General features: G+C 39.3%; 18 protein-coding genes and 1 non-coding gene across 23 annotated transcripts in view; 12 read left to right on the top strand and 7 right to left on the bottom strand.

The window, feature by feature from the left end:
- Positions 1-1,920, top strand: part of LOC106398272 — a 2,012-nt gene extending 92 nt beyond the window's left edge. Inside the window, exons 1-3 of the mRNA XM_013838854.2 lie at positions 1-263; positions 360-849; positions 1,086-1,920. The exon at positions 1-263 is cut by the window's left edge and continues 92 nt beyond it. Of these exons, the coding sequence (XP_013694308.2) occupies positions 1-263; positions 360-849; positions 1,086-1,920 (1,588 nt within the window). The remainder of the gene's footprint in view (positions 264-359; positions 850-1,085) is intronic.
- An 851-nt stretch (positions 1,921-2,771) lies between these two features.
- On the top strand, positions 2,772-6,248 carry LOC106402280 (YTH domain-containing protein ECT1). The gene is made up of 9 exons (XM_013842986.3): positions 2,772-2,960; positions 3,422-3,468; positions 3,612-3,736; positions 3,825-3,903; positions 4,021-4,085; positions 4,148-4,339; positions 4,421-4,900; positions 5,405-5,791; positions 5,876-6,248. The coding sequence occupies exons 2-9, from the start codon at positions 3,441-3,443 to the stop codon at positions 6,020-6,022; spliced, it is 1,503 nt and encodes a 500-aa protein (XP_013698440.1). The 5' UTR covers positions 2,772-2,960; positions 3,422-3,440; the 3' UTR covers positions 6,023-6,248.
- On the bottom strand, positions 6,087-7,489 carry LOC106398271 (putative F-box/FBD/LRR-repeat protein At5g44950). The gene has a single exon (XM_013838853.2). It carries the CDS (start codon positions 7,419-7,421, stop codon positions 6,426-6,428), a length of 996 nt encoding a protein of 331 aa, XP_013694307.1. The 5' UTR covers positions 7,422-7,489; the 3' UTR covers positions 6,087-6,425.
- A 217-nt stretch (positions 7,490-7,706) lies between these two features.
- LOC106400913 (tRNA pseudouridine synthase A-like) lies at positions 7,707-10,944 on the top strand. Its single transcript, XM_022702891.2, has 10 exons — positions 7,707-8,325; positions 8,450-8,506; positions 8,753-8,830; positions 8,946-8,999; positions 9,233-9,315; positions 9,515-9,614; positions 9,769-9,831; positions 10,049-10,291; positions 10,402-10,462; positions 10,559-10,944. The coding sequence occupies exons 1-10, from the start codon at positions 8,086-8,088 to the stop codon at positions 10,654-10,656; spliced, it is 1,077 nt and encodes a 358-aa protein (XP_022558612.1). The 5' UTR covers positions 7,707-8,085; the 3' UTR covers positions 10,657-10,944.
- LOC125588064 lies at positions 7,711-7,906 on the top strand. The gene has a single exon (XR_007324460.1). It is a non-coding gene; the product is annotated as a U2 spliceosomal RNA (small nuclear RNA).
- Positions 10,945-11,111: 167 nt separating the features above from the next.
- LOC106400914 lies at positions 11,112-12,921 on the top strand. Its single transcript, XM_013841316.3, has 4 exons — positions 11,112-11,587; positions 11,671-12,293; positions 12,375-12,575; positions 12,660-12,921. Exons 1-4 carry the CDS (start codon positions 11,389-11,391, stop codon positions 12,699-12,701), a joined length of 1,065 nt encoding a protein of 354 aa, XP_013696770.1. The 5' UTR covers positions 11,112-11,388; the 3' UTR covers positions 12,702-12,921.
- Positions 12,922-12,963: 42 nt separating this feature from the next.
- LOC106400912 (ATP phosphoribosyltransferase 2, chloroplastic) lies at positions 12,964-15,762 on the bottom strand. The gene is made up of 11 exons (XM_013841314.3): positions 15,478-15,762; positions 15,274-15,333; positions 15,048-15,161; positions 14,774-14,839; positions 14,601-14,708; positions 14,416-14,499; positions 14,014-14,115; positions 13,806-13,919; positions 13,646-13,726; positions 13,441-13,560; positions 12,964-13,248 (listed from the first exon to the last, which is right to left on the bottom strand). Exons 1-11 carry the CDS (start codon positions 15,742-15,744, stop codon positions 13,153-13,155), a joined length of 1,212 nt encoding a protein of 403 aa, XP_013696768.2. The 5' UTR covers positions 15,745-15,762; the 3' UTR covers positions 12,964-13,152.
- Positions 15,763-15,845: 83 nt separating this feature from the next.
- LOC106400915 (cx9C motif-containing protein 4-like) lies at positions 15,846-17,198 on the bottom strand. The gene is made up of 2 exons (XM_013841318.3): positions 17,103-17,198; positions 15,846-16,094 (listed from the first exon to the last, which is right to left on the bottom strand). The coding sequence occupies exons 1-2, from the start codon at positions 17,186-17,188 to the stop codon at positions 15,989-15,991; spliced, it is 192 nt and encodes a 63-aa protein (XP_013696772.2). The 5' UTR covers positions 17,189-17,198; the 3' UTR covers positions 15,846-15,988.
- A 1,478-nt stretch (positions 17,199-18,676) lies between these two features.
- Positions 18,677-23,787, top strand: LOC106399761 (COBRA-like protein 6). Its single transcript, XM_022703055.2, has 6 exons — positions 18,677-19,909; positions 20,012-20,091; positions 22,302-22,758; positions 22,846-22,990; positions 23,065-23,345; positions 23,421-23,787. The coding sequence occupies exons 1-6, from the start codon at positions 19,795-19,797 to the stop codon at positions 23,696-23,698; spliced, it is 1,356 nt and encodes a 451-aa protein (XP_022558776.1). The 5' UTR covers positions 18,677-19,794; the 3' UTR covers positions 23,699-23,787.
- Positions 23,788-25,155: 1,368 nt separating this feature from the next.
- LOC106400576 (cell division cycle 5-like protein) lies at positions 25,156-28,432 on the bottom strand. The gene is made up of 4 exons (XM_013840921.3): positions 28,077-28,432; positions 26,262-27,980; positions 25,744-26,025; positions 25,156-25,654 (listed from the first exon to the last, which is right to left on the bottom strand). The coding sequence occupies exons 1-4, from the start codon at positions 28,251-28,253 to the stop codon at positions 25,298-25,300; spliced, it is 2,535 nt and encodes an 844-aa protein (XP_013696375.1). The 5' UTR covers positions 28,254-28,432; the 3' UTR covers positions 25,156-25,297.
- Positions 28,433-28,479: 47 nt separating this feature from the next.
- LOC106400577 (U2 small nuclear ribonucleoprotein A') lies at positions 28,480-30,996 on the top strand. The gene is made up of 7 exons (XM_013840923.3): positions 28,480-28,685; positions 28,778-28,818; positions 29,106-29,235; positions 29,327-29,532; positions 29,895-30,053; positions 30,144-30,299; positions 30,767-30,996. The coding sequence occupies exons 1-7, from the start codon at positions 28,604-28,606 to the stop codon at positions 30,770-30,772; spliced, it is 780 nt and encodes a 259-aa protein (XP_013696377.1). The 5' UTR covers positions 28,480-28,603; the 3' UTR covers positions 30,773-30,996.
- A 362-nt stretch (positions 30,997-31,358) lies between these two features.
- On the bottom strand, positions 31,359-32,900 carry LOC106400229 (universal stress protein YxiE). The gene is made up of 5 exons (XM_013840610.3): positions 32,540-32,900; positions 32,335-32,438; positions 32,079-32,197; positions 31,765-31,859; positions 31,359-31,599 (listed from the first exon to the last, which is right to left on the bottom strand). The coding sequence occupies exons 1-4, from the start codon at positions 32,742-32,744 to the stop codon at positions 31,769-31,771; spliced, it is 519 nt and encodes a 172-aa protein (XP_013696064.1). The 5' UTR covers positions 32,745-32,900; the 3' UTR covers positions 31,359-31,599; positions 31,765-31,768.
- A 37-nt stretch (positions 32,901-32,937) lies between these two features.
- On the top strand, positions 32,938-40,269 carry LOC106401278 (probable ubiquitin-like-specific protease 2B). 2 transcript variants are annotated; one of them, XM_013841764.3, is made up of 16 exons: positions 32,938-33,232; positions 33,478-33,812; positions 33,885-33,966; positions 34,077-34,114; positions 34,639-34,833; positions 34,950-35,025; positions 35,668-35,776; positions 36,145-36,201; positions 36,533-36,664; positions 36,887-37,087; positions 37,167-37,222; positions 37,309-37,402; positions 37,652-37,742; positions 37,852-37,971; positions 38,652-39,068; positions 39,169-40,269. In XM_013841764.3, the coding sequence occupies exons 1-16, from the start codon at positions 33,094-33,096 to the stop codon at positions 40,021-40,023; spliced, it is 2,997 nt and encodes a 998-aa protein (XP_013697218.1). In that variant the 5' UTR covers positions 32,938-33,093; the 3' UTR covers positions 40,024-40,269. The 2 variants fall into 2 exon arrangements, with proteins under 2 accessions (XP_013697218.1, XP_013697217.1); XM_013841763.3 differs by having other exon boundaries at positions 33,885-33,975.
- Positions 40,270-40,501: 232 nt separating this feature from the next.
- LOC106401293 (protein NETWORKED 2B-like) lies at positions 40,502-43,382 on the top strand. The gene has a single exon (XM_048757930.1). The coding sequence runs from the start codon at positions 40,844-40,846 to the stop codon at positions 43,379-43,381; it is 2,538 nt and encodes an 845-aa protein (XP_048613887.1). The 5' UTR covers positions 40,502-40,843; the 3' UTR covers position 43,382.
- A 61-nt stretch (positions 43,383-43,443) lies between these two features.
- Positions 43,444-46,397, bottom strand: LOC106401294. The gene is made up of 6 exons (XM_013841781.3): positions 46,138-46,397; positions 45,847-46,042; positions 45,676-45,762; positions 45,138-45,500; positions 44,601-44,724; positions 43,444-44,431 (listed from the first exon to the last, which is right to left on the bottom strand). The coding sequence occupies exons 1-6, from the start codon at positions 46,206-46,208 to the stop codon at positions 43,575-43,577; spliced, it is 1,698 nt and encodes a 565-aa protein (XP_013697235.1). The 5' UTR covers positions 46,209-46,397; the 3' UTR covers positions 43,444-43,574.
- Positions 46,398-46,701: 304 nt separating this feature from the next.
- On the top strand, positions 46,702-48,701 carry LOC106397415 (double-stranded RNA-binding protein 1). The gene is made up of 3 exons (XM_013837995.3): positions 46,702-46,872; positions 47,445-47,707; positions 47,983-48,701. The coding sequence occupies exons 1-3, from the start codon at positions 46,845-46,847 to the stop codon at positions 48,544-48,546; spliced, it is 855 nt and encodes a 284-aa protein (XP_013693449.1). The 5' UTR covers positions 46,702-46,844; the 3' UTR covers positions 48,547-48,701.
- Positions 48,702-48,900: 199 nt separating this feature from the next.
- LOC106402161 (60S ribosomal protein L21-1) lies at positions 48,901-50,044 on the top strand. The gene is made up of 2 exons (XM_013842840.2): positions 48,901-49,247; positions 49,642-50,044. The coding sequence occupies exons 1-2, from the start codon at positions 49,011-49,013 to the stop codon at positions 49,897-49,899; spliced, it is 495 nt and encodes a 164-aa protein (XP_013698294.1). The 5' UTR covers positions 48,901-49,010; the 3' UTR covers positions 49,900-50,044.
- Positions 50,045-50,198: 154 nt separating this feature from the next.
- On the top strand, positions 50,199-54,270 carry LOC106397346 (putative pentatricopeptide repeat-containing protein At1g09680). 4 transcript variants are annotated; one of them, XM_048757932.1, is made up of 4 exons: positions 50,199-52,190; positions 52,581-52,634; positions 53,461-53,540; positions 53,630-54,270. In XM_048757932.1, exon 1 carries the CDS (start codon positions 50,228-50,230, stop codon positions 52,133-52,135), a length of 1,908 nt encoding a protein of 635 aa, XP_048613889.1. In that variant the 5' UTR covers positions 50,199-50,227; the 3' UTR covers positions 52,136-52,190; positions 52,581-52,634; positions 53,461-53,540; positions 53,630-54,270. The 4 variants fall into 4 exon arrangements, with proteins under 4 accessions (XP_048613889.1, XP_048613888.1, XP_013693396.2 ...); XM_048757931.1 differs by having other exon boundaries at positions 50,199-52,209; XM_013837942.3 differs by having other exon boundaries at positions 53,461-54,270.
- LOC106397347 (disease resistance protein RBA1-like) lies at positions 53,523-54,050 on the bottom strand. Its single transcript, XM_013837943.3, has one exon. It carries the CDS (start codon positions 54,048-54,050, stop codon positions 53,523-53,525), a length of 528 nt encoding a protein of 175 aa, XP_013693397.1.
- Positions 54,271-63,577: the final 9,307 nt, after the last annotated feature.

Here is a 63,577-nt window from a genome sequence, read left to right as displayed (position 1 = left end):
GTCAATCGAGTCTCCACCGCCGGCAATATCGACAGGTACGGTCTCGACTGCAGAAAAATCAAACGGTGGTTCAGAGTTGTTATCTCCCCCGGCAGTGAACGATGATAATGAAGTCATGAGGCATCAAATAGATGTCATGGTCTTGGAGTCGAATCCTGTGGTTTCAAGCGAAGCCCCAGACTTAAAACAATTAGGGGAAAGTGACTCTGTTGCTGATCCAGAACTAGTGGCTGCCAGAGATAACACCTCTTCAGACATCACTAGTCAACCGGAAAACGAAGAGGTTCGGAACACTTGCGTTTAAGACTTGAGTTCACCTCAATCTCCTGGCCTCCCTCCGATAACCTTTACTTCTCCAGAAATATCAGTTGAGTCTCCAATAGCTACTTTTGTTCCTTCGCTCGGAGCCTGGGCCAAACCTCTCGCTTTTATACCACCTGCAACTCCTCCAACACCAGCAACTCCAAGTGGTTTCAATCCGCATGATCTTAACAATTTTCTTGACTCTTTTTGGCCAACACTGGCTGATGGATTTGGGCCAAACCAGAAGAAAAAAGACCATCCAAGTGCTGTAAGAGAGTTTCCTCGTATGCCAGTTCAGAAGATTCTGGTCCCTGAGCTTAAAGATGATGGAACATTAAGATTTCCGTGGGTAGCCAGGATGGACCCAGCTACCATAAACCTTTATCGAGCGGCCAAGCCAACCTTTCGACTCGATGGAACTCCAGAGGTAACGATTCCCTCTCAGGTGCTTCGCCTAGGACCAGAAAATAAAAAGGAGTATATCACTGGCCACTTTCACCGCTGCTCTCTTCCTCCAGGGGGTTTAATCCATGATGTGGTTAATAGGTTGTGGGGAAGAACTTGTAGAATAGGTTGTCGTAAGCTGAGCGAGACCTCTTACATGTTCCACATACCTCATGATTCAACTCGACAATGAGTAATTCAAAGAGGTGTATGGCATGTTGATGACTGTCTGTTATTTGTTTCACCTTGGAAACCAGTTAATTCATTCAAGGTCCCTGAATATCAACAATCCCAGTGTGGGTAACTCTTAAAAATGTTTCGGATTGTTGTTACTCAAGATTGGGTCTCAGCCACGTAGCTTCAGGACTTGGTGAGCCTATGCAAACACATAAACCTCGACTTGATCCGACCTGTTTGGGAGAAGCAAAGTTGTTGGTTGAAGTAGAACTTGACAAACCTTTTCCAAAGCAAATTGCCTTGGATGACAAACAAGGTAATATTTACTTGGTGGATGTTGAGTATACATGGATTCCAAGTGTGTGTGGAAGGTGTGAACACTTAGGACACAAGGAAAAAAGATGTCTACTTCCAGCTGTTGATTCAAACGTGGAAATAAGGTCCACACATGAGGATTTATCTGCTGAAGAACCTCAGCCTGAAATGGGAAAGATACTAGCTCAGTCTACTGTTGCATCAGATCAATTGGTATCAGAAGCTGAAAATTTGGAGTCACAAGTGAATATTGAACCGAAGCATCTCTCTACTCCAGTAAATAACCCCACTCACTCTAAGGTACATATAGCCAATGGCTCCAACTCTCATTTCACTTCCTCACCATTAGCAGACACACAATCTGCTCCAACTAAAACCACTATTATGGAAGAAATTCCATCTCCTGTTATTGTCTTTGAGACCAACTTGGTTTCAATGGACAATTCATTGGTCCCTCCACACTCTCATGCACATGAGAGCCCTCCTACCAATCAAATTGCTCATATTGTGCAAGATGATGGAGAAGGGTCTATGAGTGAAGCTACGACAAACCTCAACATGTCTCGAGGTGGTAGGCCAATAAAACCACTCCAAAAATTTGAAGATATGGAATGGAAAATGGTAAGAAGAAAGGGTAAAAGAGGTCGTCGAGGCCGCGGAAACCACCTGCCATCTTCCTAATAGTTTCATCCTTCTTTTGTTTCATTAAGCTTATGAATCATAAGTCTTCTCTTTTGTAAGCTAATGCTTGGTTCAATATGAGGTATGTCTCATCTTACTTTCTAAAACTTTATGGTTGTTCAACCATACATTGTATGTTTTTTGTAGTTTAATTTGAAAGCCATTTTACAAAAAAAAAAAAAGATTACCGTAAAATACAATGTTGGAAAACTATCTAGTATATGAATCTTATCATGTTTTCCCTATACTTTACTGTGAAAAACATACGTTATTCTGGAATAGAATCCATACAAATAATTAATTAGTACTAAAAATCAAAATAATTATAAGGCCTGTTATCCAATCATATATTAAATTTTTTTAACTATATACGGAGACGATTCAAAGCCACTGAGAGTAGATTTCAAAAAGATATATAATTTGTCAGAGTAATGTTATTTTGTTAGTCAAAGCTGTTTTATTTTTTATTTTTGACTGTAACTTTCATAGCGTCGTTATCTAGGCAAAGCGAGCTTCAATGGTGTAGTGAAAAAAGAAACAAAAAGCTTCGTCGCAAGGAAAATACACACTACTTTTATTAAATATTACCATATAATCAGCTACAATTCATTTTATTTTATGAAAATGTGACACTAGATTTCTATCTCGTCCGTCAATAGATCATTACATGCATGCATGTGGTTTAAGGTTATGCTTTGTCTGAGTATTTGTATTTAAGGAAAACAGATGGACTAGTAGTGAAAGCGTTTATATTTGAAGCCCAATTAGAGATTTACTCAGGCCTTTGAGGCCCAATTTGAGAGCATGGGAATCCAACGGCCAAGCTATTATCCACAGTGAAATCTATTAAAAGTAGTCTCAGCCGTCAGATGTTTTCCTTTTACGCAAGGGTTCGTTCCTCGACGCTAACTTCCCTCTCCAGAGTCCACACACTTCACACACAGACCTAAACCTCTTTGTCACGTTCTCAAGCGGTCTCCACCGTTGGTTTTCCGGCGAATCTAGCCTCGTCTTCGTCGGTTACTTCCCTTTTTCTTCAGGTCTTCTTCTTTATGACTCCCCTGTATTTATATGTATCTGCTTTTGCTTGCAACTAGTGACTGATTTGTTTACCGCGTGGAGAATTCTGAATCATTCTACTCCAATTGTAATGGTGTTATTGTGAAGATAAAGGACAGAGTTTGATAGTTTTTGTTCATGTAAAGTTTTTTTTTTTTTTTTAGTTAAGTAAGAACAGAGCCACAAGATGTAACTGCAAAGTTTCTATCTTTTGTCCTAAAAAAAAAAACTGACAATTGACATAAAGCATCCTGTCTTGTCTTGTAAGGAGGGAATTTTATTTGGTTTAGGGTTTATGTAGTGTTGATCAAAATAATCATATTTTTTGTGGAATTGAGACCTCATGGGACTCTTAACTAAAGCAAGCATAAAAACAAAATCAATTCGAGTCGTGGATTCTCCATACTAACCTTATATTTTGGTTCCCCTTTATTGGTTGCAGTGTATCTTGAAGATTTCTAATGGCCACTGAGAGGAACGCTATGGACTGTATCCTTTTCTTCCGGCGCTTTAATTTGACTGCTCTGTGTTTTCTTACTTGATTGGTTTTTTACTTTAGTAGATTCTAAGATTTTTTTTTATTTTTTTTTTGCTATATCAATTTGTGTTTGCCCCTTGATAATTAACCCTAGCCGAGCTGCAAACTGTAACAGATTCAGATTCGACACCAAAGAGACATAATGAGGTATTTAGAATCTTATTAGGCGAGCTGCAAACTGTAACAGCTGCAGATTCTACACCAAAGAAACATGATGAGGTATTCAAAAATCTTATTAGCCTCGTTCTGAATCTCTGTTTATACTGTTGGCAAAGGTTTCTTAATTTTATGCTGGTAATCTTTTCAGTCTCCTCCAACAGATGACACAAGTCGTACCGTCACAGGGTCAACTACCTCATCTGTGACCGTTAGTGCATGTGCTAATGGTAATACAACCACCTGGTTAACCGGATATATTCTATTATTACCGGGTGTATATTGTAAGAACGATCTATAACTGTTTTTTCATGTCACTGTGGCTTGTGTTGTGATTTGCTTTGCAGGAACTGACGTAGTCTCTTCTCAGCCAAATGGAAATGGTCAAGCATATGCTACGGATTTTCCAAAGGTTTGATTGTTTTTGTCCATTGGCTTATTTTTAGCTCATATAATAAGTTCATTTTTCTGCAGGCAAGTCACCGTGACAAAAACAATAGTTCATATAATAACTATCAAGATTCGAATCTTCACGGTGATCGAGCAGTAAGAAGCTATTGTTGGTCTCAAACTTCAGTGTCGTCTACAAAGCCTCCAGGAAATCTCAATGTTTATGGTCAACTTCCTTCCTTTACACAATCACATGCGTTCAGACCAACATTCAAGGTACCTAGTCGTATCTATATTTTCTGTATGTTCTGTCCAGAAAATCTGAGGTTGAAAGCTCTTTTCTTTTTGCCTTATCAGGGAAAGCAAGCGGCAGGACAGTTTACAAAACATGCCAATCAAAAGACAAGCTCAGTCCCATATAGCGGTTACTACTGTAATGGAAACACAAATAGTGGTTTCAGGGATCAGAGAGATGAACACAGGAAGCCTGAGAGAAACGGAGAATCTGATTCATTGGTTGAAATGAAATGCGGTCCGAGAACCAGTGCAAAGACTCATCCTCCTTCGGACTCATCATCATCACTCAAGCAGAACAGTTCGTTTGTATTGGATCTTCGTAGAGAGATGTTTAACCTCCCAGATTTTCAGACCGACTACGAGGATGCCAAGTTCTTCGTGATCAAGTCATACAGCGAAGATGATGTTCACAAGAGTATCAAATACTCCGTGTGGTCAAGCACTGTCAATGGAAACAAGAAACTAGATGCAGCTTACCGTGATGCTGAAGCAAAAACACTCGTTGATGGCAAGAAACGTCCCATTTTCCTCTTCTTCTCGGTGAGTGAGCTTAAAGATGTGTCTTGTCTCCTTTCATTTATCTGGTTTAGTAGTAGGCCTGCGGGTTCGGTTAGTTCTGGTCGGTTAGTTCGGAAGTCAGTTAGTTCGGGTCGGTCCAAATCTCACCGAAGTAAACTGGAAAAAGTTTGGTTTGGTTTTTAGCTAGATTTGTGTCAAAAAAGTTTACCGAAGTTTTTGGCTGATTAAATTTTTGGTTTTAATTGAATAAAATTCGAAAAGTTTGGTTAATTTTGGTTGTTTCGGTTTCGATTTTGGTTAGTTCTGTTAGGCCGGAATTTCAGTTAGAATTGGTACTGCTTGGAATTATTTTTTTAGAAACCAAACTAATTGATTACCGAACTGGAAACCAAAATTTCTTTAGTTGGCGAACTGAACCAAACCTTCAACCGAACTAACCCAAACTGAACTTTTCGGGTCGGTTTGGTAATAACTGCAGGCCTATTTAGTAGTAACCATGATTGATATGTTTTTCTTTTGATTCAGGTGAATGCGAGTAGACAGTTTGTTGGATTAGCAGAGATGGTTGGATACGTGGACATGAACAAGGATTTAGATTTCTGGCAAGTTGACAAGTGGTGCGGCTTCTTCCCTGTCGAGTGGCACGTGGTTAAAGACGTCCCTAACTGGGAGCTATGCCACATCGTACTCGACAACAATGAGGGCAAGGCGGTTACTCACACGAGGGATACTCAAGAGATCAAACTCAGAGAAGGTCTCCAAATGCTTTCAATATTCAAGAAGTTTTCCGCGGTGACGTCTTTGTTAGATGACATGGACTTTTATGAAGAACGAGAGAAGTCTCTTCGGTTGAAGAAGGAGCATAAACCAGCTACTCTTCGCATGGATCTCTTCAAAGAGAAAGACTATGATGTAAAGATGCTCATGACCTTTTAACTTCTTTAACTTTTTCTTTTTGTCTAAAACCAAAACTATATTTGTGTTTATTTGCATCAGTATGAGAATGGAGGTAACAGGAGAATGAATCAAGATAGAGGATATAACTGGAGCAGAACACAACAGTCTCTTGTCAATCAAACCAAGAATCTCTCCATAAGAGGAGGCTACTCTGTGTCCAAGAATAACACTCGCAATCCTAGATGAGACACCCTTAGTTTTATCTTCTATTTATTAGTGAATTGGTTTTTACTTAGTTCAGGGAATCATGATTGTCTTTTGTTTTCCTTTGTTAGGGCGTTGTGTTTTTTTTTTTTCTTTTTTTCCTCTACAGATGTCTTTTGAGAGAGCTTGCAGATTTCATTTTCACAAAACTCATAAACAAATCAATCATTCATAATATTTGTGACTAAAAAAAAAGATACATTTTGTACAGAGAATCATTCATGTAGAAGTAATAATAGAATAGTTAAACACATGTGAGAAAGTACATTATCATCCAATACTTAGTCTCTATGTGTCTCACGCTGAACCTAGAAAGCCTTTTATCTATCAAAAGATAAGCCTAACTGCAATTTTTATGAAGATAGTATGAACCCCACACCAACTTTCAATCACAATCCTCCTCATGTGAAATAGACAAAGAGATTTGACACATGGGATATAGCTTTGTGGATGTAAGAAGCTTCTTGTAGCTCTCTGCCTCTTCACTGGTCATATCAGAATCTCTGAAACTCAATGTCATTTTCTTGAGAGATGCCGAATTCTCAAGAAAGTAATTTACAATTTCAATCCCAGATTCCCTTGATTGAAGATTGGTCATACGAGAATCTATGAAGCTCGAAGTCATTTTCTTGAAGGCTGGCGAATTCTCAAGAAAGTAGTTTACTAGTTTAATCCCATAGTGCTCCTCCTTCATTGTCAGTTTGTTGATCTTGACATGCTCCAAACACCAAGGCGCCTCTCTGAATACGGTTTCCTGTGGCTTCTTCTTTAAAGCAGGAACGTCCGTGGTAAGAGTTTTCAACACAGGAGACCCTGAGATGAGCCTCTCCGTAATCACGAGACCATCATCTCCCATGTAACAAACGTTGTCTAGATGTATGCTCTTGAGACAAGGTAGGGATACTTCAAACTTGGGTTCCTCAAGCCCTACGTTTACGAGACTCAGAGACACTAACCTCTTGCTCACGTAAAGATACTTAGGCATGAAATCAATAGCACGCCGTATATACGTCTCGTTTACTACGTCTAGGTGTTCAACTCCGCGATGAATTGCTTCAGCTATCCACTCCATGACTCTTTCACCACTCTTTTTGACATTCGAATCACCACGCTTTCTTTTTATTCTTAGGGGAGAGTCATACCTGATCTTGAACTTTCGTAGGAACGGTCTGTTGTTCAATAAACTCACCAAGGAGGAGTCGTCTTCGTTACGGAGGAAGTCAGCGGCGTTTACGTCTAGCTCGGAAGTGACCTCTAGCCAGAGAAATCTCCAGCTCTTGGACAAAACGCTTGTCTTAACGGCATCTTTGGTCGGAAGGTACGAGAGTATATGAGTTAGCAAAGAATCTGGCAGCTCGCTGATACAATCGCAACCCACCATGCTTAGAGCACAAGGGACTCTTAGGGCTTCTCAGTTATATTATTAGGAGGACGTTATTATTATATGTTCATAGCTAAAAGAAAAATCCTAAAGTTAATTTTATTAATTACTTGTAACTAATAAAGGAAAATTCATTAGTCTCTGAATTAATAAGGGATAAGGAAAACCACTTGCTTTGTTTTTGTTTTTGTTTTTGTTTTTGTTTTTGAACGTCCCACATCGAGAGCAAGAGGCGAATGCGTTCAAGGTCTGATGGTATAAAGAAGACGCTGGGCTGCTCTTGCAAATCATACCTTTCTCGGCCTTTTGGCTAAGATCAAGTGTAGTATCTGTTCTTATCAGTTTAATATCTGATATGTGGTCCATCGGGCCACACGATATTAACTCTATTTTTTAAGGGAGAAAGCCCATTAAGATAGCTTGCTATCTGGGCTTTCACGAGTCGTCCATGCGTTGCACTATTGCACGGGCCTGGCTCAACCCATCAAATATATAGTCTAAATTTTCGGATTAAATAGGCCCAATTCCGACAAAATATTTTAATTGGGCATGACAAGATTAAACTAGCATCCAGACACAACTTTGGTTGGGTATAAGACCGTTCGAATAAAAGATTGAAAACTTCTTAAACCCTTGTGCTTTGTCTAATCTGCGGGAGATTAGAATGTCTGATCCTAATACGAAGCATCCTCCAGGAGACTATACAGCTTCTCAAGAGAGGCTATCAAAGGTTGCGAGGATAGATGGATTCAGTGATGAAGAAGAAGGACATGAGTCTGAGCTATCGATGAGCCCAGAAAACCCTAGAGTGCAGCGTTACTTGGTTGCCATTGAGTATGTCGGAACGCGTTTCTTTGGGTCACAACAGCAGCCTAAGGACCGAACCGTCGTCGGCGTATTGCAGGTGATTCGAGAAGTTGGATTCGTATGTAATTTTGTACCACGGAGAAAAGTTCATATTAGTTGTTGACATGTTATCTAGGAGGGTTTCGAGTTGTTTAACTGATACATCTCACGATCCATTGCAGGAAGCTTTTCATAAGTTTATTGGCCAGCCAGTTAAGATCTGCTGCTCAAGTCGAACGGTGAGAGCTTTTTTTTCATAAGTTTATTGGCCACTGAGTTAAAAGTTTTGGTCTTTTTCATCCCGAGCAACTTGAACCTAAAATTCTGTTAGTGGGAACAAATAATCTTTTACACATATTAATGAAGAAATGTTTCATCTATCTACAGAAAGATTTTGAATGAATTAGAGCTAAGCAGAGTTAGGTTTATGATATGCTTGCTCATTATTTTGGTTTAAACTTAAATTGAAATTGTTATGGCTCTAGGATGCAGGAGTGCATGCGCTATCAAATGTTTGCCATGTAGATGTAGAACGAGTCAGTAAAAGAAAGCCTGGTGAAGTGGTATACCTTTTTTTGCACCCACTGCTATTTATTTTGTGGCTTATAATGTTCTTGGCATGATTGCATCTGTTATATAATAATAGCGTTCTCACTGAATCCTATTCTCTAAATGCAGTTACCACCTCATGAACCTGATGTCGTCCAGAAAGCTGTGAACCATTTCTTACAGGTTAATCATTTACATTTTTTTTTTTGTCAAAATTAACTATTGGATACAATGGTGATGTTAATAAAGTTATCATGTAATTGATGAAGCTAACAGAGTTTACCTGAAGTCTACATTTTTGCTAAGAGTTTCTCTGATCTGTATTTTCCTAAATGTGCTTGCCTTTCACCTAGTTTGATGTGATCTAATCTACTACCTAATATTTCACTAAATATCCTTACGTTTTAACTAATCAGAAAAATGAAGGTGATGTTATGGTGATTGATGTTCGGTGTGTCCCAAGTAATTACCATGCCAGATATAAGGCCAAGGAGCGCACGTAGGTATTCTCTGTACATCACTCATTAGAGAAGCTAAGACTCCATTGTTCTAGACATTTCAGTGTTTTTAAGTACATGATGATCATGTTATGGAACATGCTGCAAGAGTGTTAACTAACTTTGAGTTTATATTTTGGTTTTCGAAAATGTCTGACGTTAGTGGACAATAATGAATGTTTTCATGACACTGTGCTGTAGATACTTCTACCGCATGCTATCGGGGCTGGATCCTTTATCCATCTTTGAAAAAGACCGTGCTTGGCATGTTCCTGAGGAGCTAGATCTTCCCGCTATGCAGGTTCACCTACTTCTGTCTTGATGAGCTTTTCCTTTACTGTGATCAATATCAGCAGTGTGATCCAATTCTTTTTATCTTTTCCCTTAAAAGATAACCCCTTCCCAGACTAAAAAGAATATATCTCTAACGACCTTCGTCAATCACTGTTGCACAGGAAGCATGCAGAGTTCTTGTTGGATCTCATGATTTTAGCTCCTTCAGGGCAGCTGGTTGCCAGGTCAAATGTCTCTGTAGTTTCTAGTTTAAACATCTCGTTATTTATTTAGTACACTACCAATATAGATTGTATTGAATATTTTTCCTCACCCCATTCAGAATAGGCTGATTAATGCATCTAATTTGTGGTTTGGTAGAACTTAAATATCTAGTGTAGATTGATGTTTTACCAAAACTTGATAAACTTTTGACGAGTGTTTTTTATTTATTTATTGCAGGCAAAGTCACCGGTGAGATCTTTAGATGAACTAAGTGTCACTGAAGTACCATCAACTCCATATTTTCCATCTCTCACGGAAAGTACTTGGAGTAACCCAAACAATGGAGATCCTCTCACATGTTCCAGTCAAACCAAGACTGAGACTGCTGGTGTTACTACAAATGGCGAAGCTTTCGGTATAAGAAGACGACACCGCTGCTACGTCGTAACAGCGCGTTCCCGCGGGTTTCTCTACCACCAGGTTTGATTTATATCCATTGTCTCTTCTCTCGGTAGATCATATTTTTGTAACTGTGGTCTGAGATACTCTTTTTTTAAGTCATGTGGTTTTTATATCTTCATGACGTGCAGGTTCGACTGATTGTAGCAGTACTGAAATGCGTAGGGACTGGAGAATTGACCGTCTTAGACGGTATATTCCTCTCTCTCTCTCTCTCTCCCTTGTCAGAGTTATACAGTAATGGTTTCAAAAATATTGAACAAAGGGTTCTTCTATGATTTGCTTCAGTGGAACGGATCCTGAAGGCCAAGGATGTTTCTGCGGGCAAACCCATGGCTCCTGCATCTGGTCTGTACCTTGCGCGAGTCAAATATGAATTCCCATGAAGATTTTCATTTTCTGCTACAGTGTGGTGAGGAGTGTCAAAGAATTAATGGGGTGGTCCTTGTTCACAGGCAGTATTAGATAGAGATGCTATGTTCTTCAGATGGATTCCATCATAGAGATCCTTGTTCTTCCTGAGTGATGAAAACCTAACGAGTGTGGCTTTCATTGTATTATGCAGACTCCCATCATAGATCAAAAAGAATAATAGTTCAAAAGGATCTATGATGGAATTTTTGTTGAGTTTTTTGACTAATGTTATGCAGACTCAAAGTTTTGAAACGTGCTGATATTGGAATGTTAAGGAGTTAATATTGCAGGGGCAATTTCTGAGTTTTGTGGTCCAGGTTTTTATAGGAAGGGAGATATTTGTTACAGATAAAGAGCCTACGTGGCAATGGCTGATTGGATGAGGGGAAGGATTGTGTAAACAGACATGTGGCTAGGCGTAACTGGAAGAGGAAGTTTGTTATCGTCAACATTCTTCATTGATAGATCATCATCTTCCTCTAAACTCTGTACGCTTTCTCCATTGAAATTGTTTGGAGATTTGTTCATGATTATTTTAGAATCTTTCTTCATTCATAAACTCTTTACACTTGAGCTACGTTTCATTGTTTTATCTCCTTCAGTCTCGACTCTGTCATCTTCTTCTTCATCTACCTCTCTGTTGCCCGTCTCATCTTTGCTACTTCTTCTTCTTCTTTGATAAAGTCGACTTTCGCCTTTCTTTCATGATTCTGCACTCTGTTCCGATGCTATCGTCCTCAAGAAGCTCCCTCCTGTGGCGGAACAGTACGCCTGCACCTCCGCCTTCCTTCGAAGCAGCTCTCCGCTTTCCCTTCTCTTCCAGTTTAGGAGTTTGTTACAGAACCACAATCTCTCCTCTTTATTGTTCCTCTGATATTGTCCAGCCCGCCCCTGTTATCACTGGTAAGAATATCTTTTATCTTTCTCAGCTTCTGAGTTTGCTGGTTGTTTTCTTTAAAACCGTGTCTCTCTCCGTTCCTTCTTAGCCTGGTCGGAGTTCGCTCAAAACGTGTCTGGCGAATGGGACGGTTTCGGAGCAGATTTCTCACGCGAAGGACACCCCCTGGAACTACCCGAGTCAGTGGTTCCAGAAGCCTATCGAGAATGGGAAGTGAAGGTGTTCGACTGGCAGACGCAGTGTCCCACTCTTGCTCAACCCCACCCACAGTACACCTTCCTTTACAAGTCCATCAAACTCCTCCCCACCGTTGGGTGCGAAGCCGATGCCGCCACCCGTCACAGCGTCGACCAGAGGAGCATCGGTCCAAGCGCCTTATCCTTCTCTTATTCCGTCTCTGGCTCTTACGTCGCCGTGTGGCGGCCTCTGGGGGACAGCCAGCTGCTAGAGGTGGAGCATTGCCTGGTCAATCCGAACGACAAGGAGTCCCGCGTCAGGATTTTCCAGGTCGTAGAGACCAGAATGTTGTCGTTGCGCAGTTTCAAAGTTTTCCGTGAGCTTTGGTATGGTCCGTTCAGGGACGGCGACCAGCTCGGAGGTTGCGCCACGCGTAGCTCCGGGTTCGCTTCTACACCTGCCACACCAGCTTCGGCGGTAGCCGGTTCTTGGAGAGCTGTGCTTGCTACCACTAGCTTTCACGCCTCTGATTCCGTGAGTTGGCCTGACCTTTTTATGTGTATCCATTCAATAATTGTCATCTACTAAAACTGAAGGTGTATCCTATCCATTCAGGGCTGCATTCAACAATTTACTGGCGAGAAGGTGGTTGAGATTGTGCGAGAAGAAAAGGATCTTTTATTGCTTCCTCAAGACCTGTGGTGCTCACTCCAAGATGGCAAAGATGGCGAGAGATTGTTTTCTGTAGGATGGTTGTTTGAGCCAGGTCATGCTTTCACATCTACCTGTGTCTTCTCCAGCGATTCTAAGCTAGAGGTAAACTATAATCTCTCACTCTCTGTTGACAGTCTTCATCTTGTGTTTTAATTGTTTTATTATCTATCTTTTACTTTTGCGCAGGAGGTAACAATGGGTAGAGAGACTGCCCTCACAGATTTGTGATAAGCTTCAGTAATCCTGTTATTATTTCCTCTATAGGATGTGTCGATATATAATTCAAATTACATTCAGTAATATTAGTACATATTAGAGTGCAGAGCCCTTGTTGGTTCTATAATTACTGGGAAGGATCCAGACTATATAAACCATGTTTCTGTGGAGCTTTATAGCTTTTGCATCTCAATGTCTCAGCCCTGTAAACAATAAAGGATTCATTGTATTATGCAGCCCTGTAAACAATAAAGGATTCATTGTACAAAAAAGATTAGTTCAAAAGACAAAAGTGGAATTTTAATTTCGATAAAATTCTTAAACTATCATCCGGAACTGGATCTGAAAGAAGATACAAAAGACTTAAACGAGACATCTATCAGTTTTTCCTGGAAAAGAACAAAAGTCTACGATTGATTTCGTCTGACTAAGCCAAAGTCTGTCTTGAGTAAGAAAGCAGGCATCAAAGTCCGAGGTTACTCAAAAGCTGACTCCATCTGGGAGTCTCCTCATCAAAAATGTATGTTAGTGGTGAAACCAGCACCCCACTTCCTCCCACCTGCCAATCAACATTTCATGAACCATCACATATCACTAAAACTAAACGTGAGCTTAATTTACACCAATCCGCACAATAAGCAAAGGTGGTTTGGGCTAATAGCTTTTAACTTTTGTGTGAATCTCATAGTAATGAGACATATGAAGAGTAAAAGTGCACGAGTTGGAAGCAAAGATAGATGACGTTACTTACCGCTCTCAGTTGCTGCACAGACTCGTACAGAGCTTTTTTGGGTACACATATCACAATGGCATAGAACTCAATAGATACTTTTCCATCTCGTTTACAGTAAACTGGACTTATTGTTGGTCCCTGCACATCACAAAAGAAGCACATTACAGATAGACGTTATAAGCCATTCTTCAAGTTGGTACTACAAATGTTCTCAAAGCTCTACCTGCAATCCTGATAATGATGGCTGGGTTTTCAAACGTACAGCCACTTCCTCAGCATCCGTTCCTCTCATGTTTGCAACAACCTGAAGTGAAAACATAGGATGATAGAGAGAGCCAAAGTAGAGATCATGCGAAAAAACATTACAATTACTCTGCGCATACAGTGAATTGACCAGCCGCCTTCAAATGGGCTTCCAATCTCTCAAGAATCTCATGCACTGTGTCTAGTGCTCCTGTTCTCTCAGTCAATGCCCTCCTGCTTGCCACAAGTGCAGCCTGATAGAACAAAGGAGAAAAGAAAATATTGTTTTGGTAAAACGGTTGCCAAGTTCAGAACAATAACTAACTCCATATATCTTTCACATCAGACCTGGCTTTGCAGAACCACCCCTCCTTCAATCTCTTTCAAGTTGTTCTCTTTAAGAGTTGTCCCACTGCTCACAAGGTCTAAAATGGCATCAGCTATCCCCATCTAATTAACAAGAAAACAATGTTTTAATGAACACTCCACGCAATAGTCATCTCTTTCAGCTAACAAATACAATCCATCATCTCAGACTACTAAGAGCGATCAACGAAAACAAGACCCTACAAGGCGGCTACAAATCTTCCAGAAATGAAATCATGAGTAAAAACGTTCAGTAAGATAGCTATCTTGCAGAAAGATCTAATGTACTATACATTTTCAAGCCACCTTATGGAAGCTTAGTAGTCTAGTAAGGGAGCATAAGTCGAACTCTAAGGCTGATATGCAGATAGAATAAAATCTCACCGCAGGAGCTGCCTCTAGGGCTCCATCTGCAGTTGAAAAAGTCACGTGCTTTATACCGTTGTCTTTCATAAATTTGGGGCCTAGCTGCAAACAAAAATTGGATGATTCCAAAACAATTCAATTGCATTCTGAATAAAAATAAACGGACAGTAATGCGCCAAAGGAGCACTTCTAAATCAACATACATAAGTGAATCCTGTAGCAACTCGTAAAGGTCTTTCCGCAGTCCATTGAGGCATTTGTGCGAGCTCCTTGAGAGAGTTTATATTCTCAAATATCCCATAATTTGGTATCTGAAACCATATGAAAAGAGCATTCAAGACGTCATCTACAGTGATAACTCTAGGAAAGAAGGTACCGCAAGGGAGAGATGACAGTCTCCAAAGTTGAGAGCTTCGTGGACAATGATAAGATCATCATTTCCCTGGAAACAAAATTCAAAACATCTCAATTCTGATGCAAAACTGGCAATCAGACCATAAGCTAAACTCAAACTAGTACAGCTTCGCAATATCAAGGGGATCAGACTTGTTTCTTGATTCTCTACCATGAATATCAGTATAGCTAAGGTTTCCTAGAATCTCAACATGCAAAAATGCTAATCAAGATATATAATAATAATGTAATTATACCTGACCAAACTCACTAACAATGTCAAGACCAACGATGCCTAAATCAAAATCTCCCGAGAGCAACTTCCTGACAATGTCTTTTGGCCGTTGAAACCAAACTTCAGTGTTTGGTAGCTGTCGGAAAATAACAAAAAAAAAAAAGAAGGAGATTACTCGCTACAAGTTGAGAAACATGCAGCAAACTTTAAAAGCCATTGGCTGTGCTTTCACTCACAAAAGCGTATACCTGAGGAATCTGAGCAACATATTGCCGCGGATTGACTTGTTTGACAGACAATTGACAATCCTGTAACCGAGAAAGTAAAGCAAATGAGATTGTAAATCAATGTCTCCACTTTGCTAAAGAATGAAGCTTTCGGCACGCTCAGATAACAACCAGCACAAAGAAAACAAAATAAAAATGATTCAAGAAACTCTAAATAACACTCACCTTGAGAAGATCTAGCGTATCGGTGGCCATGCGTCCCTTGCTAGGAAGACCGAGACGAATCTGGTTTCTCGCTGATACGGCGTCGGTGACACCGTTCTGAACAGAGCTCTGAGAGTGGGAGACGCATGAAGTCACCACCATCCTGAGACATCTCTTGCGAGTTCCGGTAACTGAAAGAGTGGTGGGATGAATCGGAGAGAAGACGGAGAAAGAAGGAGGAGGAGGCGAGCGTTGTAGAGTGGCGTTGAGGGGAGTAGCGATTGACATGGTTGCTGCTCGCTCGCAAATGGTCGGCGGATATTAGTTTTTGCAAATATCTCGGCCGGCGGTTATAAAGCAGACACGATTGTCCACGTGGAAACTCGTAATTTTAGAAATGTTTCTTTATTTGGAAAAAGTGACTCTGTCAAATTTATACAAAAATATATCAGAGGAGACAAAAATGAGTAAACAAATGTTCATTGATGTTTTTTTAACTTGATGATGCCTCCTCCTCTCTCGTTGGTTTACACTACTTCTTGATTTGCTTCAAGAGGGCAGATACAGATCCACAGTGCGTTGACTCGTTATTGCATTTCTCACAACAAGCTTGTAACTTCTCTATCACTGTCTGGCACCTGCATTCCCAAATTCACACACAACCTAATCAGCTTTCTCCATTTTGGTTTAATAACACATCGTGTACCAAGAATTTTTCATCTATCTATATCTGTAATCAAAGGTTAACAACCATTTAAACTATTTGTGAAACTGTATAATGCCCTTGACTTCTTGATTGCTACAAGATTTTAACTTTTATGGACAAAAAATATATATATATAAAACCTACACAACCAGTAGGCCAAAATGTTAATCAAAAGGACAGAAACAAAGTGCGGATCCACATTCGTTTTTCTTATAGGTTCAGAGGTAAAGCTTTCAATTGGTTCAGAGGCTCTGAACCAATAAGAAGAGGTTTTGCAGATGGATAACGATAATTAGACAGCTATACCTCTGAAGGCACTGAATCAGAGGTTTCTGGTTTATATATAATAAGCTAAAATTGTAAGAGCTTCTACGTAAACTCCTCGATAATCTTCTGGTATTTGACTTCATAAATCAAAGAATGATGTCAAGGAACCATGGTAAATGCATTGCAAACAAAGTAACAATGCATTCCATACTTTCTCTCCTAAGACAAAAAAAAAATATATATATATATAGTATAGACTGCGATGGTATTTACAAAACAAACCACAAAGATTCAAGGTAAAGTATCTTCTCTCGTTCATGCTTATAAATTATCTAAATCAAAAGCCTGACCATCTAATATTGCTCACAAAAGTGTATCCTGTATTAACAACACCATCAAGGAGCACTGATAGGGTGAAAGAGAGGGAGTATGATCCACTAAAAGCACTAAATAATTAGTCTATAAATCTCCAAATCAAACCTCATTCTTAAGAATGCATCAAAATGTTTTGCTAACAAGAGAAGGAATTTAGCTTAGATGGATCTCCTAATCCACTCTCATCGTAAGCAATCCCATGGAATCTTCTTTAATAAAAGTAAAAACAAATCCTTTCCCATCTAAATCGAATTTACAGACAAATCGCAATGAATAATCAAACGGAATGAGTCGTCACCTTTGCGGAAGAAAATTGTTCTTGGAGAGACAGGCTTGAATGTCGCAAGCCTCTTTCTTGCACGGCTCTTTGCTTGGTTGCGGCATCTCTCTCTCTCTCTCTCTCTCTCTCTCGCTCAGGCTTTCACAACTTTTGGGGGTTTTGGATGATTTCAGACTTCTCCGATCACCGACTTGACTTTATCTGCCGCCTCAGGAACTAGTCGTCGGCAGCTTGAAGAAAAAAAAAAACGAACCAAACCGACCAAACTTACTGAACCAACTAAACCATTCAGACACTATAATTTAAACCAAACCGTCTTTAATGGCACTCTAGATTCTGACCCGCCCTTAACCAAAAAAGGGCGGGTATATTTTTTGTTTTACATTTTTTTAAAAAAATTTAATTTTCATATTTATATTTTTCTTTATAATCATATTTATACTTTTCTTTGTAATTGTGTTTCTCTTTGTAATCCTATTTAACAAAATAAAATGAGTTTTATAAATTGTGATCCAATGTAACCACGTTACCTTTAAAACGCAAAACTAATTCTAAAATATAGAATTAGTGGGTTCGTTTACAAAAAGAAATATGGGGTTAGTGGGTTACAGTTATATTATTTACTTAATAGATAATAACTCTTTAAATAAAAAAAATAGTTAGATCCTACTTTTATTGATTGGTCATATTGTTGTTTTAATAGAATAGATAACATTTAATAAATATTTTTAATCGAATAACCTATTTCGGTCCCGTTAAACTAAATGAGTTTATATGACTGTTTATTTCTATTAAAACCGTTAAACCCTATTTTAACATCTTGTTCTTTGTTAATTGATAAACTTAATGTCTATGTAAAATATTTAAAATTTGAATAAATTAATGTCTAGTTGAATAAATCCTAATTTTTTAGGTGAGATGTAAGTTATAATTAGTTAAAATAATTAAATATACCAAATTTTATTATTACTAAATATTATATTTTAATAGTCGGTGAAAATAGTATATATCTTCTTTCATAATATTAAAGGTGAAAAAATGAAACTACAATAAGTGTTTTTATTTTGTATTTCTTAACAAATATAAAGTGTCTGTGATATAAAAATTAAATTTCGTACTTTTTAACCGAGATTATAAGAAATAATTAGCATAAAATTATAGAAAGATATGTCAATAATGTAACTGTATACATAATTATATAAAATAATGTGTTCTATTAATAAAAAATTCTAAAAAGAAAAAGGTTCAGATTATCCAATAACACACAAAAGAAAATTTTGATAGAATACTGTTGAAAGGAAGTAAGCAAACTTAGTTTTGATATAAAACCAAAAGAAAAGAATAATTATTATCATTTATATAACAATTGCAATATAAATATTAGAAAGAAGTGGTGTGGCCATCGATAATTATGGAAAGGAGGTTACAAAATACATGTTTTGACCAATAGATGGTAGTTATGGAAATACAGTTTTAATTTCAATTCAGTTTAAAAGTATTATGTTTTATTTTCTTTTAGATTTGATAACATAGAAAAACAATTATTAGACTCAACATATATCAATTGGTCATACTTGTGTTTTAATAGAATATATTTTTTAATTAAACAATAACTTTATTCTAAATGGTGGCTCCCAAATTTTAGGCGATATGATGTGGTGGTTACAATCCTTATTGTGTAGTGGTTAAGTTTAAATTTCGTTTAAAAAATAAAGGCCCAACTGATTATTAAGCAAAAGGAAGGCACAGCCGATTATTAAGGGAGAATACATGATATAAATGAATAGTGGTTACCGGTTACATAGCTTTATTATAAATTGATGCAGTTATACAAAAACGTAAAAAATTTAAGTTGCACCCAATTAATATCAATTGGTCATACAAGAGTTTTAATAGAATAGATGAATATTATTGATGCAGTTATAAAATAATCAGTTTTTTAAAATTAGTTGGATCCTACTTTTATTAAGCGGTGACACTATTGTTTTAATAGAATAGATTATTTTAGTTATGGTTTTTCCAACGGGAATTCCAAAGAGCGCGTGAAAAGAGCCTTTTTGACGTTGACGGTCATGAAAAACGCATCTCGTTCTGACACATTCTTTCTCTTAATTAACTTCTTTAATGATTTAATTTATTTCTCTTAATTGGTCAAAACTTTTAACTGCATGTGTATAATTAATTGTAATTTATAGATATTGCTTCTCTCGAAATTACTAGATGACCATACGATTTTCTCGTTGCATTATCAATCAAAAGATATCCGTAGTTCAAACGGAAACGTTACTAACCAGTAACTGGATTGTGTACTATGGTTAATATTATGAGTCCCTACTCCATAACAAAAACTACAGGAAAACAATCTAAACGTAAAGTAATTTAACATCTCACGAAGAAGATAACGCGAAGCGTTAAATATATAACCCGGTATCATTGATTTGTAAGGTAAAACAATTTTATTTAGCTAGATAAGTATTGTAAAAACCAAAAATAGAAAGTAAAGAGTTAAAAGAGTGTTAACAAATGCAAAAACTCTTCGTTCAACCACTAACAGTCACTAAATCACTTAATTCTCTTGAGACTTTTATATCTCTCTCTCTCTCTCTCTCTCTCTTTTATTCCCAAAGCCAAATCAAAATTCAAGGATTCTACCAAATAAAAATGCTTCTTATTTCTATCGTCATCGGAATCTTGAATATTTCTACGTGACATGTTTCTTTCCTCCTTGTTCGTTCATCGTTTGTTTCGTCACACAAAAATGGGTGCAACGCTAAACCTTGTGTATGCCGTCACTATCATTCTCTTCACAATCTCGTCAACCTCACGTAAGTATTTTGAATTCATTTTTTCAATATAACATTTTACATTTGGTTTGATTTTTTTTTTCAGTAAGGGTTTTTGATGATTAGTGATAAAAATGATTGCAGATGGGTATGATCCTTTGGATCCGTTTGGTAAAATTACCATCAAATGGGATCTTCTTCTGTCGTCACCTGGCCATCACACGGTAACTCTTCTTTCAGCATGTGTTTTGTTTTGATATAACAAATTAGAAAACTATGTGTCTAATTATGGGACCCGCTTGAGCCTTCGAGAATGTGTATTAGAATATGGGTTTATGATCAAATACACCAGATAAATAACAAATTAGAAAATAAAAACACTGATAAACATAACATTTACTTGAATAGTGTCCTAATCTTCAGTTTTAGAGGAAGAAGTATACTCAATCGTTTGTTTTGTTCCCTATAAAGTTGGATTCACTTTTTACCTCTTCACGTTTTGTAAAGTCCCATTATTTAGTAATATAGCCCTTGTTTAATGAGGATTTAAGTGATTTATAAGTGATTTTTTTTTTTTTTTGTAACACCAAACTTATATTAAAGCTCAAAGAGCAAAAGCATCAAAGTTTACAACTGAACCAGAAGATCTCGGAAACACGCTCGGCGGTAGAATGAAGTTAGAAAATAGTACAAAACAACTAAAGATAGAACCATCGAGGGGCGAGTCATGCTCAGCGAAATGAAGAAACCCAAAAGAAAACTCCACTTTTGTTCCCATGGCGATTGTTCGAAAGAACAATTGATAGTCGAAAACGACGTTGATACACCTATAAGCAGTTGGAATGTTGAGTGGCAAGAACTTTAGGTGAGAAGCTCTAGAACCGTAGGCAACATTGACAGTCCGAAGTCCTACCTCTAAAGAGGCGCTAAGGATGAAGTTTGATGACATAGATGTTGATATAAGTGGTTCCAAACCTCGGAATTCGACATTACCGTGTCGAGCCGAATAATTTGTAACCGAAAGAGACCTAAGCATACAGTCATTACACTCGTCTAACCCCAACATGTGTGAGCAAATAGCGGATAAGAGGTATAGTAGACTCTGTGAAGAACCGTCGATGTTTGAGACGGCGTAATGTGATGGACTCGCAGCAGTGATGTAATTAGTAATTCTGGCGAGTCCACACTCTTGCACAATAGTTCCAGCGACGAGGAGATTGGGAAAGCTACTCCGACTTTGTGAAGAACCGTCGATGCTTGAGACGGCATAGTGTGATAGAGACGCAGCGGTGACATAGTCATGAGCAATTCTGGCGAAACAACACTCTTGCACAATAGGTCCGGCGGTCACTTGGAGACAGAGATTTAACCAATGTAGCTTAGCTCCATAGAAACCTTGGTGAGATGGGGCTGCCGCGATGTCGGGTGTATAGTAGAGACGACGCAGAGGTGAGACGATTCTCTTGACTATTATCCATAAAGGGGCATAAACTGAGATCCAACTGAGAAAAAGAACTCCGATATTACCGTATCGGGATCCATAGCTCTCGTCCAAACCTGAGCTAGGCCGCAAGTCCATAACAACACAATGAAAGCTCACATCAATAGATCTGTTGGGATCAAGCTCAGAAACGGCGGCGTAGCTGCATAGACTGGTCGGTGAGGGTGCGGTAGTGAGACAGTGAAGCTCCGCTTCTGGTCTTTCGTCTGAATAAGACGCAAAGTGTTGCGGTGGAATGTCATCTCGTTCGGGTTTGACACGAACCGGGTGAGAAATGCTGAACCAAGGAAGCGGATGGTTAGTGGCAGTGGATAGTCTTGTAGATCCGGTGAGCTTGCACTCAGATTGAGCAGATCCCGTGGTGGTGATGGGAGGAGCAGCATTGACGGAACGGACCATCTCCATCGTGACTGGTGAAGACTGGTGAGTCTTTCTTGTGAAGCTGGCAGCGGGGCTTGAAACCTGGAAACGGCGAGCGGCGGTGTCTGAAGTAATCAGCGAGTTCAGCCACAGGAGGAAGAGCCATGCCGAGAAAAGCTCTATCAAACTGTAGCTCCGTCGAGACACCATGGAGTCATGCCAAGCAGGACGGAACAGAGACAACAGAAGAAAAAGACATAACATGAGATTGACGAAAATAGAGCTGAGATGTGACAAGAGGTCCCGACGCCGGCGAGCACGAGCTCCTCCGGCGCCGGAGAGGAGTGGGAACCGAGTAACCTCGATAATCGTGCCTGGGAGAAAGCGGCTAGGGCGAACTCGTCAGAAAACTTTGACAATGTGTCAAGTGATTTTTTTCTAAAGATTAAAGATTATGCGTTATAAATATTGATTGCTATTTACTAATAAAACTGTACACTCTTCAGATTTCAAAACCTCTCATTATTTAAATAAGCACAAACTAATGCTTGGAATATTCAAAAATGATGCTAGGTACAAGTAAAACTAGAGAACATGCAAGAGTACCGTCACATTGATAAGCCAGGATGGAAGCTGAGTTGGCATTGGGAAAGCAAACAAGTGATATGGGACATGAGAGGAGCTGAGACGACAGAGCAAGGCAACTGCTCAGCCTTTGCCTCCAGCGGAACACTCCCTCACTGCTGTCTCAGACGACCAACCATCGTCGACCTTCTTCCCGGATCTCCTTTCAACTCTCAAGTCTCCAACTGCTGCCGTGGAGGCGTCTTGACTTCTATGTCACAGGACCGCACCAATCACGTCTCTGTTTTCCACATGACCATTGGAAGCTTCCCTGATGACTCTGGAGAGTTCACTATGCCTTCTAATTTTGATATAGGTGTCCCTGGTTATAGTTGCGACAATGCTACTTCAGTGACTCCTACTAAGTATAGTACTGATAAGGGTCGTCGCAAAACTCAAGCATTAGGTAAATAAACCCATCTTCTTGACATACATTGTCGTATGATATGTTATGAACTTGATGATATGCATTTTGTGTTGATGTTGAGAGCAGCAACATGGGAGGCAGTGTGTGTGTACTCGCAGTTTCGGTCATCACAATCACCAAAATGCTGCGTTTCACTCTCTGCCTTCTACTACCGCAACATTGTTCCTTGTCCTACCTGTAGCTGCGGCTGCTCTAGTTCTCATTGCGTCAAGTAATGATTTAACAAAATCTTCATTGAGTTCTTTACGCATCATGTCAATGTGATCTTCTTGTTGGCTTGTTCAGGCCTGGTGAGATGCCGCCATATCTGGAGCAGAAACATGATCCAGAGGAGGAAGTAACGCCTGTGGTGGAGTGTACGAAACATATGTGTCCCATACATATCCACTGGCATGTCAAAGTGAACTATAGAGAGTACTGGAGGGTTAAGATCACAGCAACGAATCTCAACACAATGAAGAATTACACTGACTGGAACTTAGTTGTGCTTCATCCCAACTTGAAAAGTGTAGAACAAGTCTTCAGTTTTAACTACAAATCCTTAACACCATACCACAATGGCATCAGTAAGTAATAAAAAAGTTAAAATACTTATTTTCCTCAGATCATCATCACATTTTCCTCTTGGTTGTTTGTTTCAGATGACACGGGGATGTTTTGGGGAGTTAAGTTCTACAACGATGTGTTGCTTCAAGCCGGAAAGATTGGGAATGTGCAAACAGAGTTGTTGTTAAAGAAGGATATGGGGAATTTCAGTTTCAGGGAAGGTTGGGCTTTTCCAAGGAGAATATTGTTTAATGGTGATGAATGTGTTATGCCTTCTCCAGATGATTATCCGAGGCTGCCCAGTTATGCTTCTTCTGCTGCTTCTAGCTTTGCTACAACCTTGTTCTGTTTTCTCCTTCTTCTATTTGTTTGATTGAAGCGTTTTCATTGGACCTGCACTGTTTTTTTTTTGGCTTTTTCATGAACTGTTCAGTTTGGTAATGAAAGCTGATTTTTTTTTTTGCATGAAAGATGATTACTACATTAGAAAGCACGTAGTATGACTGGAGGGATGATCTTGCATCATTAGCAACATAAATCTTATACATTCAATTCAACTCATCACTGATCATATCACAAGTGTTTTTATTGTAAATTTGTAAGACTCTCTCATCTATGAATTAGAAAGAATAATTTTGAGAAACTGGAGCAGTACGTTGAGATTCCAAGCGACAGTGGGATATCATTCATTGTACAGCCAAAGATGAAAGCATTGGAAATTGCTGAGAAGGCAAGGGATACAAATCGTGCAATCCTTAGTGGAAAGTTTGATCAGGTGAGCGAGTGACTCTCAGTCCTGGTTTGATTTGTTCTTGATGCGATCGAACAAGTGAAAGGTATTTTTACGTTGTGACTGCTGAACTGATCATGGAAACGCAGAGGACATGGTTAAAGAGGGATCCCAGCCTGCTTTGGATAAAGGAGGGAAGCTTCAGATTCTAACTTCTCACACACTCAAGCCAGTAAGTCTAATAATCTCTGCTATCTTTTAAACTTTGGACTAGATTTGTTGCGAGATTATGGATATTGACTGGAATGTGTGCTGCAGGTGCCAATTGCCATTGGAGATCCTGGATTGTCTCAAGGAAAAATCACTTCCGAGTCCATCAAAGTCAAAGCCAAGGTGAGGATCTTATTTTGTGCTGCTTTAGCCACAGTGTCATCGCTCGCTTTTTTCTAAATGCCAAGTTAAAATTACTGATTTTAGCTGCATCTCAAGTTTTACACGGTTCTAACTAACCATAATAATATCATCCGAAGACATTTTACACCTTACAAACGCTGTTTCAGAGAGAGCTGAAACTGCGGCTTTGTTTCCATCTAAGGAAGCTGAAGAGGAGGTTATCTAGGGAGGAGATTCAAAAAGTGCCAGATGCTACGGAAGAACCAGAGACTTCATAAGTGGTGGCCCTAACAGAAGAGCCAAGTTTAGCAATCAATCTATCTATAACTTGTTTGTTTGTTTATTTATATTATTATTAAATAAGAGAAGGCTCTCTGTTTGATGAAAATATTCGGTATTTCATTTCCATGATTTGTTTGCATGCAAGATTATTTTTTACGTTAGCAAGAATACAAGTTTTCTTTATCTGCTGTGAGTTTTGATAATTGAACATAGGGCAGTTTTTGTAAAACTATAACATATGACAAAGTTTTAGTAACTCAAATCTCCAAATGAACGCACCAGTACAAAACACTTTGATTTTGGTTTGAATTATGCATCAAAGTTTCTTTCTCTTCCAAATAGTCTCTAGCCGAAACTAAATTTTTTAATCAAGAGATCAAATCACAGAACTTGAAAGATTGTGTACAATTAAAGGAGATCTGACGTATTCAAATTTCTTGACCATTGCAAAGTATACAAAAGAGTATCACAACCTTTACAAAGTCATTTTACTCATACAAAGTCAAGCTGCGTCTCTCCTTAAAACATAGAACCAATACAAAACTCAAGTACGTAAAGATTTGACGTTTACGCAGAAGCTTCCATGGAAATGGCTTCGACTTCTTCCTCTCCAGTGGCTAGTTTAGCTTCTTTCTGTTTAAGAGAATCTTCGACGACATCAGCTTGTTTCAATGCTTGAGCTCGGAACCCGACCATTAACTCCTCTGCTTTTTCAAGCGTTGACAACAGCTCCCCATAGCGCGCCTGCAGTCTCCGTTCCGTCTCCTTTTGCTTTACCACTTCTTCCTCCAGATTCTTCTTCCTGAAAGATGCAGCCATCTCTTCTTGCCTCTTCAATGCTTTAAAGCACTCCACTTCTGTTCCACCAATCTCAATCTGCTTCAAACTCGCCTCTATTTGGCTCCACACGGTCTCTGCCCTTTTCTGTCAAATGGACAAACAGCAAATCATCAAATATTACACCATTTAGGGTAAGAATTAAGATAAAAGGCAAGATGGACTAATATTCATACCTCATGACCCTTTGTATAAGTTTTATACTTGGCCTTCATGTGTTCTGCCTTCTTCTCATCCTCTTCCATCTTTTTCTTCGCATTCTCCATCTCCACTTGCAAAGCTGCAACTTTCTCTGCCTTCACAGCAACACTTGAGGGCCCGTAAGCATTTCGAGTGGGGAAGTACATGATCTCCTTCACGCAATCGTCGTGAGCTACTACGAACTCGTCAAATGTCTTGCTCTCGTTTCCCATTGCCGCGCAAAGATATTGTGCCTCCTCCTTTATCATTTTGTCAGCCTGCCAAAAATAACATGGACAATTATCGTTAGAAACCCACTATTCTTATACCAGATTAAAGATGTTGCTTCAAACCAAAGGCGGATATAAATTCATGTGCATAATATTTATCAAGTACCCTATCGGCCTATCCATCCAAAAACCAAAAGCAATCTAAGAACTCAACTCAAGAGGTAGCTCAACAAATAAATAACAAAGTAAACTGAGATAAAGGAAGATATTGTTCATATTCATACCTCTTGGATTTCATTTTCCTCAAAGTCTTCAATTGCAGTAACTTGAGAACCAGAACTGTTAGCACGGTTCTTGGCTCCTTTCTTTTTCTCAGCTTTCTCATCAAGAGGATACTTTGCATTATCATGCTCCAGTAACTGTAGAAGCTCCTTTCTTACCATTTCATCTGCATCATCAACTGGACTAGGAGGAACAACAGAACTTTTGTCTCGGTTGGCTGAAAGCAACGAATTCCTAATTAGTTCCAACGAAGCTGCTGGAGGTCTTGGAAGATCTCTCTGCAAAACCTTGGACCTTTTCCTCAGCAGCGCTTGGTATCTTGCTTCCTCCTCAGCCTTTTCCCTCGCAATTCTGTCTGACATGTCTTCCTCAATTTTCTCTTCTGGCTCTTCACTTTCTTCTGGAGGGGGTTGTGCAACTATTTGGTATTCGTTCTTTGGCTGAGGAAGCCCAGTAAGACCAGAGCGTAAGCTCATCCTAGCTTCCTCTCGTCTCTGCTTCTCAAGTTTTGCACTTTCGTGCATGTCCATATCTTCATTTATGTGAAGTTCATCCCTGAAGGGAGTACCTCTGGGTGTCATAGCAAAAGAAGAACCCTCCCTTGATGGTGTCAAGCCAATTCTGGGGGTAAGACTAGCACCACCAGGCGTCATTGATGGAGTCAGCATGGGATTAGGGGTTAGCATCTCTTTCTTCCTCGGAGTGACCCCAGTAAAGTCAGAAGGGTGCAACTCAGGATTATCTCCTCCTAGCAAAGGTGTCTGAGAGTCTCTCAACCTAGCCAGATTTTCAGCTTCCATCATAATAGCATCACCTTTACCAGCAGGAGTTCTTTGAGGCGTCCTCATGGGTGTCATTCCTTGCCTTGGTGTTTGCGAGTAATTCGCCAAAAGCGCACGCGTAGCAGCACTACCTTCTGTCATCTCCTCATTCCCCGCAAGAAGGTCACTAGCATACCCCATCTTTGCAATTTCCTCTAGCTCGTGGTCTGAGATCTGCGGCGGTGGTAACATCAGCTTCGACCTCTTCCTAACAGCCTCCGGATCATTCAGCTTGTTCGCTTGCAATATAGCCGCAGGAGCATCCCTTCTCTCAGCAATCTTATTCCTAGCAACATCTTGCTTCCGCAACTGTGCTTCGACATCAGCCCTTCTTTTCCCTTCAAGATCCTCAATAGTCGTCGGAAACTTAACTTGGTCAGCAGGACGATCCTCATCCGCAGTATCGTAAAACCCAGCAGGCGCCCTCTTCTCAAAAGGAATCTCCGCGTTATAGTCGATCCCCTTTCGCTTCCTTTTCCTATGGCTGTTCCCAATCCCAGCTGCTTTCAACTCTCTCCTCTTCTGCAGAGAAGCAAGCCTCCTCGCTTCCTCGAGTTGCTTCTCTCTAGCTTTTCTCTTCGCCTTCTTTCCCCTAGTGTTAGCCAGCCTCGCTCTCGCTTCGGAAAGCATCTCCTTTTCGTCTTCGTCCATGTCCACTGGATCAGGACGAGCAGGCTTTGACTCCGGATTAGGATCAATCTCGCCAGGACGCAGCTTCCGCGGATCGTCCGCTGCTTCGTAATTCTCGTCCTTAGTGCAAGCCGCGTCAAGAAGCTTCTCGTACCTCTCAAGGCACTGAGATGGTGTGCGTCCCACAATGGGAGCGATGGTTCTCCACTGAGTAGGCAAAAGCTTCGCGAGATGTAGAAGCTTCTCGTCTTCTTCTCTGGTCCATTCAGTCTGCAATCAAATCACACAAACAAAACTCAGTTTATAATTCAACTATAGATCCAAAACTAGTTCCCAGATCCAAAGGAGTATCTAACAACCACTAACCTTTTTGATTGAAGGATCGAGCCACTCGTACCAACGAGCTTTGCACTGTTTGGCGGACTTACGAACGAGAAGAGAGGAGATCCGAGCCCATTGGTTCTTACCGTACTTCATGACGGCGGCTTTGAGGATCTCATCTTCGGTGTTCTTCCACACACCTCCCTTGATCATAATCCTCATCTTCGCTCAACTGTTTGTTTGTCCCCAACGCACTCAAGCTTAAAGGAATGTGAAGCTAATGCTCGCGCAAATCGGCAGAACGAAGAACTGAGGACGGAGCGAGCGAGAGAGAGAGAGAGAGAGAGAGTAACCCTAGATTGGGGTTGGGGGAGAAGAGATTGAATCGAACACGTGTCCTTTTGTTTTAAATTGTTTTTTTTCTAAATTAAAGAAGAAGATATTTTATGATAGGCCGACTAAAAGCCCAATGGGCCGCGATAAGAGCAAAGTGGTTCTTCTTCGAGACGCACACTCTTTCCTCTGAATGCGAAGAGCAGAGAAGAGCCAGGGAGAAGCGGAGTAAAACCCTAATGGTGAAGCTCACGGCTGATTTGATCTGGAACAGTCCTCACTTCTTCAATGCCGTCAAAGAGCGAGAACTGGAGCTACGAGGTAAGCTTGTTATCTTTCCCATTATCATTTCGGGGTTTCTGTAACCTTAAACGCATCTGCTCTCGCTAATCCTTTGTATTTTGCGATTACAGGCAACAAGATTCCCGTGATCGAGAACTTGGGCGCTACTGAGGTACCTTCTTGCTCTGCTTTTTGGCTTCATGTTCTATCTAGTTTCGTTGCTTCATTGCCTATCATTTCAAGACGAGCTTGTGGATGCGATTGGGTGTTTTAAAGTCTTCCTGTTAGGTTTCGGCTCTCGATTATTTTGAAAATTCATTGAAAGGAAGAGTCTTTGATATGCTGTTGCGTTTTTAGAACTCTTCTGATATGCTGTTTTAAATCCCCTTCGTGTTATGTTTATCGTGTTGGATTGCTTTCAAAAGGTTAGCTCATTTACTTGTGTTGTTTTGGTCGCAGGACCAGTTTGATACAATTGATCTTTCGGATAATGAGATAGTTAAGCTAGAAAACTTTCCACTCCTCAACCGCTTGGGAACTTTGATCATTAATAACAATAGGATCACCCGGATAAATCCCAATATTGGAGGTAACTATCCTAATAAAATGTGGATTTTGAATACATTGTTTGCTTCGTTGAGTAAGCGTGTTATGTGTGTTTTATGGTTCTTCTTCTGCAGAGTTCCTACCGAAGCTGCACACTTTGGTTCTTACTAATAACAGGCTTGTGAATTTGGTTGAAATTGATCCCCTTGCTTCCATTCCAAAGCTCCAGTACCTTAGTTTACTGGATAATAATATCACCAAAAAGCCGAATTATCGCCTGTATGTGATTCACAAGCTGAAATCACTTCGAGCTCTGGATTTCATCAAAGTCAAAGCCAAGGTGAGGATCTTTGCTTTATCCACTGGACCATCTTTGCTTACTCTATATGCCAGTTTAAAATTACTGCTTTTGCTGCATCTCAAGTGTTACACTGAGCTAACCCTAATATCTTCCTCAAAGCTGGACATAAAATATGATTTTTATGTTTTAGATTCAAGTGAAGATGGCATCTTCTGTTGCCTTGAATATGAATAATTGTTCTGCCTCTCCCTTGAGCTTTTAGCCCACCATATATCCGTAATTTATCTAACTATTTTATAAAATGGATTAATAACCGCACTCTTGGCAGTAACACCAACTAGTGACTTAGAAGAGGCAAAAACAAAGACCAGATTTACCTAACAATCATTGTTTCCCAACAGGAGAGAGCTGAAGCTGCGGCTTTGTTTTCATCTAAGGAAGTAGAAGAGGAGGTTAAGAAGGTATCTCGGGAGGAGGTTCAAAAAGTGTCAGATTCTACAGAAGAACCAGATACTCCAAAAGTGGTGGCCCCAACACAGGAGCAGATTTTAGCAATCAAGGTGCGATCGCTGATTTGTTTCTTTATTAATATTAAGTAAGAGAAGTGTATGATGTCAATATTCGGTTTTTAATTTCCATGATGGTTCCAGGCTGCAATTATCAACTCCCAGACGATAGAAGAAATTGCCAGACTCGAACAGGCTTTAAAGTTCGGCCAGGTTCCTGCAGGCATGATAGTTCCTGATCTTGTTCATTCCAACGTAGCCACAAAAGACGGGAAGCCTTCATCTGGTGATCCCATGGAGGTAGAGTTCTTATCATGAAATTTTGCTCCTTTTACTTCTGCTTAGAAAAACTTTTTAGGATTGAGATCTAAGTAGACCATTTTGGAGTTCTATTACATTCATTGTTGCAGGTTGTTTAGTTATCCGAACTAGTGTGACTGACAGTTTTGATCTCTTTCTTCATTCTTTTTACTTTTCTGGACCATGCATAATAAACACTTTGCTTGAACTGTGATTCTGTGAAAAGGCTAAGTTAAGTGAGAACCAATATCTGTAATTTCTTAGAATTTGGAACTTGGAAACAGTATTGTGCTAGGCATTAAAGTTAATGTTTATTGTGCGGTAAAAGTCGTGAAGAAATTAGGATGACTATGCGATTGGTTTGCTTGACAGGTTGATGCTGCTGCTGTTTTATTTTCATAAAAAAAAATCATTCTCATGGTTGTATTATGTACTTAAAAAAACTCTCTGCATTTACTGCCCTGCAGGAATAGAAAATACGGCAGTTGCTCCTCAAGTCGTGGTCGCTGCTGCTGGAATGCTCAGCAATTATTTCTGACAAGCTTCACGATCCTGTTAGGTTCTCGTCACATCCTAGGAAACTGTAAACGACTTCTGCTCAAGAGAGCTGTTTTTGAACCCTTGAAAAGAATGATATAAAAGATTGTAATCTTTAGTCTGCACACATATTTCCCAATGTTATTTTCGCGTTATACTCTTCTCAGTTTTATATGGCTTTTCATCGATCGATGTATCGTTTTAGTGAGAAACTTGATTATTGATAGATGCAGGCCATGTTACCCCGTTTCTCAAAAGTTGAAACCTTCCCTCTTCAAAAGAGCCAGATGAAAGGCGCTCCGAGAAAATAAAATTGGGGAAAACAAAGCATAAACAGAGCACTCTTGCTGCGTGGAAGCTTCTCGGTTTTGTATAGGAGAATAAAGTCTACAAACAATGGCAATAGAAGCCTGTCGTTGACTTAATAAGACCCCGGCTACAAAACTTCTCAGTTTCTTTTCCATGATTGTTATCCAATGCCACAAAATCATGTGATTTGGTTCAAACAGTTAGCTCTGTAAATCATCACCATATTCAAAAAAACAAATAAACGATGAATATGAGTACAGCACAGCACATATACTGAGCCTGAACCTGAGACTGAGCCAACCAATGTTTCTATAGCTCTTATTAATTTTTACATTCACACTAATGCTTTAAGAAGTAAGAAGGTGGATTCTTTGCTTTTCTGCTTCCATAGCTTCACATAGTTCACAAACTCACACAGATGGATTTGATATCCCTTTGCATATGTACATATCTCCTGAGAAGCGAAGAGATGATTGGATAACTCGGTTAGACGGACACTGACATTGATAAAAAGCTAGAGATATAAAGGTTTTAAGGAAAACACTATTAAGAGAATGTGGATTAATAAGACTGATGACAATCACGAAGGTGTGAACTGTCAAAGGTAAAACTTGTATACCTGATTATTCAGAAGAATCCCCCTTGGGTTTAATTATAACAACAGGGCAGTGCACATGGTTGCTGCAGTAGTTGCTTACACTTCCCAAAAACATCCTGTTGGAAAGAAACCAAAACAAATACTGAATTCAACACTGGCAAAGATGTTACGGACCGTGAGTTGAGAATCAACAGTCAGAAGTGATCAGTAAGGGACAAGTCATTCAGCAAAGCAACCAATATCAAACGCCATTTGATTTTTAATTTGTAGTTTTCATCAGTTTACCACCACAGAGGCAAGATACTACTGTGTGTGGAAGAAGAGATTGTTGGTACCTCTTAATGCGGCCATGAGCCCGAGAACCAATGACAAGCAGATCAGCGTGCAAATTCTCAACAGTCTCGCAAATCTTATACTTAGGATCACCAACCACCACTTGCGTTTTCACATTCACCTGAGAGGGTAAGTAAATCATCATCACAACGTTTCTCATCAAATCAATAAACTTAAATAGATCACACACAAGTAATATCTCCATATTCTAACTAATCTCTAATGGATATCAAGTATATGTCACATGTACGTACTCACCGATCTATCTGCAAAAATCAGACGAGCGTGATCCATGATAGTATCTGTGATCCGTTTGTGATGTTGTTCGATGGCAGCGGTGAAAGCAGGAACCTCTAGACCACCTTCATCGCAATGTTATTTCAATAGTCAACTCAGCAAACACAATATAATTAAAGATCATATCATACACAGTCGCAAAGTCTTATTAGTAAGGAGACTCAACTGGGACCACCGAAAGGTATAGTGCCGGGGCTAACGCCTGCAGCAACAGAAGGCGAAGGCTGGACATGTAGGACAACAAATGATGACTCGGAAGAAGACGATGAGAGCTTGAGGTTGTCCAGTGCCCACCTCAGAGCTTCCATGCTCACCTCGCTTCCATCTACCGCCACGACAACGCAAGTCAAGCTTCTTCCGGACATATCCATGACTTCTTCAAAAACTCAAATCTCTCTTCTTCTCTGTTGCTAAACTGAGTTCCAAGTTTGTATGTTTCAACGATGGCTTCCACGTCTCCACTTTTTTTTTTTTTGTTTTTAAACGAGCTCACTGCGAAGACTAAGGGTATATATGTAATTTCGTAGGCTGGATTATTTTTAATAAACGGTTTAAAGTTACATACGCGCGTGGAGTACAGACGCGGTGGCATTCGTTGTTTGACTTGTTTCGTTTTGGCGTTTCTCTCTCTCTCTCACTCGACCCTTCGATTTCCGATCGCAAATCTCCGATCTCCGGCTTGGATTCTCTGTTTCCCCCCGGAGAGGCTTCCTCGTAGCGATGAAGAAAGGTCTCGAAGTCTTCGATTTCAACGAAGAGGACGAGCTCGCCGAGTCCGCTTCTGGAAAGTTGCTGGAAAAATTCACAAACCCTAGCCCGTCCATTTCTCCGGTTCTTCAACGCCAACGAGTCCAAAGCGGTAAGTTTCTCCTCTCCTTCTTCCGTAAAGTGATATAGATTTTCTCTCCCTAGTTGAGACGAGTTAAACTAACCTGAGAATGATTTGAACTATCTCAATTTTTCGCAATCTAGTGTACAATAGAACGAACACTTGATGCTAAATGCAATATGATGATTTGCACTATGCCTCAGTTTGGTTGTGTATGTATTTATATGTATTTGTATCATATATGAATGCTTATTAACTTGTTTAAATGCTTTCAGTTTGCCAAGACAAATCTGCTCAGAAAGAAGAGCTGGAAGGTGCAAGCTGTGCAGAGGCTGCTACTTCTGTAGTCGATGGTCATTGTGAAGATGCTCCTGCTTTAGTAACAGAAGCTGAGGAGTCCACCAGAGATCATTTGATGGAGACAGATGTGGATCATGATAATCAGGGATTGATGTTTGGTTTGAATACTGAAGACCATGTTAAAGAAACAGATGTAGATCACGGACGGGGAAGTTACTCTTGCCAGCCAAGCGCGAAAAGTTTCTACGCCGAAACTTCGTCTTATAGTCAACCCCAGCTGGACTCGCCCCTTTCGGATTCTTCGTCCAGTGTATGTAAATCTATCTTTTATTGCTTTTTTTTTGTGTGGGAGATTGTATTTTAAACCTATTCACATTTGCAGGAGGAGCAAACTGATATGATGTCAGCTATTGATGAAAGTTTGAGTGATCGATCCGCATTGAGTGATGCTTCTGATTCGGAAGGTGATGACGGTACATGTTACAGGCTTTTTCATTATTTTTCCTTATATGTATTCTTTGATGCCCTCCTTCGTCTAACGGGATGCTGATTTCAATGTTGTATGCGCTTACAGATTGGGTGGATGAACGTTGCTCGGATGATATTGAAAAGGTAATGAGTTTCTTGTTTCTCGGCCAATCGCTTTGAAACTTCTGCTAGAAGTGTTTAAGCCTGAAGTCCATCTTCTGTGGTTGCAGAAAGATAAAATTGATTCTTTTGCTTCGTTCAACCCCTATATGACATGATACTACTTTGTGTAATTTTTTTTTTTTTTTGTGATTTGAGTTTTACTTGTTTTACCGCGTTATTCTCCAGCCTGGTTACGAATCTCTTTACGCATGGTTCTATGATTTTTGCATCTTTGTTCGTTGATAACTCAGATTGTGGTTTATATCTGACCTTTCTTTACTTCAGGTCTTAAAATATTTTCACTTTATTGTTTGTGAGCTTAGATTTCATGCCAACGATTATATAGGATCTGGAATATTGTTATTTTTCTTTGCAACGTTTCTGATGGGGCTGGTTGATAGATTATACATCTGGTTATTTTTTTATTAATTAAGGATATTTTTAATAGTGCTTGAATGTTCAAAGTAAGATTTACAGATTGTCAAGTGACGCTTTCCATTTTGCAGATTGACAGAAGCACGACTGTTATCATGATTCCAGAGTATGTTGTACTTAAGGATATGCCTTGTGCTGCATCTCTGGTAATCTTTTCATGCAATGGCATCAAAATAAAGAGTTACCTTGAAAATAATGAAGACGGGCCAAAATGTGATTTTGGAGTTGAAGACATAGTTAGTATTCAGTACAATTGGTACCAAAATGTGAGTTTCTCATTTATGTTGTGCTTCCAGTTTGAAGGATACTTTATGGGCTCATTTTCTATTTTGAATTTATGAACGTCTATCAAATTTACAATTTTTACTGATCATTATAATAGGTTGGACTGATCATTCTCAGAATTCGAGTTGTATTAAAGGATGAAAAATGCCAGGAAGATATGCAACAGACCACAGGTATTCTCAGTTATTTTATATACGCCATACAGCTTATCACAAAACCTTTCCTGCATCAAGTTATCTTGTTGTAACCATACCAATACAATTTAATGTCTAGTCATCTTAGGCACCTGATTCTGTATATTATTTGAAAATTAGTGTCATTGAAGTTCTATATGGTGTCTAACTAAAAAAATTTCTCTGTCACATGTTACTGAATCTTTTTCGCCAAGGCCTCTTATTTCTCGATGCATATGGTCTGGGTTGAGCCTTTAAAGAATTTAGACAGGCTATATAATCGTATATTGGGAAAGAACTATAAATATGATACTACTATTTCATGCTTTCAGTTTGATGTTGGTTCTATTTAGCAGAAATAGGTATTACATGCAATTCTTCAATCTGATAATTTAGTGAGATATTACGTGCAATTCTTCAAACTGAGCCAAAGTAGCATATTATTTTATCTGTCGAACTGCGAGTGGATGTAGACCCGCGTCCTATATGTTCTTGTTTATGATAACCAAGAGTCATAAGAGAAATGTTTATTTAATTTTTATCACCGTCAAAAAAATGTACAGTGGCTTTCTAAACCCCAGCTCTTTTCAACCCTAGGGGATCCCTCTTCTAACTTCTTATATTGCTTCTTATGGTTTCCAGATATTGAGGAGTTAAAGTTTGCAGTTAAAGAACACAATTGGCCTGAGAAACAACGACAAATCAACTTGCTGCATGTGAAATACCCGGCTGTATGGAGCGCTGACCTCGAGTAAGCTTCTAACATTAGGGAACTATAATTGGAAAACACATTTTTCTGCCCACTTAGATTCCGAAAAATTTATTGCATGCTCTGATGATGAGAAAGATTATTTACTGAATTATTGAGCTCAGAAAAATTTTAAACTCTTAGTTCAATCTAGTCACGAAAGTAGACTCAAGTCTGTTAAGTTTAAAGTAAACAAAACCTTTAGTCAAAAGCAAACTGCATATAAAAGAAAATACTTCAGGCTCACTGAGGGAAAACTGGACCAAATAATAGAAGAGGGGCACTTGGCTCATATTTGGTTTTAGTTACACACTGAGCACTTTTTGTGACTTATTGTTCCAAATCATCCCATAAGTGTTTCTTTATTCTAGTGATGACGTGGAAGTATCAGGGGAAAACTTGCATCAACAGAAGCGTTATTTTCCACGGTAAGAGTGTTCTATAGGACCTATACTTGTGTCCTTTTGAAATCAGATGTTGTCTTCTCTTCTGCTTTTGGGGTACAAATTTCTGAAGTACGTCAGGACTTATATTCTATGGCTCTCTAAAGTAGAGTACTGAAAATGTATATTACTGTCATTTCATCTTGAGCAGAATTCGTTTTAGTAATATATGTTTTTTCTTAGAAGGATTGAGACTTAGTTTTAGTAATCAGCAAGTTTGTGAATAAAAGTAATGGGGCAGTTTAAGCATCCGAAAGAAATGAGTGACAGATGAGACATTTCATATTGAGTTGCGAGTTTTATACTGTCCTTTCAGCTTTGATGAACCATTTGACGAAGTTATCTATCCAAAGGGAGATCCAGATGCTGTTTCCATTTGCAAAAGGGATGTTGAGCTCTTGCAGCCAGAGACATTTGTAAATGACACAATCATTGACTTCTATATTAAGTAAGTTCTTAAACTTAATTTCTCTGATGGAATGTTGACATAGTATAGACTCTGCCATGCGTTGTAGTATCTCTCACTTGGTTGATGGTCTCAGCATAATTCACAATTTCACTTATGCAGTTCTTGTAGTCATATTGAAATTTTCTTGTGATGCCAACCTTGTTTAACTTGGATATTAACAAATCACATCTGCCGTTTTGTGTACTTTTCAATTATTCACAGTTATTTGAAGAATCAAATTCAACCGGAGGAAAGACAGAGACTCCATTTCTTCAACAGCTTTTTCTTCCGTAAACTTGCTGATCTCGACAAAGATCCATCGAGTATAGCTGATGGAAAGGCTGCTTTTCTACGCGTCCGGAAATGGACAAGGAAGGTGGACATGTTTGGGAAGGACTACATTTTTGTGCCGGTGAACTTTAAGTATGAAAAATTTATGGCCCTTCTATTATGTTAGATTTGTATTGAGTTCAAATCTGACAGTGTTAAATGCTAATGACAGTCTTCACTGGAGTTTGATAATCATATGTCATCCTGGTGAAGTGGCTAACTGTACAGGTAATTTCACATGATACTCTATTTATTACAAAGTCATGAACTCATGATCATTCACTTAATTATATTATATGTTGTATATTTTGCAGATTTGGACTTCGATGACTCCACAAAAGTACCGTGCATATTACATATGGATTCTATAAAAGGGAGTCATGCTGGGCTTAAGAATCTAGTCCAAAGGTATGTTAGCTGCCTCACAGCCATATTTCAGTTTCGTCTTCTAAGCATTGCATGTACGTAATCTATTTACGTTTCTCACTTGCCCAACGAGATGATAATATATTTTCCTAATACTCTAATACTCTACGTTGAAGAATATGCTGTAGCTCCATGCTCTGATACTTTTGAATTATGTGTGGAACTATATTAATGCTCAAGTTTTAAGCTGGGTAGTGCAAGTTGTTAATAACAACATTTTGCTCATTTTAGTTACTTGTGCGAGGAATGGAAGGAGAGGCATAAGGAGACATCAGATGATATTTCTTCCAGATTCATGGATTTGCGTTTTGTTTCACTTGAGGTCTGGCCTCTAGTCTTTAAATCTTTTTCCTCTAGGCCCTTTTATATATTTTTTTTTGCAGCTGTTAATGATAGTTTATGTGATTTCTGATTTCCTCTTTCTATTTCAGCTGCCACAGCAAGAAAACTCATATGACTGTGGCCTCTTTCTGCTGCACTATCTGGAGCTATTTCTTGCTGAAGCTCCCCAGAATTTTAGTCCTTTCAAGATATATAATGCTTCCAACTTTGTAAGTTTATTCTCTAATTTTTACCTCATGTATATTACTATAGGTCATAGAAGGGTAAATACTTGCTGCGGGGCTTTAGTGATATATGCTACGAGCCCCCAAGAGTTCCAGTTTTCTTATAATATGATGTTGAGTGCTTGAACAGATCAGTTCTGCTTCATACCTTTGGTTATAGTTTTTCATTTTTTCACTGTTGAATAATAAGCTTTGCCAAACTGAATCTTTTCACCCGCAATCATTTCACAGACGCTTGTACGAATAATCAGGTTTCTTGCTATTGGTTACTCTGAAATTATGTTGGCCAGTTGTGTTATCTGATTTTTCTGTGTAGTTGTCTATTTGCAACCCAGTTATCAGGATAGACTCCTCTGCTTGCTTCCTGATATCATGAATTGGATCCAAAGATCGAAACATATAAATATATCGTTTTCTGTAATTTTCAGTTTTCAATAACTTTTAACCAATAGTAATTCAATAAAGTCAATTAATTTTCTTGAAGTTTACAATTTTTTCGTAGAAAACACAAAAAATACATTTTTTTGAAACAAATTTTTTTTCTAAAAAGTCTATCTTCATGGAACGGAGGGAGTAGTTTTTAAATGGAGTTGAACTAGGAGCAGCTGGCTCTGTATTCTTCAGTCTCTTGATCTGCTGATAATATTTTTTCTCTGGTTTTCCAGCTCTATTTGAACTGGTTCCCTCCTGCCGAGGCCTCATTGAAGCGTACTCTAATTGAGAAGTTAATTTTCGAACTCCTTGAAAACCGTTCACGGGAAGTTAATAGTGAACAGAACCAGTCGTGCAAAAGTCAAATGCCCCTTAATAACAATACGGGAATCGAGGTTCTCTCTGGGAGAGGGGGTGTAGATCGTAATGGGAGTATGACACAGACGCAAGACGATCAGGGAATTGAAATGACTTTGCTTGAAAGATCTTCCATGAGGAACATGCAAGCTGTTGATGATTCCGGTATGGTTCTGAGGGATTTATTCGATTCAGGAGCCAACAACACAGGATCATTACTTGGACAACTACAACAAACATTCGAGGAACCATCTTCATTTTATCATCTGGGTAACAACTCATCGGCAACAGAGGTACTACAGAATTACAGAATTTCAGCAAGCTAAAGATCAAATCTCCTGATTATCTGACACAATAAATTTTAATTTTCTTATTTGCCTCTGTTTTGGGCAGCAAGTAGATATGGAGACTGGTGAACAGTTTATGTGTCTGAACTCTGGAGAGGGAAACTTTCAACGCATCACTGGAACTGCACCTCCGAGAGAATCTCCATGGAACCTCAGTATGATGCCGGTGCAGAAGGAAAGTGAAGCTGATTCGTTATCTGAAACCTCAAAAAGTAGTTCTAGTGATTCAGAAGATATTTGTATCATTGAAGACTTCCCAATCCCAATGGAAAGTTTGTATGAAGAAGAAACCGGCGAGAGTCCACCAAGAGAGGCTGTCTCTTTATTTTCTGTAACCCTGGGTCCTAGCACTGACCACAACACCGAGAATGAAGAGCTCGCATCTACTCACGACGAGCTTGTGGTTGTGTCGAGTCAAGATGACAGAGACGAGGCGAAGCAATTTGAGAATGATCTTGGAATTGGTGACAAGACGAGTGATGATCTTGAAACTGGGGAAAAGACGAGTGATGATCTTGAAACTGGGGACAAGTCGAGTGATGCTCTTGAAACTGGGGACAAGAGGATTGATGATCTTGAAACTGAGGATAAGCCGAGTGAAGATCTTGGGATAGTGGACAAGTCGAGTGGTGATAGTGGAACTGGGGACAAGACGATTGAACATCTTGGAACTCCAGACAAGCTGAATGAAGAACTTGAAGTAAAGGAATTGACGAGTGAAGATCTTGGAATTGAGGAGAAGCCGATTGAAGATCTTGGAACTGAGGTCAAGGCGAATGAAGATGTTGGGGATGACTGTGATCAGAAGGAGAAAGAGCCAGTGGAGGAAGAAGATGAGAAGCGAGCAGCGAAACGGCCAAGGCTATCTTCCACAGACGAAGCTGAGGAAATGGAGGAATAGTGACTGTGATATGTATAACTTGTCTTAGGGTCTTTGAAGGTTATACTTTGGAGGATTTATCATTAACTCAAGTTATTTTGGGAAATGTTTATAACGTTTTAGGAAACAAAAATGTCTTTCATCGGGTTTTTTTTTCAGGTTATATCGAGTAACGTTAACATATTTATATAAAATAGACGTATGTAATGAATCTTGAATGAAAATGTAATCTTCCGACTCGAATGTGAATTCTCCATTTTTGGTTAACATATGAACTTAATTAGTTTCATGAGGGACATTGTTGGTGGACACCGACGTGGTCGATAACAATAATGCAATCTAACCATCGGTGTTAGTTTTGTCATCAGTTACAAACCAGTTCAACTGACAAGTATATTTATAGTAATATAATCACTGCAGTTTTAAACAACATTAGAAAACAATATACTATCTTCCAAATTTAGGTTTTCTAGTTGAAACCCACTAGAAAGAAACTCCAATGCCATATAAACAAGTGAATTTAACATAGGAAATGAGAGAACAAAACAAAACAAAAGAGTAGACCATGTTCGAGCCTTCCTCATTGTCTTCTTAATCATTAGAAACGAAAACGATGTTGCAGAGAGCAGCAAGCAATGCATATTCATGGTGGTGGGCCAGCCACATCCGTACAAAACAATCCAAATGGCTCGAACACAATCTTCAAGGTATTATAGATATATATATGGTCACGTAAACAATGTTCTTTGGCTATGTAACGTTTCACATATCATACAAAGAAACATGGATAATATAAACGCTAATGGAGTTTGTTTCTTGAATTATCAACTTTCCTATAGATATGGAGGAGAAGGTACATTACACACTGAAGATCATAAACGAAGATGGAGACACTTTTGCGATAAGGGCCGAGATGTACTACCGCAAGAGGCCTGAGATTGTTAATTTCGTTGAGGAAGCGTTTCGTTCATACCGTGCTTTAGCAGAACGCTATGATCATTTGTCCACAGAGCTTCAAAGTGCCAACCACATGATCGCTACCGCTTTTCCTGAACATGTTCCATTTCCTCTCGACGACGACGATGATGATGATGATGATGACAACCCTGAGAAACCACCTAAGCCTCTTCATCTCATTCCCGGTGGAACTAACATACCAGAGGTCCCTGAGATTCCCAAGAAAGAGTTCAAGAGCCAATCTCTGATGTTGAGAAAAGGACCTGGCGATATTAAAAGTTCAGCATCTTCTTCTGTACTGGTGAGTTCAGGATTGAGCAAAGAAGAGGCACTAGAGGAGATTGATAAAATCCATAAGGGGATCTTGGTGCTTCAGACAGAGAAGGAGTTTGTGAGGAGCTCTTACGAGCAGGCTTACGAAAGGTACTGGAGTTTGGAAGATGAGGTTACAGAGATGCAGAAGAGGGTTGTTAGTTTACAAGATGAGTTTGGAGTTGGCGCAGAGATCGAAGACGGTGAAGCCAAGACGCTTGTGGCCAGCACGGCTCTTACCTCATGTAAAGAGACTATCGCTAAGCTTGAGGAGACGCAGAAGCGGTTTGCCGAAGATGCAGAAACTGAGAAGGAAAGGATTGTTTCTGCAACAGAGAGGTTTGAAGCACTGAGGAACAAGTTCGAGATGGTTAATATGGTAACAAACCAAGAGGCTAAGAGAGGTCAAGAATCTAAAAAGGAATCAAGAGAGGTTGAGTTGACTGAGAATCTGAGTAATGAAGAGTTTGCAGAGAAGATAGATGAGCTTGTGGAGAAAGTGGTGTCTCTGGAGACAACAGCTTCATCTCACACAGCATTGGTGAAGACATTGAGATCAGACACTGATGAGTTACATGAACATATTCGTTGTGTAGAGGAAGACAAGGCATGCCTTGTTTCAGATTCAATAGATATGAAGAAAAGGATAACAGCGCTTGAAGATGAGCTGAGTAAAGTTAGAGACCTCTTCCAAAGAGTAGAAGATCAGAACAATGATCTTCAAAAGCATTTGGTTGATGCTAATGGCACAGCTAAACACTTATCCGGAAAGTTACAGGAAGTCAAAATGGAAGAAGATCCTTCTAAGGATTTAGATTCAATCTCAGAAGACACAGAGATAAAGAGTGAAGATGAGATTAAAGAGGCGATTCAAGAGACTGTGCAAGAAGAGAAAGAAGAGATAAAAGACTCAGAAACAGAAAGCACTTGTTTTGGCACAGAGGGAGAAGAAGATGAGGAGAGGAGAAACTGGAGGCAGTTGTTACCTGAAGACGGCGTGGAGGATAGAGAGAAGGTTCTATTAGATGAATACACTTCGGTGTTAAAGGACTATAGAGAAGTAAAGAGAAAGTTAAGTGAAGTTGAGAAGAAGAACCGTGACGGCTTCTTTGAGCTAGCATTGCAGCTGAGAGAGCTCAAGAATGCTGTTTCTTGCGAAGATTCTGAGTTTCATTTCTTACGTCAGAAACCTGCAACGCCTGGAAAGGATTCTGCACAAAGTATGAGTGTTTCTCATAGCTCTAACTCTTCAATCTCCATGGCGCCACATCATCAGCAAGGAGGAGAGGTGAAGGGAACACCACAAAGAGCAAAGGAAGAGGAGGTTAAGGTGAAGTTTGAAGTTACTGAAGACACTCCAAGAAATAAGATTCCAACTGTGGAAGAAAAAGTGCGTGGAGAGATAGATGCGGTGCTAGAGGAGAACATCGAGTTCTGGTTGAGATTCAGCACATCTGTTCACCAGATACAGAAGTACCAAACAGCAGTTCATGACCTGAAAGCTGAGCTATCTAAACTCAGTAGTAATGCATCAGAGGCAAAGCCTATATATAGACACCTCAGAGAGATTCGGACAGAGCTGCAGCTTTGGCTAGAGAATAGTGCAGTCCTTAGAGACGAGCTCGAGGGGAGGTATGAAACGCTTTGCAATATCAAAGACGAAGTTTCAAGGATGACGTCTCAGTCAGGTGGTGGTACTAAAGTAAACGATACAGAGATAAGTGGTTACCAGGCTGCAAAGTTCCATGGAGAGATACTCAACATGAAACAGGAGAACAAAAGGGTTTCTAACGAACTTCAAGGTGGACTTGAGCGTGCACAAACTCTGAGAATCGACGTGGAGAGAGTTGTCTGCAAACTAGAAGAGGGTCTTGGGATGTCGAATGCGGCAGCTACAAGATCTCTGAGCAAGAACACTTCATCATCATCATCATCATCGCCTAGAAAGCCTAGGATTCCACTAAGGTCATTCTTGTTTGGTGTCAAGTTAAAGAAGTATAAACATCAGAAGCAACCTTCATCAATCTTCGCTTGTGTAAGTCCATCTCCAGCACTGAACAAACAGTGTAGCTACCTTGTCCCACCTGAAAAGCTCCCTATGAGTCCCTAATCAAGTCAACAGAAGCTGAGGATTGCAAACTAAATGTGTATTCAGACTTTGAACATTCCAAGTGTATGAGATTTGTATTATTAATTAGTACCATGTACTGGGGAAGGCCTACTTTACATAAAATCTTTCTTAAAAGTCTCCTAATAAAAACTAAAAATTCAAAATAAAAGCATAAGATGTTTCTGTCAAAGAACTAAACACCCTGTCCTGTTCCTCTCACAGTTGCAACCTCTGGGGGCTTTCCGCATGCTTTACTCACTGTGACTACCGAACCGACCTTGTTGTTTACTTCACATTTTGATTTAGATTCAGAACCAGCTCCACTGATGGATGGCACTGCAGTTTTATCCACCAAACTTTGATTAGCAGCACCGAGAACTGCAGTCTGAGCGTGTGTAGCAGCCTGCTTTCCCCTGCTAATCTCCGAGTTTGTTGAGGTCATCTTATTTGACTGGATGGCAACCACTGAGCTTGCTCCATCTCCTCTAGCTTGCTCTTTGTGTCCACCATCTGGTTTGCAAATGACAGTCTCTGCGGTTGGCTTTGGAGGTAATACAGTTGCTGGGACCGAGGCTGAAAAAACTCCTTGATTGGAGACGATCTTCGATGCAGTAGATCCTTCTGAAGGAGAACCCATGAGAGGAGATTTGATAGAAGATGGTGAAGGCGTCACAGATTTCAAGTTTCCATTAGCTAGAGGCGGTGTATTCGCAGGTCCAACAGCTTTAGTAATACTAAAAGGGGAAACAGTCTTTCCTGGCTCAACGAGGCTACCTGGGGGACGAGGCATACTGGCTGTAGGAGCATTTTTTACAGATTCGACCTTTGGTGCTGATGCAGCAGCCATTACGCCACCAATGCATGCTGCAGCAGCAGCTGAATTAGCTGTTACCATTAAATCCGATCTGGAAGTGGACCTTGCCGTTGTTTTATTAACAACTCGAGATTTTGAAGCTGAAACTGTTGTTGCTGCCCGAGACAATGTTTGAACAGCAACTGGTTTGGACTGTTGTTGGCCTTGAGAAGGACGGCCTCCACTGCCTTGAGTTCCTGTGATGGTACAAAACAAAGAAAACAAAACCCCACCCATGTTAAACCGGTAAGCTACTTTTTGACTTAGACAATATCAGAGCCAGTGGTAACCAAACTAAAGCCTCTTCCGTTATATAATAAGATACTAGAACTAGCGGGAAAAAAAAAAAATTTCAGCTTCTTTTACCTACTGCAACTTTTTTTGAAGGGGGTCGATTTCCCAGAGCCAAAGATAACGCATGGTTAACAGCTATCTGCGATTGGCTAGCAGAGGTCGAAGTATCATACCTTCTTCTTAGATGCGGCCACCTCTGCAAATAAAATAGTCAGTCTGATACCATCAATAAAGGTCAAAAGAATAACACATGCTAAACATCATATCATCTTCCAACTTGACAATCAATTTTTTTTGACATGGACTATATCCACAAAAATGTAAACATGGATAAAAATATCATAACACATTGCCTTAGCAGCTAGCTTCTATGATTGCCAAGCGAATATAAACGCATCATCCAATGGAATCTGTTGCCGGGATTTGAACCCGGAAAAATGGGGGGAGAGACCCCCACATCCATACCATACTAGATGACAACAGATTTGTTTCTAGAGTGATTACCATAGTGGTCCTGTAGTCTGTATACAGCCACATCTAAGAACTAAAACAAGGGATGGTCCATTTATCCTCAACAGAATATAATAATAGATAAGTTTAAATCACTACCTGAGAGAGTTGGGAGGCGGTTCTCCTTCCTCTAAACTCTCCTCTAGCAATATGAGCCCAGTTGCCTTCACCAAACCGCTTCACAGCGGCAATCAGGTCGGCATCCTCCTCGGCAGACCATTTCTGCCTCGTCTTCCGTTGTGAAGCCATGCTAGTACTAGCTGAAACATTTCCATTAATCCCCTCGGTAGATGTAGCTTTCTGAAGACAAACAGGAAAGGTGATATTCATCCCTCTTGACGACCAAGGAGACTCCTGAGTTCCCTCAGGGAGAGCATAAGGTATGTTTATTGTCAAGGGAGCCTCAGATGTTGATTCGTGGAGGATATCGGACTCCCTTGGCACATACGAAGCAGCAATCACCTGAGATGCAAAATAAGGTTGAAGCAATTACAAAACATGGCATCACTCTTCAGGAACATGAGATCACTCCACAAGAAGAGACAGACTCTCCAGAGAAATGCAGCAAAATCAAGTAAACGATATCTAAGGAATGAAAGAATGAATCTTTATATAAAATCTGATATTCAATTCCTACTTTGACATGTGCAACAGCCTCCACTGATGCTTCAACGCTGACTGCTGGAGAAGCTTCCAACTCGCACTCCACGTCACTATCATCGTCCTGCAACACAAGCAAAAGACTCACTTACAAACTCTTAACGAAAGAGCCAATTCACAAGAAGTAAAAAAAAAAAAAAAAAAGTACCAGAGGCTGAGCATCATCTTCCACCAGGGGAAGAAGAGGATCACGATATGAAAGGTGTCTCCACAGCATCTGAAACTCCCTAGCATTGGTAATCCCAGTGGTGGTCTTCTTCACGAGCTCATTCCAGTCCATCTTCTTGACATCGGAATAAAAGGCCATCTCTTGTAACAGTCTCAGTATCGTCTCCGCATCATATCTACTCCATATAAAGTCAAAACCGAATTTAAAAAAAAAAAACTTTGTTTTTAACGACGTAAGAGGAAGGAAGGAAGGAAGAGAGACATTAATTACCTCTGCAAAAGCGTGGCGATGTCGCCTTCGCTAATGGTTCTCTTCCTTCTCTTGTTACTACTATCAACCATTCCGCTTTGGAACGAGAGGACAAAAGGAATCAATTTCACCCAAAAACCCTAAGACAGAGAGACTTGGGAAGCCTGTAAGAGTTGGACGAATCGTTCCCGATGATGATCGGAGGAGAGGAGGAGGATGTGCGCGAGTGTTGAAGCGCGTGGAACTCTGTGGCTTGTTTAAAAAAAAAAAAAATGAGTAATCAGTTTATAGTATTTTTTAGTCAAACTCAAGTTAATTATAAAGTTATATATATATATATATATATATATGTATAACAAATATTATAATTGATGATAATATAATAATAAAAAATGACCACAAAATTAGTTTTACAAAACTGTTTTACTTAACCTGTTTGATTAATACTAGGTGAGTACAATTTTAAATAATATTAATATTATAATTTTTGATTTTGGAATTACCCACTTGAAAACTATTTACTTCAGTTTTTTGTTTCTTAATTTTATTTAAACAAGTTAATTAAGATTGGTAAGAAGAATTAAAAGGGAGGAGGGTTTATTGTCTTCTAAGCGCTTAAAACATCATCTCTCTTTCTCTCTGCTTTTCTAACAGAGGCATCACGCGGTGCCTCTGTACCTTTCTCGCTCGTCTCTTCTGCATCTCTTCAGCTAACATTCTGCTTGAGAATGATGACGGCGAATGATGTTTCCTCTGGTGAATTTTCTTCTTCATGCTTTTATTCCTTTCTTCTTGTAATTTAAGCATATAGATAGATCTCTCTGGCAATAAGCTTTCTGATTTCGCAGTTTCCAGAAGTGCCTGAAGGTTTGTTTTTTTGCTTCCACTTCTCAAGGAATAAAAGACTGCTTAGTATCTTAGTTATTCTTCAGGCTCTGATTGGGCATATACGAGTATGCATTGTGAAAGTTTACCCCTTTTGAGACAATGATGATGATATAGAAGCTACGTTGCAATTTATATAGTTTAATTGTCTCTTCCCTTGCGGATAATAGCAGTTATTGTTTGACAAATCACTTCAGACTCTTGTTTCTTGGAGAAAGTTCTCACCTTTATGATTTACCTTTACATTTGCAATTTTAAGACTCCTTCACTCTCTTCCTCCCTGTTGTGGCTTTTTAACTTAACCTGTAATGGATAACATCTTGTGTTTTCTCTCTCTCTCTCTCTCTTTCTGATAGGGGGTGTAGTTTGAATTTACTGCTACTGTCTTTACTAGCCAGACTATATGAACTTTTCTCCTCAATTTGAAGCTTTCTCCTTGTCAGGTGTTTCCAATTGCTATGTGTTCAAGAGCCGGTTGCAGGAATATGCTCAGAGATACAAGCTACCAACGCCTCTCTACGAGGCTATCAAAGAAGGCCCTTCCCACAAACCTCTCTTTCAGTCTACAGTGATAGTCAATGATGTCAGATATGATTCCTTGCCTGGATTCTTCAACCGTAAGGCTGCTGAGCAATCAGCTGCGGAGGTTGCTCTCCAGGAACTAGCAAAATCCAGTGACCTAACCCAATCTGTTTCACTACCTGTTGTAAGCATCTCATCTTTCTTATCTTGTGGTTCTGATTGTTAAGTGTAGTGGTTTTCCTATGAATTGTAAGCTTTGCCAGCTCAGCAACAGAACTTACAGTTAGTTTGAGCGTTAAAGGTCTTTATTTGGCCAATGATCTAGACTTGAGGGTTTAAAGATTCCACTTGTTAACCTGTGGTTTAGGCCTCTTGGTGAATTGAGTAGAAATGGAGTTTTGCCGGTTTTCTATTTGTTATGTGCATTTTGGCTAACTTTTGAATGGCTTCTTAATGCAGCACGAGATGGGGTTATGCAAGAATCTTCTTCAAGAGTACGCTCAAAAGATGAACTACGCGATTCCACTCTATCAGTGCCAAAGGAGCGAGACTCTCGGGAGAGCTCCACAGTTCACATGTACTGTGGAGATCGGTGGCATAAAGTACACAGGAGCTGCAACAAAGACTAAAAAAGAGGCTGAGATAAGCGCTGGAAGAACAGCGCTTATAGCGATCCAGTCAGAATCCAAAATTGACCTTGCCAACAACTACAGCTCTCAGCTTACTGTACTTCCTTGCGAGAAGAAGACAGTAGAGGTAGCAAGCCCGGTGAAAGAAACCATCATCAAGACTCCAAAAGCCAGGAGAGCTCAGTTCAAGAAGAAGGCTAGGAAAGGAAAGCTCAAAGTAGCTAAGGATCTTCTTGAAGACAGTACCGTCCCTCCTCAACCTACTGAACATTGTGTAAACGAGCAGCCAGAGAATGCTGAGACAATGATAAATATGGAACCTTCTTCATGCATGAACGGGTTTAAGGAGGCAGTAGTAGTTGCTAGTGTGGAGACAGAAGCAAGCCAAGCATAACTGTCTCAAGATGGAGTCTTTGTGAGTGTAATTGTTTATGCAAGCCATTTTGGTCTGTTTAGTTATACAAGATCATGACAATAGTGTTATTTTGTTTTAGTATTAAGATACATGAAGCTACTTTGGTCATGAATAGAAGACCTTCATCTCTACAACCACACTGCTTTCACTCTATAAATCCACCATATTGAGAGAGAGATGATGCTTCAGAACTCACAGTTGGGTGTAAGTTGAATTTAATGTTAGTTTGGTAGCTAAACCATATAAAAGTTAAAAATACAGGGGCTTTATTTTAATTAATAGAAATTGTCATTTGAATCAAATAAGCCCAAATTTCTGACCCAACAATAGGCCCATTAGAGAAGAAGCCCTAATTTCAGAAGAGATAATAATCATTGCCTCTCTCATTTTGCGTCTTCGGCGATTTTTAGGTTTCTACTTGTCGCATCCACCAAAGAGGAAAAATGCCGGCGGGTCATGGAGTTCGCGCTAGGACGAGGGATCTGTTCGCGAGGGGGTTCAGGAAGAAGGGTACAATCCCACTGTCGACTTACCTCAGGACCTTCAAGGTCGGCGATTACGTGGATGTCAAGGTGAACGGTGCGATCCACAAGGGTATGCCTCACAAGTTCTACCACGGTCGTACCGGTCGTGTCTGGAACGTCACCAAGCGAGCCGTCGGTGTCGAAGTCAACAAACAGGTCTGAAACATCTCACATTGTTTTAAGCTTATTGTGCTGTCTAAGTTAGTCAAACATGTTGATTGTATGGTGAAATGTGCAGTTACTTAGCTCAGGTTTTGTGAGTTTGTCTCAAAAGGTTTTATTTTTTTATATTAAGCTTTATGATCTTTGTGCTGGAACTAGTTCTCTACTATACTGATTGCTTTAAGTCTTCTCTAGTAACATTCACAGTTTCAAATCAATCCCATAAGTTACATTCACTGACTGAACACTTTGATTCCTGATCATTTGGACTACTTGTCTGTGCTGTCATATACTGTTTGGCTTTAAACATTAGTATACTCGGTTCTTTATATTGATTTTATCTTAGTGGGTAACATAATTGACATGTATGTTTGGTGGTGTGTTCCAGATTGGAAACAGGATCATTAGGAAGAGGCTTCATGTGCGTGTGGAGCACGTGCAGCAATCCAGGTGTGCAGAGGAGTTCAAGCTGAGGATTAAGAAGAATGATGAGCTCAAGGCCGCAGCCAAAGCCAGAGGTGAGACAATAAGCACCAAGAGACAGCCTAAAGGCCCCAAGCCAGGATTCATGGTTGAGGGTATGACCTTGGAGACTGTCACCCCAATCCCCTACGACGTCGTCAACGATCTCAAGGGAGGCTATTAGTTCTACTTTCTTCCCTCCCAGCGTTTTGGAGCTTTCTTTCATATGGTTTGTAGCGACTTAATACTACTGGAAGATGATTTTAAACAGCATGAGTTTTGTTATTGATACCATTGTGTCTGCCAATTTAAAATTGTTCTTTCTCCAACCAACTATCTTCAAGATTTAGTCACTGACGCATCCCCGACCCACATGAGCTTGGCCTAGCACTGCAGATCACTGTTCCACCAATCATTACACAGTTAAATGTATATTAACACATTAAACCGGGGAATTGTACATTATTTGCAGCGGACCGGTTTATCCGTATCCCGGTTATATAAACCGGGTTATGTCGCCGTTTATCTTCCTCCGTTTACTCTCACAGTGTTTACATTCAAAATCTCGAAAATACTCAGCGCCGGAGAAAGAGATGTTCCGAATCAAAATTCTAAGAAGCAGTCTCTCTCGATCTTACCCACAAGCCTTTTCTCGAACATCATCGTCTCTCTTATCGACATGGTACTCTCCAGAATCTATCTCTCCTCCTCCACAAGCAGACGACGACGTTGATCCAATTCTCGTCAAACTCTCAATCGCCATCAGAGATTCTTACAGAGATCCGTCACTAGAGCTCTCTCCGTTTACGTTATCCCTCTCTATCAGGAACCTCCTGCCCTCTCTCAGCTCTCGTCACGTCCTCGATCTCATCAACCGCAACCCTCTCTCCCTCCCTCACCATTCAATCTTCTCTTTCTTCAAATTCATCTCTTCCCAGCCTGGGTTCCGCTTCACCGTCGACTCCTACTTCGCCATGGCTCGGTTCCTCGCTGTCCACAAGATGTTCGACGAAGCACAGTCGCTCATCGCGCTCGTCGTCTCTCGGAAAGGGAAAAACTCAGCTTCCTCCGTTTTCATTTCTGTGTTGGAAACGAGAGGAAGCGATTTCCTCGTTGATGCGTTGATGATCGCGTACACTAACGCAGGGTTCATACCCGATGCGATTCAATGCTTCAGGCTATCTCGGAAGCATAAGTTTACAGTTCCGATTCGTGGCTGCGGCAGCTTGCTTGATCGGATGATGAAGGTGAATCCAACCGAGACCGTTTGGGGATTTTATATGGAGATTTTGGATGCTGGGTATCCCTCTAATGTTTACGTTTTCAATATTTTGATGAACAAGTTTTGTAAAGAATGCAAAATGTGTGATGCGCAGAAGGTGTTCGACGAAATTACTAAAAGAGGTTTGCGTCCCTCTGTGGTTAGTTTCAACATTTTGATTAATGGGTACTGTAAAGCCGGAAACTTGGACGAAGGGTTTAGGGTCAAAGAGCGTATGGAGAAAGGGGGAACACGCGCTGATGTTTTCACCTATAGTGCCTTGATTAATGCGTTGTGTAAGGAGAACAAAATGGACGGAGCTCATGGGTTGTTTGATGAGATGTGTGAGAGAGGGTTGATCCCGAATGATGTTGTTTTCACTACTTTGATTCATGGTCATAGTAGGAATGGACGGATTGATTTGATGAAAGAAAGTTATCAGAAGATGTTAAGTAGGGGTCTTCAGCCTGATATTGTTTTGTATAATACTTTGGTAAATGGCTTTTGCAAGAACGGGGATCTGGTTGCTACGAGGAACGTTGTTGATGGGATGATTCACAGAGGTCTCAGGCCTGACAAGGTTACGTACACAACTCTTATAGATGGGTTTTGTAGAGGAGGAGATGTAGATGCAGCGTTGGAGATAAGGAAGAAAATGGATCAGAATGGGATAGAACTCGATAGAGTGGGGTTTTCAGTTCTTATTTGTGGAATGTGCAAAGAAGGAAGGGTGGTTGATGCTGAAAGAGGTTTGAGGGAGATGCTGCGAGCTGGTATGAAGCCAGATGATGTCATCTATACGATGATGATGGATGCATTCTGTAAGAAAGGTGATGTTCAAACCGGTTTCAGATTGCTTAAAGAAATGCAGAGAGATGGGCACGTTCCTAGTGTTGTGACGTATAATGTTCTGCTTAATGGATTATGCAAATTGGGACAGATGAAGAATGCTGACGTGCTGCTAGATGCCATGCTTAATATTGGGGTTGTTCCGGACGACATCACATTCAACATTCTATTAGAAGGTCACCATAGACATGCAAATTCATCGAAGCATTATATACCGAAACCTGAGATAGGGACTGTAGCGGACTTGGCCTCTTACAAGTCACTAGTCAGTGAGCTCTATAGAGCTTCAAAAGAACACCGAAACAGATAATACCCAAAGATTGTTCCTGGATATACGAGCTAAACTTTTCTATTAATCACCAGAGGTAGTTTTCTTCATCATAGGTAATACCCAGAAATAACTTTGACTGTATTGTCTCCTTGATTTCAATTTCTAAACGTTTTCTGGCGATTTCTCTATTTAAATCTTCTGAACTGGGTATTGTTCCTTTTGATGGAAGTCTTAAGTGTTTTATTTGTATGTTTGAATCCTTTTTATTCTACATATCTGGGATGCATTTGTAGTGAGCTGCATGAAAAACTAATGCGTCCAGTTTATCTTTTGAAACATACAACTTTTAAAAGGCCATTATGGCCACACCATAAACTCCGCTCCCAATTTGATATATATATATGTATATTCTTCTAAGTTTGTATGATGTGCTTGTGTATCCACAATCTCTGCAAGTAATTTTGGTCGTCTCTTTTCCTTGCAGGAGCAGTGTGGACAAAACGGAAGCCCTCTCATCTTTTGCTGCCTTGTGATAAGGGTACGATTTGAACCTGCTCTCTGATTTCTATTTCACATATATTTTATCTTTAGTTTGAAATTTAGGAATCTTTAGTTTGAGCCCTTCATGACTATTATATGCAAGTCACAAGACGAGACTAGTATTGTTAAAAGATTGCTATTTATTGTTTGTTGATGGGTGAACAACTACATGGCCTGAGCTGACCTTCGCTTTCAATTAGACTATAATTATCCTTTCTTTGTCTTTTGGGTAGGAGTTGGAAACATTCACATTCAAATTAAGCTTGAGTTATATCGCTGGATAGAAATTATTTTATTACAGTAACAAAACATATGATCACTGACTGAAAAGTAGTACACCAATATAAACACAAAAGCCCTAGTATTATGCCACCATATATGGAAATAAACAAAAAAAAAAGCAAACTTTGTCATTATACATTATTTTGGTTGGATTTTGATCCTGCTGGGTATATGTTTTCTGTTATTTTGGGGAAGACTGAAGGAATGGTCTTTCATTTCCTTAACCTCGACAGCTCTTTTGACCTCTTTAACAATTTCCTTTATAAAATCCGCCTCGGAGCTGCAAAGTAAAGTAGTTTAGTCTGTCTATACAGAGTTTCGCTAAAGGAAATGATATCACAAAGATGAAACTTATTGAATCAGTGAAGATGTTATTCTAATATGGTTCTTTAAGAGATTTTAAGTAAAAATAAGGCACAAACATCAACTTTACATTTATATGAACTATGACGGCCCTTCAGACGTTGGACTGCTGCATTCACACGATGGACCAGTTATTTTTTCTGTTATAACAGCCATGTTTACTTTTCTTGTCATGGCAGGTAACTGGTTCAGAGGGGCATGAGGGAAAACGACGAAGAAACCTTATAATTGCCGTAGCATTTTAAGGATGATCAGTAAGGTACCTTTTGCCGCCTAAGGACAAGCCCATTTTGTCAGAAACAGACTCTAAAGCTTCCTTCCATTTCTTGATTTGTTCCCCACTTGAAGTCTTAGCTAACCTCCAGAAATTGCGACCGAACTCAGCCTTTTGGTATCTCACAGATGCCGCTTTCACCTTGAAGAAGACGGGTATCACCTGTAGTTTGCGTTTATCGGCTCTTTTCTTTATTTTCGCTAGCTCGTTCAGGCACCAGCGTGACTCTGCGTACCTTTTTGAGAATATAGTCAGAGCTATCCTCGACTGTTTGATCCTTGCGAAGAGATGTCTCCGGTCTTTCCCCTTCTGTTCATCTTTGTCTATGAAGAAGTTGATTCGTTGTCTTTTGAAAGCGTCAACAAGGTGGCTCACGAAGCTGCAGCGTAGCTCATCTCCCCGGAAGTTGATGAACACTTGGTTATCGTCATGGCTGTGGAGGGAGCCAGATAATGTAGTATCCTTTGATGGGAACTTGCTATTGCTCTTTTTCATGTTGGCTAAGTTTGAATGTGAGCAATGAAGAATAGGGTGGTTTGTTCACTCAACTGCACTACTGCAGGTTTTGTATTGCCAAGAGCACTTGGTATCTCGGCTATATTTGCTGGAGCTTTATAGACTCAAAGGCAATCCATAAAGCGTAAATATAGAAGTATATAACAATTGCTGTTTTAAAAAAATTCTATCTAATATATTTTAAATTAGTTTTAGATTATCTGTGATCCCAAGATGTGGAATTGTGAATGACCGTTGGAAATTGCCTCGTACTCTTTGTTTTAAAGACTGCACAAGCATGCCTGCTGACGTTGTGCGTATGTATATTAATTATATTAAAGATGGAAAACAAAACCCGATCCTTGACTCGCTTCGTGCGCAAGTAAACAAGGATAAGAGAGAACTCAAAATACCTCACCTCGAGCGTAGGAAAAACGTCAAAATTTACCAATCAAATTAATAAATACATATGGTATAACCGGTAATTATAATATTGAGAAGTAACCGGTCTAAAGGATTTGTTAGCGGCAAGATTGGACATATGGCATAAATAATGTCTTTTACATGATTCATCAACTGGAAAAGGAGTCTAAAGTTTGTGAATACACTGGACACTTGAGTATGGTTTGAAGTTCTTCCCTATTTTCTACAAAAGTATAAATATTATGCTTGGTACATTTTTATTATTAGCACTCCTAAAATTTTTACATGATATTTAGGACACTCCTAAACGATATAAATTTATAATTAAGACTTGTATAAAACCCGTTGATAATTAACGTATCACTGATCAACACAATTTTAGACTAAGTTTGTCTACATCCACAGCCTTAACTTAAAGTCCATATAAACATCTCTAATTTAGGAGTGTCTAGACTAATCCGGCTTTGAGCTTTCAAGTGAAATCCAAGACATGTTTTCATACTCGATCGTGGGGGCAAACAACATCAGTTTTGTACATTGAAGATTGTTTTTGCCTACTATTGGCCTTTGATTGTACTTAAATGGAAATATTTCGATGGAACAAATTAACTACTTTAAATAAATACATCAAGAATTCAATCGATAAAAACAAAACCAGGTTATAATATACGCAGAGCAGAGTCGTGCTTATAGCCTTTTGAAAAATGCATTTGCCTAGGACCCCCAAGTTTTGTAAAAATTTTAAAGCCCCTAATTACAAAATAATTATTTTTACATGGTAATTAACATATTCTCTTGGTTAGATTTTTATTCTTATTTGATTCACTTCTGTTTAAAATAACTAGGTTTATGATTAATTTTGCTATATTTATAAATAAAACTATAAAGATTCTACTTCTAAAAAACTGTAAATATTTGATCCATATTTTGTCGTCTTATATGCTATGAGTTACATTTATTTTATATATGTACGAGAACTCGGTAAAAAAAATAAAAGTTTGAATATATAGTTTACTATATTTAATATAAATGATAAGATTTGCCTTTTTAACAGCCACCAACATTACAATCCAAAATCCATATCTTTTCTTTTATACTGCAAATTCATACTTTTTATCATGATTTTAGTTTTTTCGTTTATAAGAGTCTGGTGAAATTTTTTTTATGTAATAATTTAAAATTTTGTAGTGTCATATTATATGTATATTCTAATTCAAAACTTTGAAGCTGAATAAATTTTTTTGTTTATAAATATCATGTAAAATGTATTTTTTTTAATTCGTCTCAGGTCTCAAAAACGTTCGCATGCGCACGCCACTGACGTAGAGTTATTCAAGATGTTTGGGGTTTAGATTCATTTATACATACTTTGAAATATCATCCGACCAACTCTGCCTCCAAAAACGTTCGCAGGCCACTGACGTAGAGTTATTCAAGATGTTTGGGGTTTAGATTCATTTATATAGTCATACTTTGAAATAATATCCGACCAACTGTCAAATCGCAACATGAATGATGAAAGAGAAAAACCCCTCGAAAGGTTTGAGCGTAACAAAGTTTGTGGCTTTTGAGTATAGTCTCGGGGTTTATACCCCTTTCATCCAACCAACCATTTGTTTCTCCAACTTCGCTTACGTGGACACACAGAATATTTTCTAAATATATATTTCTATGTATTACGTAAGTTTTTTTAACTACTAATCCGCGAGTCTTATTGAAAAAATAAATTAATAGAGGGACCTCTATCCCTCTCTCTTTTAAGAACACGTGTTAGATTAATTCACTTTTCCAACGTAACCAAACTAGGCCCGTTAGTAGATGCCAAAAGTCCAAACATATCAAAAGACTCAAACCACGAAGACCTATACAAGCCCATAGATAAATAATAACAGTAAAAAAAAGAAAATCAAAAAAAGAAAAGAAAAGAGAGAAACACTCTCATTTTGAGCATAGGGCTTTTGACTATCTCTAACTCTTTATTGTGTCCACTCTACACAGTCCACACCTTCTTCTCACAGAGAGAATACATAGTATTTCGATCGGCGTCAGATCCTCCGCCGCATCTTCTCATCCTCACTTATCTCCGGGTAAGTCTCTGCTCTCACAATCTCTCACTTTTTTTGTGTCTACTCAGTCTGAACTTCTACAGAGTGTCCAGAAATGATGGAATCGGGCGCTGGCTTCGCGGCGATGGAAGAGAGGATCCTTCCTGGAAGCTTCTTCCAGTTTCCTCTCCCCGGATTTAGTGCTTCTCTCAATCGATCCCCTTGTCCTTCTCCTCCTCATCCTCCCACTGGTCGTGAGAGGTAGTACTTTCACTCTTTCTCTCTTCTTCCAAAGTGTGAGGCTTTGCTTGGATCAAATGAGATTGATCGTTGTGGATTGGTTGCAATGTGACCACAAGTAGCCTTTACACATTACTGCAAGCATCCATTGGTACTTACATCCACATTTCTTTGAATCTTACTCAGGTACTTAGCTGAATTGTTGCAAGAGAGGTGATTACGCGTTTAAACACACACCAATTAATCTAATGTGCCAACAATACCACAATCGAATGGTATGTCATTGTAGCATTTTAGGATCGAATCCACAAAGAACTAATGATCTATAACACCAAGAATACACAAGCTTCCTTAATCTACGCAAACAAGAATATGGATGATTTTGTAACAAGCTAATGTCCTAGGAATATAAACAAGGTGATCTCAAATCCAATCAAGAAATAAATACAAGAATTCAATCAAATGCTAAGAATGGATCCATGGGCAATGATAATTGATATAAGGTGATCAAGGTTCAATCTAGGATGTTCAAACAAAACAATCAACAAGTCTATAGGTTTAGATCTCTTCAATATAGATTAATCCACTGTCGTGGCAAAAACCCTTATGCGAATCATGAATTAAACATCAACTGTCGTTGGCTAACGCAATCAAACATGCATGAATCACAAGTCTACTAACCATTTAAACATCTCGGACATCAACTGTCGTTGGCCAAGTATGTAAAAGACAATACTAAGTTCATTCAAGCATTTTAACAAACATCTTCCGGGCGTAAAATAACTTAAGGTCTAGATGAGAGTGATCAAGTCTAGTCTAGCATTAAGAACACTTAGCAAGCATATAACAATGTTAATCAAGCAATAAACATCCTAAATATCCACCTAATCACCCTAATCTATCTAACCCATGAATCACAAAGTCACTACTCACTAAACTCCATGATAAACCTTAAACCTATGTAAGGATCAAGAGTAATCATGTTAATGAGCAAGAGAAACACAAATATAAGATGAAGTACTTCCTTAGATTATCAAAAGATTCAAGCTTGTACAAGTTTAGACAAAGTCTTGAGAGAAAATGAGATCAGTCCCAACTTGGGGATTACAAGAGTATTTATATGGTCTTTGGAAAACCTAATGGTTTCCATATAAAAGTCTAAAATGCCCTTTAAAAATGTTGATTTTCGGCCAATGTAAAGACGCGACCCGGGTAGGTGTCATGGCCGACAACCCGCGTCGGCCAACCCGCATCAGCCCATCATCCAGCTTCTGGTAAGTCCGCCCGGGTAAGCTAACCCGCGGTGCATCCCCTCGTCCAGCTTTTGGTCCATGCGCCCGGGTTGTCGAATCCGCGTCAGGGTTGATATGCCTCTAGTAAATCGATCATAACTCCTCCAATACAGCTCCAAATGACTTGAAACCACTTCCATTAGAAAGCTAACTCAATTTCCCATGTCTTCCAAAAAGATGGTCTTCAATAGATATCTTGAAGGTCTCCATCCATGTTCATCTTTCACCCTTTTTCACCACAAATGTCTCTAAACACCTCCAAAAACTCCATAGGACACTCCAACACCTGATAAAGCCATATGAATGCAATATGGATCCTAAAGATACCTAATCTACATGATCATTATGTACAAAATGGATGGATAAAATAATGCAAATATGCATGATATCAACTCCCCCAAACTTGTTCTTTACTTGTTCTCAAGTGAACTTTCAAGAACTCATAGGAAGAGAGGTTTGAAGGTGGGAGCTCATAGCCAAAAGAAACACTCATAGCACTCAACTTGACATCCTAAAGAAACATAGCAAATAGCATGAGCATACTCTCTTATTATAATCTAGCTTCTCTAGGCCTATCAATATTCTTATGCCTCTACACAAGTTGCATAGCTCATCAACCAACAAGTTCTCTTAACCAGCTCTCACATTGATTCACACACACACAAGGTGAATTCTCACAAATGGGCACATGATCTCAATCATTTGGCTAGGCAAGCAAATGGTCTAATGTGAATGAAGAGGAGGGTTCAAATGCATCATTTAAAGTTGGTTATGACTCAAGAACAAAAAACTTGATCATTATGCAAAATTTATCTAAGACTAGAAGCAATTCATGTATACATAGATCTATTCTCATCATTCTACCTTTTTCCTAAGTGATTACAAAGCTCTACCCTTTTCATCTCCATCCTAAAACCAAAATAGCACCCACTCACATCACTCACCCAATGAACAACTCTCTTTTTCTTTTGACTTAACCAACTGGGGACTTTTATTCACTTTTTACAACACTTAGCTCTAACTCTTTCTCATTTCCCTTCCCACCTTCTCATTGATTTTCTTTTTTTTTTAAGATGGAAGGTTCCTTTGTACACAATCTAGAGCTTCATTCTTTTCTTTTATCCCTAGGGTTTTTCTTTTCTCATGACACTCTTTTGTTCATATTTCTCACTTCCCAATCCTAAGATATTAACATTTAAAACACACAAACCCACTCACCATCCCAAATGCTAGCTCAAATGAAGTTCTTATGCTAGCAAAGATGAGAACAAATCTATGTTGCCTCCAATACTCTCAAGATTTTGCACATGACAAGCTATCAAAAGATGCCTCACTCATGCAAATCAATGTTTGGTCTCAAAGAATGGCTAGGGTTCAAGGGTGGAAGTGCCATTTGGATTAACAAGGGTAATGAATGGAAAAAAACAACCCAAATGTGTATGAGATCCATGATCAAGTATGCAAGTGCCCATATGCAAGAGAGATTAAGTTCATTCAAGTCTAGATTCAGGTTGGAGTTGGTTTCAAAAACAATGCCAATATCAAGCAGACAAACATGTTTCAAGAAGAGTTTTCAAGGCTCGAAGCATGCAAGACTTTCAAAAGATGTTTAAGCTACTTGATATGTTTAGCTAGGGTGTCAATTTCAGTGCAAGAAAAGTGTTCTTTACAAGGCATTTTCAACTGCTGCTCCATATGCAAGTGAATACAACCTATATGCTCTAGACTCAATCCTAAGGATGCAAATGATGCAACTAAAAGCTTCTTTTTGTGTTTTACAAATTTTTCATTGTTTTTTTGGTTTTTCTATGCATATATGTATGTAGAATGCAATGCACGAGACTCCAAATCATCAAAGCAAACATGATCAAATACTTGGTACCTTCCCCAAACTTAAGTCACACAGTCTCTGTGTGATTAAGAGAAAAGGAGATACCGAAAATATGAGAAAAGCAAATGGTATCTACAATGAAAGGTTGGAGTGGTACCTCAAATAGAGACTGGGGTGTGATAATGGGTGTTTAGAGTCGCAATGCTTGGCCGCCTTTCCTCTCTTATTGGCTCTAGACTCAACCTGAAAGACCTCAGCCATAGTTATTAAACAACCTAAAAAAGATGAAGAAATATATACAATGGATAAACATGAGACTTCCTCCCAAGTGAGCTTGTTTTAAGTCTCTAGCTTGACTTTGTGTGCTTACTAATCGTAAGTATCAAAAGGCTGAGCCAATGCACCTTTGGTCCTTCTCCTACAAGAACAGGGAACCAAGTATGCAAAGGAGCACACTACTGTCCATAGAGAATATACAGATTTTACATCAAAGAGTTTCACTAAATATGTAGCATGAATTATAAGATGCTCCTTGAGGTTCAGATGGTCATGAGAATCAAATGCATTTGGTGGAAACACAGAGGCAACTACATATTCAAACGAGGTTTTAACAAAGTAACAAACTCTATCTCCATCAATCAAATAAAACACAATGTTCTCATTCTCATGATTGTTTTTGACAAGGGAGTTTTCTATCTCAAGCAAGAGCTATCAACATCAAGTTCATCCCCTAAATCAGCAAGTTCAAGAAGAGGTCTAGAATTCTCAAGCATCATAAAGTCGGATTCAAGATCAATTGAAGCACAAAGATAGTTCTTGTCAAAACAAACTTCAAGATGAATCCTAACAAGCTTTTTTACTCTCAAAACATCTAGTTTTCTAGTTTCACATATCAGATCAAGACATTCATTGATGAGCAATTGAGTATTCAAATCAGAGGCAATATCTTCAACACAAGGCAAGCAAATATTCTTACATTGAAGTTCTAAAGTAGGATATGATTGCATATACCTTTTAGTTGGGTTGGTGGAACCCAATATATTACCTCTTTGAGCTGTTGAGCCATCCTTATCTTAATGCATGTGAGCTCTCTTCCTTCTAGTGTTGCCCGATGTGACATAAGATTTAACCTGAGCATCACTGCCATGTCCTCCCTTGTCAACATTGGATTCTCTTTGCAAAGCTCATCCACCTTTACACTTTGTTCTGGTGTAAGTATACTTTCATCAAATGGCTCCTCCATATATGGCTCATCATCATCATCAATATGATCTTCAAGTGTATCTTCCTCTTCTTGTGGCCAAGCAAAGTGGCTTGCTGCCATCACTAAAAATAGCAAAAGCTAGAATAAAAGGTTAGTAGCTATACAAAAGCAAAACAAAGCATAAGAAAATAAAGCTTAATCTCAAAAAAGTTTGAAATCCTAATGACAAATCTACTTAGTTCCCCGGCAACGGCGCCAAATTGATTACGCGTTTAAACACACACCAATTAACCTAATGTGCCAACAATACCACAATCGAATGGTATGTCATTGTAGCATTTTAGGATCGAATCCACAAAGAACTAATGATCTATAACACCAAGAATACACAAGCTTCCTTAATCTAAGCAAACAAGAATATGGATGATTTTGTAACAAGCTACTGTCCTAGGAATATAAACAAGGTGATCTCAAATCTAATCAAGAAAAAAGTGCAAGAATTCAATCAAATGCTAAGGATGGATCCATGGGCAATGATAATTGATATAAGGTGATCAATGTTCAATCTAGGATGTTCAAACAAAACAATCAACAAGTCTATAGGTCTAGATCTCATTCAATATAGATTAATCCACTGTCGTGGCAAAAACCCCTATGCTAATCATGAATTAAACATCAACTGTCGTTGGCTAACGCAATCAAGCATGCATGAATCACAAGTCTACTAACCACTTAAAAATCTCGGACATCAACTGTCGTTGGCCAAGTATGTAAAAGACAATACTAAGTCCACTCAAGCATTTTAACAAACACCTTATGGGCGTAAAATAACTTAAGGTCTAGATGAGAGTGATCAAGTCTAATCTAGCATTAAGAACACTTAACAAGCATAGAACAATGTTAATCAAGCAATAAACATCCGAAATATCCACCTAATCACCCTAATCTATCTAACCCATGAATCATAAGGTCATTACTCACTAATCTCCATGATAAACCTTAAACCCATGTAAGGATCAAGGCTAATCGTGTTAATGATCAAGAGAAACACAAATATAAGATGAAGTACTTCCTTAGATTATAAAAAAAATCAAGTTTTTACAAGTTTAGACAAAGTCTTGAGAAAAAATGAGATCAGTCCCAACTTGAGGATTACAAGAGTATTTATATGGTCTTTGGAAAACCTAATGGTTTCCATAGAAAAGTCTAAAATTTCCTTTAAAAATGTTGATTTTCGGCCAAGGTAAAGACGCAACCCGGGTAGGTGTCATGGCCGACAACCCGCGTCGGCCAACCCGCGTCAGCCCATCATCCAGAGCTTCTGGTAAGGCCGCCCGGGTAAGCTAACCCGCGGTACACTACCCGCTATACATCCCCTCGTCCACCTTTTGGTCCATGCGCCCGGGTTGTCGAATCCGGGTCGACCAATCCGCGCCAGGGTTGATATGTCTCTAGTAAATCGATCATAACTCCTCCAATACAACTCCAAATGACTTGAAACCAATTTCATTAGAAAGGTAACTCAATTTCTCATGTCTTCCCAAAAGATGGGCTTCAAAAGATATCTTTAAGGTCTCCATCCATGTTCATCTTTCACCCTTTTGCACCACAAATGTCTCTAAACACCTCCAAAAACTCCATAGGACACTCTAACACCTGATAAAACCATATGAATGCAATATGGATCCTAAAGATACCTAATTCCTAATATACATGATAATTATGTACAAAATGGATGGCTAAAACAATGCAAATATGCATGATATCAAGAGGCAAAAGTTGGGTCCTTTCTCACAACTTATGCCACATTGCTGCATACTTCTAAATCAAGGTGTAGAACTTTCTTTTTTAACATTTGCTTTATTGCTTACATTGGTCTTGTTCTTGCAGAGATTAGGAGGATCTCCAGTTTATCCGATCTTGATAGATATGAGCATGGCAGTCCATTTAGATCGCCTGGTCTGCCTCCGACAAATGGAAAGCTTGATTTTGACGGATGGTCAATGATGCAAGCAGAGGCAAGCCATATTGGACAGTGGAAATTCAGATATCAGACCAGACTCTTGTTGAAATACGAATGTGTTGTGCTGATAATGGTTTCTTGGTTTCTTCAGGAGAGTTTTCATCACCAGAGAGCTTCCCCATTTCGTGCTCCTGCTCAAGTAGGCTGGGTTGGGATGCCAGGACTACGTTCTCCACCCATTGTGAAAAAAGTGATCAGGCTTGATGTGCCTGTTGATAAATTTCCAACAGTAAGTTCTTAAACATTTTGAACCTGAAATAGTATTATGATGGTGTCTATATCTTGATTTTAATTCATTGAACCTTGGCAGTATAATTTTGTTGGGCGGATTCTTGGGCCACGTGGGAACTCTCTAAAAAGAGTTGACCATGCAACACAGTGTAGGGTGTTTATTAGAGGACGAGGATCTGTCAAGGATACTTACTGTTAAGGTATGGTTCCTTCTTTATTGTTTCTCTGAAGTATCCCA

This window comes from Brassica napus, chromosome C5, assembly GCF_020379485.1.
Source record: "Brassica napus cultivar Da-Ae chromosome C5, Da-Ae, whole genome shotgun sequence".
In the NCBI taxonomy this organism is placed as follows: domain Eukaryota; kingdom Viridiplantae; phylum Streptophyta; class Magnoliopsida; order Brassicales; family Brassicaceae; genus Brassica; species Brassica napus.
This window is presented reverse-complemented; position numbering and strand designations above follow the sequence as displayed.

Coding starts and splice junctions, on each gene's coding strand:
- LOC106402280 (XM_013842986.3), top strand. CDS start 3,441: ATGGCCACTGAGAGGAACGCTATGGACT. Junction 4,086..4,147: donor ATGCTACGGATTTTCCAAAG/GTTTGATTGTTT, acceptor ATTTTTCTGCAG/GCAAGTCACCGTGACAAAAA. Junction 4,901..5,404: donor CCATTTTCCTCTTCTTCTCG/GTGAGTGAGCTT, acceptor CTTTTGATTCAG/GTGAATGCGAGTAGACAGTT.
- LOC106398271 (XM_013838853.2), bottom strand. CDS start 7,421: ATGGTGGGTTGCGATTGTATCAGCGAGCTGCCAGATTCTTTGCTAACT.
- LOC106400913 (XM_022702891.2), top strand. CDS start 8,086: ATGTCTGATCCTAATACGAAGCATCCTCCAGGAGACTATACAGCTTCT. Junction 8,507..8,752: donor TCTGCTGCTCAAGTCGAACG/GTGAGAGCTTTT, acceptor TTATGGCTCTAG/GATGCAGGAGTGCATGCGCT. Junction 9,316..9,514: donor TATAAGGCCAAGGAGCGCAC/GTAGGTATTCTC, acceptor ACTGTGCTGTAG/ATACTTCTACCGCATGCTAT.
- LOC106400914 (XM_013841316.3), top strand. CDS start 11,389: ATGATTCTGCACTCTGTTCCGATGCTATCGTCCTCAAGAAGCTCCCTC. Junction 12,294..12,374: donor GCTTTCACGCCTCTGATTCC/GTGAGTTGGCCT, acceptor CTATCCATTCAG/GGCTGCATTCAACAATTTAC. Junction 12,576..12,659: donor CCAGCGATTCTAAGCTAGAG/GTAAACTATAAT, acceptor ACTTTTGCGCAG/GAGGTAACAATGGGTAGAGA.
- LOC106400912 (XM_013841314.3), bottom strand. CDS start 15,744: ATGTCAATCGCTACTCCCCTCAACGCCACTCTACAACGCTCGCCTCCT. Junction 15,334..15,477: donor ATACGCTAGATCTTCTCAAG/GTGAGTGTTATT, acceptor TCTCGGTTACAG/GATTGTCAATTGTCTGTCAA. Junction 13,249..13,440: donor CTGTGCAGCAACTGAGAGCG/GTAAGTAACGTC, acceptor GTTGATTGGCAG/GTGGGAGGAAGTGGGGTGCT.
- LOC106400915 (XM_013841318.3), bottom strand. CDS start 17,188: ATGCCGCAACCAAGCAAAGAGCCGTGCAAGAAAGAGGCTTGCGACATT. Junction 16,095..17,102: donor AACAATTTTCTTCCGCAAAG/GTGACGACTCAT, acceptor TTGGGAATGCAG/GTGCCAGACAGTGATAGAGA.
- LOC106399761 (XM_022703055.2), top strand. CDS start 19,795: ATGTTTCTTTCCTCCTTGTTCGTTCATCGTTTGTTTCGTCACACAAAA. Junction 19,910..20,011: donor CACAATCTCGTCAACCTCAC/GTAAGTATTTTG, acceptor AAATGATTGCAG/ATGGGTATGATCCTTTGGAT. Junction 22,991..23,064: donor TCTAGTTCTCATTGCGTCAA/GTAATGATTTAA, acceptor TGGCTTGTTCAG/GCCTGGTGAGATGCCGCCAT.
- LOC106400576 (XM_013840921.3), bottom strand. CDS start 28,253: ATGAGGATTATGATCAAGGGAGGTGTGTGGAAGAACACCGAAGATGAG. Junction 27,981..28,076: donor TCGATCCTTCAATCAAAAAG/GTTAGTGGTTGT, acceptor ATTTGATTGCAG/ACTGAATGGACCAGAGAAGA. Junction 25,655..25,743: donor CTTATACAAAGGGTCATGAG/GTATGAATATTA, acceptor TCCATTTGACAG/AAAAGGGCAGAGACCGTGTG.
- LOC106400577 (XM_013840923.3), top strand. CDS start 28,604: ATGGTGAAGCTCACGGCTGATTTGATCTGGAACAGTCCTCACTTCTTC. Junction 29,236..29,326: donor GATAAATCCCAATATTGGAG/GTAACTATCCTA, acceptor CTTCTTCTGCAG/AGTTCCTACCGAAGCTGCAC. Junction 29,533..29,894: donor TCATCAAAGTCAAAGCCAAG/GTGAGGATCTTT, acceptor GTTTCCCAACAG/GAGAGAGCTGAAGCTGCGGC.
- LOC106400229 (XM_013840610.3), bottom strand. CDS start 32,744: ATGGATATGTCCGGAAGAAGCTTGACTTGCGTTGTCGTGGCGGTAGAT. Junction 32,439..32,539: donor TATACCTTTCGGTGGTCCCA/GTTGAGTCTCCT, acceptor ATTGCGATGAAG/GTGGTCTAGAGGTTCCTGCT. Junction 31,860..32,078: donor GCTCATGGCCGCATTAAGAG/GTACCAACAATC, acceptor TCTTTCCAACAG/GATGTTTTTGGGAAGTGTAA.
- LOC106401278 (XM_013841763.3), top strand. CDS start 33,094: ATGAAGAAAGGTCTCGAAGTCTTCGATTTCAACGAAGAGGACGAGCTC. Junction 33,813..33,884: donor TTTCGGATTCTTCGTCCAGT/GTATGTAAATCT, acceptor TCACATTTGCAG/GAGGAGCAAACTGATATGAT. Junction 37,972..38,651: donor TATATAATGCTTCCAACTTT/GTAAGTTTATTC, acceptor CTGGTTTTCCAG/CTCTATTTGAACTGGTTCCC.
- LOC106401293 (XM_048757930.1), top strand. CDS start 40,844: ATGGAGGAGAAGGTACATTACACACTGAAGATCATAAACGAAGATGGA.
- LOC106401294 (XM_013841781.3), bottom strand. CDS start 46,208: ATGGTTGATAGTAGTAACAAGAGAAGGAAGAGAACCATTAGCGAAGGC. Junction 45,763..45,846: donor AAGATGATGCTCAGCCTCTG/GTACTTTTTTTT, acceptor CTTGTGTTGCAG/GACGATGATAGTGACGTGGA. Junction 44,432..44,600: donor TTCAAAAAAAGTTGCAGTAG/GTAAAAGAAGCT, acceptor GTACCATCACAG/GAACTCAAGGCAGTGGAGGC.
- LOC106397415 (XM_013837995.3), top strand. CDS start 46,845: ATGATGACGGCGAATGATGTTTCCTCTG. Junction 46,873..47,444: donor GGCGAATGATGTTTCCTCTG/GTGAATTTTCTT, acceptor TCTCCTTGTCAG/GTGTTTCCAATTGCTATGTG. Junction 47,708..47,982: donor AATCTGTTTCACTACCTGTT/GTAAGCATCTCA, acceptor TTCTTAATGCAG/CACGAGATGGGGTTATGCAA.
- LOC106402161 (XM_013842840.2), top strand. CDS start 49,011: ATGCCGGCGGGTCATGGAGTTCGCGCTAGGACGAGGGATCTGTTCGCG. Junction 49,248..49,641: donor GTGTCGAAGTCAACAAACAG/GTCTGAAACATC, acceptor GGTGTGTTCCAG/ATTGGAAACAGGATCATTAG.
- LOC106397346 (XM_048757932.1), top strand. CDS start 50,228: ATGTCGCCGTTTATCTTCCTCCGTTTACTCTCACAGTGTTTACATTCA.
- LOC106397347 (XM_013837943.3), bottom strand. CDS start 54,050: ATGAAAAAGAGCAATAGCAAGTTCCCATCAAAGGATACTACATTATCT.